Source organism: Biomphalaria glabrata, chromosome 11 (assembly GCF_947242115.1).
Source record: "Biomphalaria glabrata chromosome 11, xgBioGlab47.1, whole genome shotgun sequence".
NCBI classification, from domain to species: Eukaryota; Metazoa; Mollusca; class Gastropoda; family Planorbidae; genus Biomphalaria; species Biomphalaria glabrata.
Genome location: NC_074721.1, coordinates 7923232 through 7995320, shown reverse-complemented (window position 1 = coordinate 7995320; position 72089 = coordinate 7923232). Strand labels below are relative to the sequence as shown.

At 36.1% G+C, this 72089-nt stretch overlaps 4 protein-coding genes across 10 annotated transcripts in view; 1 reads left to right on the top strand and 3 right to left on the bottom strand.

The window, feature by feature from the left end:
- Positions 1-13708: 13708 nt before the first annotated feature.
- On the top strand, positions 13709-26433 carry LOC106062569 (uncharacterized). Of its 4 annotated transcripts, none has more exons than XM_013220862.2 (3): positions 13709-13833; positions 17912-18126; positions 23642-26433. In XM_013220862.2, exons 2-3 carry the CDS (start codon positions 17948-17950, stop codon positions 24111-24113), a joined length of 651 nt encoding a protein of 216 aa, XP_013076316.2. In that variant the 5' UTR covers positions 13709-13833; positions 17912-17947; the 3' UTR covers positions 24114-26433. The 4 variants fall into 4 exon arrangements, with proteins under 4 accessions (XP_013076316.2, XP_013076317.2, XP_013076315.2 ...); XM_013220863.2 differs by having other exon boundaries at positions 13716-13838; XM_013220861.2 differs by lacking the exon at positions 13709-13833 and adding an exon at positions 15661-15944.
- A 9819-nt stretch (positions 26434-36252) lies between these two features.
- Positions 36253-40799, bottom strand: LOC129921819 (uncharacterized). 2 transcript variants are annotated; one of them, XM_056004875.1, is made up of 4 exons: positions 40628-40799; positions 40412-40525; positions 37605-37778; positions 36253-37020 (listed from the first exon to the last, which is right to left on the bottom strand). In XM_056004875.1, exons 3-4 carry the CDS (start codon positions 37763-37765, stop codon positions 36537-36539), a joined length of 645 nt encoding a protein of 214 aa, XP_055860850.1. In that variant the 5' UTR covers positions 37766-37778; positions 40412-40525; positions 40628-40799; the 3' UTR covers positions 36253-36536. The 2 variants fall into 2 exon arrangements, with proteins under 2 accessions (XP_055860850.1, XP_055860849.1); XM_056004874.1 differs by having other exon boundaries at positions 40412-40503.
- Positions 40800-45014: 4215 nt separating this feature from the next.
- LOC106068180 (uncharacterized) lies at positions 45015-66536 on the bottom strand. 3 transcript variants are annotated; one of them, XM_056004761.1, is made up of 4 exons: positions 66280-66536; positions 56659-56696; positions 47672-47832; positions 45015-46665 (listed from the first exon to the last, which is right to left on the bottom strand). In XM_056004761.1, the coding sequence occupies exons 3-4, from the start codon at positions 47830-47832 to the stop codon at positions 46212-46214; spliced, it is 615 nt and encodes a 204-aa protein (XP_055860736.1). In that variant the 5' UTR covers positions 56659-56696; positions 66280-66536; the 3' UTR covers positions 45015-46211. The 3 variants fall into 3 exon arrangements, with proteins under 3 accessions (XP_055860736.1, XP_055860737.1, XP_055860738.1); XM_056004762.1 differs by lacking the exon at positions 56659-56696; XM_056004763.1 differs by lacking the exons at positions 56659-56696; positions 66280-66536 and adding an exon at positions 50272-50487.
- Positions 66537-71028: 4492 nt separating this feature from the next.
- The window catches only part of LOC129921761 (uncharacterized), a 13769-nt gene continuing 12708 nt past the window's right edge, over positions 71029-72089 (bottom strand). Inside the window, exon 3 of the mRNA XM_056004474.1 lies at positions 71029-71910. Coding sequence (XP_055860449.1) covers positions 71376-71910 — 535 coding nt within the window. The 3' untranslated portion in view covers positions 71029-71375. The remainder of the gene's footprint in view (positions 71911-72089) is intronic.

Below are 72089 nucleotides of genomic sequence, written 5' to 3'. Positions count from 1 at the left end.
TTCCCTAATTTGTACCTAGCCGTACGCTATAATAAAATCTAGAAAATTACTAAAGACACGGACTACACAACATTATATACCAAATTAAACAGCATTAAAAAGAGAACCTTAAAATTTAATTTTACAAAAATACAAAAAGGAAGATAAAAAGTTATTTCTATTCTAAACTCATATGGGGGCTCTATACCGTTTTCAGACCTGCACATAAACTGAAATTAAAAAATAACAACTAATCAAGCACTAATGTCAGAGACAAAAATAAGCAGAACTAACTAGGGACAAAAATAGGAAAGAACACCCACCACTAGACTAGTTAACTATTTTAAAAACTATTTTTCCTCTACGAGTAAAACACAAATAACAGAAAAGGACTAAAACTAGCAGAAGTTATAAATAGCGGAAACTACAAAATACTCAGCACTGAACTATGTAAACTAAAAAGACACTAAATTACAAAACATCATAGCCCTGGCCTATATAAATTACAAATTAAAATAGATAAAATTAGGTCGAAAATTAGATCTAGGAGCGTCAGCTCACACATGTAACACATTATTGCATTTGGTGCTTTTTTCTTGGCTGCACTAAACATGCCAATCACCTCTTCAGAATCCATTTTATGTAGCCTAGCAGATTCTGTGCTCATCAGCTCAGACACAATCATACAAAGATACCTTTTATACTGCCTATTGATAGTTTATGCAATAGAAGTCAGACTAGCTTTTATCATGTTTTCTACTTCCTTATCTTGAGGGCAAAGCAAAAGAACCTCCAGTATGGGATCTTAAGCATCAAGGATTTCACCAAAGAAGTCTAGGTTTCTTGTGAAAATACTGAAGGGATTATTAAGGCATTGATCTACTTGGGCTAGAACTTCTCTAATGACTGTGATAGCCCCAAGATGAGAAACAGCTTGCGCACCAGGCGCAATGTATAATTTTTTCATCCAAGGGCTTGTCAGCAGTTTCCCTACCATACCCATAACAAAAAATTGTTTCTTCCCAGTTTCATTATTATGGTAACTTGTCAGCGATCCAGAGGAAAGGGCAGGAGATTTCAAAAAATGAAGGACCAATATTCCACAAGTATGGAAAAATATGTGTAAACCATTTCCCCTATACCTTGGAATAGGGCCCTTGGGTAAATTTTCATTTCGCAGAAAAGAAATAAAATTTTTGGGGTCACCTTTCGATCTCGATATTGGAGTTTGTCTAATTGCAAGACAATGTTGCCTGCTATGTAGTCACTCCCATTAAGGCTGCTCCTTTCTGTCTGCAGGGACTTTAGTGCCAACCTGCAGCCTTTTGAAATACTATCAAGTGGGTGCAGGTGGCAATTAAGTTCATTTAAGGGCCGGATGTGGCCGTATTTTGGGCATCACTGGTCTAGATTAATTCAAATTATCTAGATCTAATAAAAATATAATCTAGATGTATCTATAGAATCATAGCATGTTTTGAAGTAAATAATATAAACTGATTTATTGATCTAAATAGATCTAGATTAATTTAATCTAATAAAATTTAGATCTAAAAAAATATAATAAAACATAAATAAATGTAATCTAGATTTAGTTGTGAAATAAACTTTACTTTAGAACTTGATTTAGTTAAATTTAGTCTAAGATTATCTAGAGCCTAGATCTAATGGTTAAGAATAAGATTTGAAATTTAATTAGATCTAGAATCTACTAATTTATATAATCTAATAAATTACTAATCTAATTTCCCTAAAATGTTGGTGTGTGGCATATTTACTAGAAATTTAAGAAGATATTTTGACCTTTGCAACTGGCTTATCTGTAATTAAATACAAGTTGTGTAAAAAATCTGCTAGATATAGATCTAATGTCTAGGTTTAAGCTCACTGTTCAATAAGAGATATATGTGATCTGCACAACATTCTCTTATAAAAAAGATGGTCTTCAATAATCATATTTTAGGCTGTTAAGTAAATGTAAGCTCCATTTCATTGTAATAATTTATTACCAACATAACAAAGTGGATTGTCAATATAATTTTGTTTCTATCATTATTTCTGCAAATTCACCAACAAGGTGTGTCACTACTAAGTTCTAGATTAACCAATTATTCATCATCATAAATAGTTACATTAGTTCATCATCAGAATTGTGTGGTGTGCTTTGCTTTATTATGTGCTTATATCTAGAAATATATTTTGTTAACATCTCTGCTGTTCATGAAAAATGGTCTTAATTTTTGCTCATGATTGAGAATTCTTTCCTTTAAATAAAAACAACAACAACAAAACTCAAGTGAACCAGTCAAACATGAAAGCTATGAGTTTTCTGTTTACAAGGTTGGTTCTTGTGTATCAGTTTTGGCATTGCAACAGCAGGCATCAGTTCAGTAGGAAGACTTCCAGGTATTGGGAATTTATTTTCTGTGCTGTGTCAAAAGTAAATTAAAATATTTTAATTTTTAAATATAACTAAATTAGTAAATTCTAAAAAAATGTTATCAAGGCTTTTTTTTATATGAGAAAAACATAGATCTAGAATAACCAAAGAAACATCGATCTAGAAATACCAAAGCTCAAGATTTATTTTTTTTTGTGTTCAAAAAAAATAAATTAAAATATAATTAAAGTTACCTGTTCTAATGCAACATTATTTTAAATGTATTAAGCAAATTCTAGCCCTGTTTGGAATAAATCCCTTGTTAGATTTATTTTAAAAAAATAACAACTGATTGCTCTATTTATCTCTTTTTTGTCCTTTGACATATTTGGGCAACTTACAAAATGACACTCCTTTGCAACGACTTCTAGTGGCAGAACAGCCTGCAATGGCCCAGTTCTCACCTCTCAAAACACCAGATTTGTTTAACCTTGTTTAACCTGCTAAATGAAATTGAAAAATTCATTTCAAATATTGTTTAATTATTAAACTTCTAGCATAAAGTATATATTCTTAAACGCAGCATTTAAATAAATAATGCCTTGATAGGCATTAACATCAAAAGATTGTTGACCTTGTTCCAGACCAAACTTTGATGGGCTTTACCTTTTACATATTGTTTTAGTTTGCTAAATTTTTCTTTAAAAGGTATCATCATTTCATCAAGACTGTTGCACTTCAAGGGAACACTTTTCAAACAATTGTTTCTAAATTCCTCGTACCACTGTGTTATTTTCCAAAGCTTATCCAGCTTATCGTCATTTTTACCCATGTTGTTGTCGACAAAGTGTAATGTATTCCTACTCATAATGTCTGTAAAAGGGGCATGGCCTGGCCCATTTAAAAAAATATTCCATTTAGCTGTTCTCATTCTTAGTTTGAGGTTTTAATTGATTTTACTAAACTATTTGGCTAATCTGTGATACATTTCGAACAATATTAATTGTCGCTGATGAAATCATGATAAACCCTATCTGGCACTAACTAGCTGTTATGCTGGAATAGGATAAAAATGTCTAGTTGCAGTAAATATCAGGCTGTGTTGATAGTTGGGACACAAGCTAGTTTGAAAACCTTTAGCCTTTTTAATATTATTAATAATATTATTCTTTTGCCGCTTGTCGAACTGTCATACCCTTCTCAACAGCAGTTAAAGCATCCCTCATAACTGACTCTGGCACTTTGCCTTTGTCAGTTTTCCTTTTTATAAACTCGAGGCATTATTACCTGGAAAAAGAAAACAAGTACTAATCTGTCATTAACTATGTTTTGACTTTAAAAAATCTAGATCTAAAATAGACCCAGTACAGACATGCCTACAGTCCCACATTATGCGGAACCGTCCCGCAAAAGCATCAAAAAAGCTCACATGTTCCGCCGTTCCGCATTCACGTTTTTTTTGTTCCGCCAAGTCTGATTTTTCATTATTTATTAATAGTGCGAAATGAAAATACTGAATGAAAATAAAATATATATAGGTCTGTGTCTATTGTTTACATTTCATCTTATCCCGGACCCGGTGTGTCCTAAATTTACGAAGATATGGTTGAGCTAGATCTTACTAATCTTAGATCTAGTACTCTAGGTCTAGATACTAGAGTCTAGATCTATTCTTAGAATCTAGTAAGTGCTAATAAGCCAAATGTTCTATTCAAATCCCTTTCTTTTCCCGACAATGGCTCTACTCTATTAGTCTAGACTCTAGAATCACTCTAGACGTCTTGTACTAGATCTACTAGTTACTAGTAGTACAACTGTCAATACAAAGTAGTTGAGAAGACGACTCTAGATCTAGATCTATTCTAACACTAGTAACTCACTGTCTACTCTAGTTAGTAACACTAACTCAACTGGTTTCTTAGGTTTCTAAGTAAAATGATTTTTTAAAAATACGTTATTAAAGATCTACACCTTAATGATAATAATGTAATTAACTTAGACACAGTAATGCTAAGGCCTAAATAAGGCTATACTGAGTATAATTATATCTACTTATTACTTACATTATATACAAAGTCTAAATTGGGATCTAGGGCTAGGCCTAGCACTAGATTAGATTACTAGATATTATAACTAGATGATACTAACTAAATCTACATCTATCTACAGAAATAGACTTAAAAGGTGATAGATCTCTAGATTTCTATGTCTATGTATTATTGTATCATGATTATGTAATAAATTTAGTTCTCAATAAGTCCATAGATCTAGACATAAATATTTTAGATCTATGATATAATTATTATAATATGTGTTCTTAGACTTAGAGGACTTATTATATGTAGGTCTATTCCTAGACTAGTAGACAGACTCTTAAATTATTTTAGATCTAGAACTAGAGACAACTTCTAGAGTGACTAGAGTAGAGCCCTAGAAAAGGATAGATAATCAAGTAGATCTAGAATAATCTAGATCTAGTCATTAGAAATTACAATAATTAGATTTAGATCTAGTAGGCCTACTAGTAGTAGTAACTAGGTCATTAGAATAGATTTTTTTTAGAATTCATCATATAGGAGTTAGAACTATTAATTTCAAACAAAGGATATAATTATGAATTAAAGGTTTTCTTACTTTTAATTATACTATTTACATTTAATTTATAAAAGCAAACTAGTATTGTTATTAAAGTAATGTAATTGAAGTTTTATTTATATTGTATACAGTAAGGCTGACAAACAAACGCGTTTATGTTCCACATTGGGGCCCAAAATTCCACATTTTCAACCTGAGTGTTCCACATTCTGGGTCTTGGGGGTAGGCATGTCTGCCAGTATGTAGCTGTTAAGACTTTTGTTTTTAGCGATGCCCATGGTGCGGGTGAATCTGTACAGATTTCAGTATTAAAAACAGATGAGATTTTGGATGGTTTCAATAGAATGGGGCATCTACATCCACACAGTTCTCAAGGTTAACATCCACAGGGTTGGATACAGGGTTGTACCCTTGGTCAGAACCAGTAACTGTCCTCAAACTTTCATGAAATGACACTTGACTTTCCGAGGCTACAGTCATTAAAATATCTTCAGTAGGGCGATTCTGGAGGCCCAACTGTTGACGCTGGAACTATGTATTTCCTGGCTTTAGCCCTGTCGCGATTTAACTCTACTTGGTGGTATTGGTGTTTGTGTATACAACTCACAAAACACTCTGAACACCAGAATAATAGTTAAAAACACGTTGCGTATAACTTTATTGATATAGAATATAGAATCATCCACAACGTTTTAAACATGCATCAATGAAACTAATAACAAAGATGTCCAAAATGACTGTACACTTTCGATTTAAATATAGTATTCTTAAAACAAAATTTTCCTCTAAGCATTGGCAGCTATTGTGATACCAAAGTTGGCAATTTTGGCATTGTATCCAAGTTTGCCCACTAGTATCATCATAGAAGTTTTCAAAGCAGCTACTACAAGGAGTAACAGCTGGGACTGTTTGCTTTCCTTTCCCTTTTTTGTTGTTTGGGAAGCAGCACCACCAACCTTATTTGAAACGGGTACAGATATCTTTTTTTCTTCCAGTCTCTTTTTGAAAGGCGAGGCAGTTAATAATGTCGCCTTTTCTGCAGCTCTTTTTCTGACCCTTGGCATAGCTGCCCGAACTGGTCCGATTATTTCATTTAAAATGGTTTTGGAACTAGACGCACTGGGACCTTCAGAGCATTTGTCTGAATAAGAAGATGTGAGTTGTGTAGGAGGATATGCACAGTTAGATGCTGCATCAGGCTAACAATTTTCATTACCTAAATTAAGTTGAGTTCACATGGTGGTTCATCAGGCTGGCAAATTTGATTACCTAAGTTGAGTTAACATAGTGGTTCATCAGGCTGGCTAATAATTTACGCTGAAATGGGCAGTGATTCATCTGTTAAAATAGATATGGCGAAATTTCGGTCTGTAAAAATGTCTGCATCTACTGGCCACAAACCTGTGCAAGAGAACCCCGACATGACCTTTTCTATTGTTGCTACCTTCTGTCAAGTTTTGTTGTCCATACGAGCCCCTTTGCGTTTTTCTCTGGTAATTTCTTAACATTTTCTGAAAAGAAAAAAAATTTTAATTGTGCACATTTTAAACTTTAAAAGCTTATGAATCTCAAAAGATAAATATATATAATTCCAAACATAGCAGCCAAATGTAGAATAAAGATCTAGAAAATATATATCTATAGTTAAACTTAATGATATTGGTATGATTTATAGACTAGATCTTCAGCCCTACTAGATCTTACTATTACTTTCTAATCTAAGTATCACAAATATGCATACTAATTGCTGTCTCATCTAGATGTGCCGATGTGCCTCAAATCAAAAAATCAATCAATCAAATCAATCTAGATTGACAAGTATACCCTAAATCACTATTGTAAACGGAATATAAATCTATTATTATAGATTTTTAAATTTTAAATTGAAATAACATTCTAGATCTAGGGAATATAGTGTATGGTACTAGTCTGTAGATCTAGATCTAAGTTTATTGGTATGTACATCTATAATTTACTATATATTCAAAGACATTTACATTGGATCTAGTTTAATTTACTTATAGCAGGACAAGAAATAAATTGTAAGAGTTAACAACTAAATGAATAGCCAAATAGGAAAAAAGATATCTGAGTAGAGAGTCACGATACTTAATAGACAAATCAAATTAACGCTAAATCTAGATTAAAAATAGCAGCCTGAAAATCACCAAGGTAACTATAGATTAATACTAGACTCCCACTAGCGAGGACAGTGTGGGGACACTAAGGTAACCACTGAATAAAAAAGTGCAAATTGTCAGCTTACCTTAAATCATGAATTCTAAGCAGCTGAAGATCCAGTCTCTTGTGTTGATCCGTCATCCAAATTTGCTTTGAAATTTGAATTAATCTGATTTTGTAACAAAAAATAATCAAATACAGTGGCATTAATTTATTTTTACAGTTAATGTCATCACCACTGTAAGTAAACTATGTCCATAAAGATTCTAAACACATCGGCAGCATTGTCTGGATTCGGCTAGTAAAATAAAGTCCTAGACCGTTAAGGATGTCTAGGGGGTTTTATAATTTGAGAACCCACACTTGCAAATATAATCTACAGGCACAGCATAATAATAATAATGCATGCAACAAATACTAAAATGTAAAATTATGTACAGTTTATTATACAAGAGAAATAATTAAAAGGTGAAAGGCTGGACAGTTGCTAGGATGGGATCTAGCGTATTTACATGTATAAGTCATCATTAGATTTGGGAACCAAGTGGTCTGAGTTTCATTACGCTGGTTGCTTAGCTTTTGGTCCGGTGCTGCACTGATGAGACGAGTTTGGCTGATGCTGTCTGCTGGTGGGCTGGCATGGTGGACCCAGGCTCCGGGTGCAGTCCAACGTTGTATGGCTGCAGAGCTCAGCTGCGGCTACCATTCAGTCAAGCCAGTGACGAGTCTGGCTAGCGTTGTTGCTTGGACACTTATGAAGATAAGTAAGACTGGTATCTGCAGATCTGGTGCCAACAAATCTGGGTATCAGCGTTAGGTTGATAAGACTTCCGGCGGATATTGCTTATAAATAAAAGCTGCAACGACATGATGTACAAATCGGTTTAGCCATAATGATACTAGTGGGACGTAGATGCCTTTCTGTAATGGACATCTTCAGAATGATGTAGAGAAACTATAAACTAGTTTCATAAATAGTAAAGGGGCTTACAAATAAATATTGTATTCCATCAAGGGAGATAATAATAGTGGGGAATCACATAAAGGGAAATAACAAACAGTAATATTGTAATATGAGAATGTACACCCGTCACGGTGAGATCATTACGTACATCGCTTAAATAAATGAGATGAAAGGGGAAGGGGACCTCAACGACTGATACTCGCCCATGCTTTCACATGAGTAAACATAGTATAAGTAAATAAACATGATTTTACCTAAGTAATATACCTTGGCCAACATGGCCGATGAATTAGCCTACATAAATGATGGAGGGATTCCTTACAAGGAATGAGAATAAATACATACGTGGTAATAAGACATGTCAGAGAAATATTATGATAATTCCCTGCCAAGGAGTTACAATGCAAAGGAAATATGGGAAAGACCGAAGTCTTTTACAAAATCATTTGGAGCTCATGTTTGTTTTTCCCTTGAAGAAAGGATACTCATTGTTCAGTCTAATTATTATATGCAGAAACACTTTTCAATTTTATAGGAGGCATTCTTATTTAAGTACATTATTGGCTATAGATTGTAAATTTGAATTAAACAAAATATACTATAGGTCATGAAATGAAGTGTAGCTAAAGCTGGTGGCTCAATTAATATGGACTGCATACATGTAGTGTGATGTATGTGTTGTTGTTTTATTATTATTAAAATTTATTTTTAATGAATTCAAAATGATGAGATCTAAAAACAAAACATAAATATGTCAATATATGTTTATATATTTGTTCAAACTGATCTACACATTTGAGTAAAGAATGTGATTAGGGATGCCATTTATTTTTCCAGTAAACCCTGAAAATCTAACTTCTGAATTTTTAATCATTTTAATAAACCCTGAAACTGAATTACACAAACTTCACAACCCTAAAATTAAGCATATGTCATCTAAAATTTTTTAATTCAAATTTTGGCAAGAATTCAGTAAACATGAAATGAGTTTAATTTGTATATTTAGATCTACAATCATTTTTGTTGTGCTATGCACACAATTTAAAAAATTTCCATACATTCAAAAAAAAAATTTTTTTAGACTGCCTATTTAAAATCCATACTATTTATTCCAAATAATAAGGGCATAGTCCAATGTCACTAGAACAAAATGAAACATGTCTATTCCTAAGCTATGCAGAAGGGGGTACCTACTATTTATCTGTCTCTTAAGCTATTTCCTAAGTTGTTGTTTTTTTTTAAATACCTTCATGTCATTAAAGGAAATCCCAGAATAGTCTCAACTGATTAGTCCCCGCTTCTATGGGTCAGACTATAATAGTCATTACAGCTGAGCAACAACTGTTAGAACTGGCTGGCTTGCAATGAGTATTTACTGCATAAACTCCAGTTCATTTTATTGACTCATCATCCTGTTAACAATGTGTAGAATACTAATTTTATTTTTGTTTGATGATTCAATTTTTGAGGAACTTTTTGAAAGTACATGTACATAGTGCAATACATTTGAGTTTGTATTTAAATTCTCAACTGTATTATTTCATTTTTAGATAAGAAATATAAATTGTATAGTTTTTTTTTTTGTTGCTTTTTTTTTTTAAAAAAAAACAAACAAACTATGTAGCTTTGTTTAGTATCGAAAATTAAGTAAAAGTTTATCATTTCTTTTTTTTTTTTTAAATTTGTATTTGTAGTGTTAAATTAATTTTACATAATACATGACACTTTAATGATTATTTTAATATGTTTGATAATATTGTATTATGTATTATTTCTGCACAATAAAAGTTGTACAAAAAACAGTGTTTTCCATTGAAATTGTGTCCTGTAATGTGCTTGATCTATTGATTTTTTTTTTTTATGCCATTTTCAGTTTAACCTAAAAATACCAATAATAGTAAAAAATGTAACACCTCAATTACTTTTAACATTAATTTTTTTTTTTTAAACCATAATTCATTGAAGTAAAATGGATCTATTGTGTGCCAAAGTATATGAGAAATTTGTCTGGATAATTCCAAAACATTACACTCTCAGCAGAGAATTAACTGTTTACTAAATTACCACCTCATCAACTTTAATAAAAGTTTATACAGTTACAGACCATCATATTCTAATTAAGCCAACAAGCAAAACAGTTGTACTCAGATTGCTAAACATTAACAAGCTACCAACTTGAGCATTGTAAGAATGTACATTAATTTATTTATAAACTTTTATCACTCATGGACTAAAAGAAATAATGCAGTGAAAACAGACACAAGCCAATGAAACAATAAGCCATTTAAGTAGATTGCACCAAACTGCATTTCACTTCCAGCTCTCAACTCTAGCAGGACAAAACTCAGCACTGGAAATTTGGATAGCAACTAAGTCATCTTGACACGAAATAATGCTGTTTGAATAGCCAAGGTCTGCAAGCAAGAAGAACACTTGAAAAGAAAACCTATTGCAGTAAGAATACATAAAAAGTATTCAAAAATTAAAAACTTGATACAATAAAAATGAGCAGACAGTACAGAGTTAATACGGCTATTAATAAAGATTCAAACCCAGGACCTCAGGTTCTTAAGATGAGTGCTTAACCACTCAGCACCACTACCCACAATAGACATAATAACGTAAAAAAAACTTTAGGAAATTTAGATGTGAAACAGCGTAACGGTTGGCAGGTCTGATAGGTTAATAAAGGTTTAGAGAATCACACAAAATAAGCAATGCACCTCCTTCACCAATCGTAAACAGACATTTAGCCACGTGGTGCTCTATCTCTTCTATATAATTTACGATCTCATGATTAATTCATGATGGTTGTCACGTGACAGTTTTTTTCGTTGTTTTATCAATAAGATCACGTGACTAAATGTTGTTTGTTTACGATTGGTGAATGATGTCCATTATCATACTACTATACTTCTGTAAAGGTTTTGACAAAATCCATTACTTGAAAAGGGAAAACACTGTCATTTTGGTTCATTACAACAATGAATCCTGTATTTCTCAAAGAGTTAGCTACAAATAACAGAACTCAAATGTCCTTTAAGGAACAGACATGGGACTTCTGTTTCTAAAGAGCTACCTAATTGCATTAGTCTAGGAACCAAATCTAAACTATTTTCAGAAGATTGAATTATATATAAAACAGTACAAACGACAAAATGTGCCGGTATTAATATGGCTTGGCACCTGAGCAATAAAGCTTTTGGCTTCCGAGAAGGAAGTTTCAAGTTCGAATCTCGGAATTTGGAACTTTGGGATTATTAGGACTTCCTTGAGTTAACCCAACTTTAGAAGAAGGAACTTGCACCTACCTCGATAAACTAAATTAAATGATAACTTTCTTTCTTGCTTTTTTTTTTCTACCGTTCAAGTCAGTACTTTTTGGAATCTGAAACCAAAAAGTTGGAAGCTTCATGAACGCTGATCTCAAAAACGGCTCTAATGATTTTCCTAAAAATTTAGAAGTTGATGTAAATCGCTAAGAAAAGAACTGCTACCTCGTTGGCCACATGGCGAAAAGTATATTTGGACCGTTATAATTTTTAAAAAGTAAACAAATAATTTAGTGTTAATAACTTAATTTGGCTTGAGTACTAGACTTAGGACCATAATCGGTTTTGAAAGGACTATTGCGTTCTTGAAAGGAGTATCGCGTTCGAGAATTTCTGAATGTGAGGCACTATTGATTCAATACTTAAATAAATTGATGTTAATTGTTCAGGGAAATCGTAGTTTTGTGTGGTCTCTCTGTCCGTATGTCCCGTTTAGATCTCGTAAACTAGAAAAGATTGAAAATCCAACATCATGATACCGATATTATAGACCAGTGATGCCCAAAGTACGGCCCGCGGGCCATAACAGGCTCGCGATGTGGTTCCATCCGGCCCGCCGAAACATCGGCACAAAAGTAGATAACCCTCCCCCTTTAAAATAGTTGTAGCCTAAATGTATTTTTACCTTCGTTAGGGCCCTCACTTTTTCTGTGATGGATTGATACATGACCTTTAACGAGTGGGCGATTATGAGTTTATGAAGGCCTTCTTGGTTTGAGCCGTGTCTAAAAGATTGGTTAAACTACGCCTAGAGATTGGAGGACTGATGAGAGTATTTACCGAAAAGAGACATGAAAATAAGTTGGTAATAAAGTTCGCTAAAATGTTGATCACATTTTAAGTAGAGAAATGAAACCATTTTAAGACGCGTAAAAAATGATAGACTTTAACTATCCCATTAATTAATGTAAGTACTAGATCCAATAGTTTCAAATAGTTTCAGGTGCATTTTGATTTCATTTTTCGTACCTTTTTTGTTGATGTGGCCCGCGACACGCGTTTCGAAAGTTAAAATGATCCGCAGGTCGAATTAGGTTGAGCATCACTGTTATAGACCATTAGACCATTCAAAGTTTTGATGCAACTGCTACTTTTTTTTCTGTCATGAAAGCGAAAAATTTAATTTTTAAAATCAACTATGCAAGCAGTTTTTTCATAAAAATACCCCATTTTTTAACAACTATTCACTATTAATAGTAACAGACACGGGAGGCTATTTAGTAAGGTGGATGACTATGTACCATATTTCTAACACATTTATGCAATCGGTTTTAGACTTTTGTCATTTTTTTTTACAGTTGTATTGCAAAGTCAAATAAGTTCTGCCATAGTAACTACTAATTTTACAAAAATAATGCTTACTTTTATTTTTAAGGAGAAAATATCTATTTAGTATGCATATTAGTGGAACATAATTTAAAACAACAATTAATAAGTTATTTTATATTATCGCGTGAAGTACACTGCATAAATGTCGCAATAATCGCACACTGTACTAAAGAAAGGGGAGAATTTTTATTTTTTAAATTTTTAAATTATTTTTTTTATACGAAATTTTTTTATTTTTTTTTATTTAGGCTTTGAATAAGAGATTGACCTTTTACACAACAATTAGATCAATTAGAAAATCATTATATGACATTAGCTAGGCCAGGTTCACATCGGACTTCTCCTTCACTTTCACCTATCCTTTGGTCTCCTTGACCGTTGGGCACCACACAAGATCTGTCAACCTTCTTTCTCCATTTTTCTCTGTCATTTCCCTTTGATAGAATTTCATTCTGATTTTTTTTTCTGAAAATATTAAAACCTGCCTGGGTGGACCACTTCGGGGGCCGATTTTGAGTTTGTTTTTCCACACAAACTGTCTTTGTAACCTTTTTTTTTTATATTTCTTTTTTATTTTAATTAATATTTTTCGAATAGTTTATTTTATTTTAGGTTTTACAGGGGAGGTATAGTCTTTTTTTTTAAATGTATTTTTAATGTTTTTTCTTGTTTATACTGTAGGCCTAAGTTGTAATTCTTCAAACTTTATCATGGCCAATTAGATGATAGGGGCCTACCGGTATTGTTCAAAACCGAATGAATTGAAACTCATATCGTTGTGTTCACAATTTTTTTCCTGGATCTAGCACTAAGAGATGAGCTGAAACACAGTTGTCGTCAAACTCAAATTGATTCCAGATGAGTCAGTCACACGTGACGTTTAATACAAACATTTGGAATTTTAATAGTCTAAAAATAGCTATTGCTCACCATTCAGTCTAACTGCCTCAGACATGTAACATGTAAGATCGATGCCAAATAAGTGCGTGTATGCTCGTGTATCGACACTGATTAGTTGTGTCAGTCTGAATGAGCTTTTCATGATGGAAGTTCAATAGCCACTTACAGTTACAGTACGGTATTTATATTTATACAATGTTACATAGCTTTTTTTACTATTCAATTTAGCTATTATATTTTTAAAAAGCTAGGTCCAATTTCCTCTTCTACCTTCTCATTATTATATTGAAGGGTTCAAATGACTAGTTCTATAATTGAGACAAACTGATCAGGCAACACTCTATACAGTTTTTCTTGTATAGGGGTAGTTTGGGGGCCACTATCTTGTTCGGTCCTTTCGATAAAGCCTGCAGCTTCTGACGACATGGTCGGCTTTCTAAAGCGATGTTGTGGACGGTCATTGATTTGTAGCACTAAACTAGTGGTTGACAACTAAACCGCTGTTGGCGTATTGTATCTTAACTTGTAGAAAGAACACATACAAACTTGTTATAAATAGAAGATAAGGCTTATACCGTTATTTAAAAGAAAAAATTGAAAAAAGACATTAGAAAAGAACATATGTCTACGATAAAAGGAAAATGTTTAAAGATTTAAAAAAAAAAACCCAGGTGGTACCCTGCATTTTCCCCTGCTTAAACAAAAGTAATCAGAGAATTTATATATTTTAAAAAAATCTATTTATACAAATGTGTTGCTAATGTTGTCAAGCAGGCCGAAGTTCAATTAGGCATATTCATTTTATTGTATATGGCTATGCTCTTAATAATAGGTAAAGCGCATTCAATTTTAATGCGGCGCTTATTAACACTATCTTCCTGGAATCAGTTCATAGGCTTTTCTTTTTTTTTTAAGTCGACCATTATAAAAGTTAAAAGAACTGCATTGTATTTACGGAGTTTATAATTGAATTTTGTTATTAGTACTGTTTGATGGCCTCTTTACCCAGCTTATATCAAATCACTCCGCCGTCTATCGGTCCGGTCAAAATGTTTGTACACGTTATTTCTCCTACTTCCCATTCTCGGATCTTTAAAAGTTGAAACTTTGCACAATTATTCATCGTCAATGACAATACACGAATCAATACAAAAATTAACCAGTTAGTTAATCAATTCGTCGTAATTAATTAATTGTGTTTTATATAAGCTAACGGAAGATAAGCATTTGCATAACCGTGCTCTCTTCCCAAAGCGCTAATTGGATTCTTGTCAACTAGCAAATTAGCATGCACGCAATACCAGTTGAGTAGGTTACGCAATTGTGTACAGTTAAAAGTAATGATTCATTCGAAATATTTGATGCAATTTTACCCAGTATATGCGAATGTTGTTTTTTAAAAGCATTTTTTAAATATAAATTCTTTACTGTACATGTTTTATCCAGTGTATTCCTTGAGATTCCTGGTGTATGCCTTACAGTCAGATAAAACCGGAGGTTCTCAAACTTTTTTTTACCCAGAGACCCCTTTACATTGTCTAAACTTGCCCACGGACCCTTAAATGAAAAGGCTACATAAATGCATAGTTGGTCAAAGAATAGTAGCCTACATAATTGACATATAAAACAGCAGTGAGTGGCGAGCTATTTAAATTATCCATTCGGATAAACTGGCGAAGAAGTTATTTTGATTGTTTACAATTTTCATATTTCTGCGGACCACTTCGAGTCCGCTGACCACAGTTTGAGAACCACTGGAGTAAAAAAAAAAAAAGATCGCTATGGAGTGTACAATGATAATTATTGTTTTTGTTTTAGGCTACAACTGTTTTGTTGTGTTTTTTTTTGGCGATTTTTTTTATCCCGCAACTCTCAATACCTATGTGTAACCTTTTAATTATAAGGAAGTAATTTATTTGATGAAACATTTTAATTATGTTGACATAGCGCCCGAAGCCTTGTATTTGCTCGGTTTATCTTTTGACAGTAGCCCCAACACACAGCACGTGTGTCACACACGATTGATAGCATTCAAAGGACTCGGTGTTAGGACAGGTAAAAACGACAGGACCCGTTCACTGTGATGTGTTCGTACCGTTCACTCTCCATTTCGTATGACCTCTTTCTCTGCAGCCGTGTAGAAATGTAAGGTACCTGGAAGCTACCCCCCCACCCCCCACCTTACCTCTCCAACGTGTCTTGTTTACCACACACCCACCTAGAACATCAACTCTCTCTGTGTCGTAGAGTGTCAGCTTCTGTCAAACGTAGACCTGAATAAAAGGTAGGTTCAATTAAATAGTTTCTACCCAGTGTATCGTATCATGAAATCGTTGAAAGTTGCTTCAAGTCATTGTGTACATATATGTTTTGTTTAACATTGTCTCAGGTGTATAGGCTAACAAAGTCAATTAGTAGAGCCTTGAGTATGCATATAGGCATTCGTATACCATTGTCCATTTACACTATTTACAGTTAATAAGTCTATACCTTCCACAACGTAAGTAGGCCTATAGCTTAGTTAGTCTATTCAATCATCCATTAGGTCAAAGTTTTCTGTAGCACTGCGCTATCTTCAAACCTATTATTAGGCAAATCTCATAAGGTCTTGGCCTATCAGTTACTATACACTCGGTGACATATTTAGACTTGACAAGGCCTTAAGCCATTCGAGACTGGGACCTTTGGGGTCATTCATAAGTGCAGATATTATATGTCAGTGTTAACTATTTCTTGGGGACTCTAAGCTATATTTTGTGTTGCTCTGGTAACACTCTGGTTACACTTGCTATAAGACTTTTGCAGTCGCATTAAATAATTAATCTGGTAAAATATAAAATAATCTGTCTTCATATATCGATACGTTGTCCCCCCCCCCTCCCTGTGCATACGTTCTTCTACCCCTCTATAAAAAAAAGGAGGGGGAGGGGAAAATCTAACTGCTTCAACTATCGAGGCGTCACTCTTCTGTCAGTATCAGGGAATTTCTTTTGGAAACGTTCGGTCCACGATTCGGATATATCACCTTTTTACCCCCTCCCCCTTTGTAACGAAGAGCAACAAAGTACCCCCCCCCTCCGAGTAGCATACAAGAAAATTCGAATTTTACAAAAGACTTATTTATTTAGTTATTTATTTTGTGTACTTTAGTCCTACTTGATTGAATCTACTTAGTGTGTTGTTTTTAAAATAAAATAATACAATCCAGTAGGCTACATTTAGTTTAACGACTTGTATAGAAAACAAAGTAAAGCCTCTGTTTATTGATTCGATTCTATTTGGTGTGGATTTCTTTTTTTAGGAAAAAAGGTGGGGGGGGGGGGGTGAAAAATTATTGTTGATTCGATTTAAAAATCTCTCTGTAATATACTACTAATAAATAAATAGACTTGTCTCCAAGTTCGAAGATTAAGGTGGAGTGCAGTAATTCACTTGGGCTACGCAGAACTAGCTGTGACCTACTTATTTTGCCAAATTTCAAAGTAAACAGAACCATAGTTTACTATTTAATCTTCTGTGTACCCGCGATTTCTCCAGCTGTTTCAGAAGCTGCAAGACATTTTCCCTAAATGAGGACAAATTCTGCGGGGCTTAGTTGGTCTTTAAAGCGCCTTGGGCCGCACGCTAATTATCATAAACATTAAAAAAAAAGAACACAGTTTATCAATACGTCCTTTACTTTGCACACCGGATGCACCAAAAATAAACAACAACAACCAAGTATCGACTAGAGTTGTTCCTCCATGTTTGAAAATCTCTAATACTGTTCAAACAACATTTAGGAGAATATAATACCCTCATAAATAGATGGTCTTTACATCTTCCCTGTAGATCGCAAGGTCTGAAAAGGTCTGAAAAGGTTTCTTTACTTTACATGAAAATAGAAATTTGTCCTCATATCCGTTCTTCTATTGATATGTAATCATAGACATAAATAAATATAGACTGGAAAAAGGAAGTAACTTTATGTAACTTGAAAACATGTACATCTATTGTATTCGGATTTCCGAAATATGAAAAGTTGCATGATCTTCATTCTTAGAGATTAAACAAAACTACACTGCCTCCTTATTTACAATATATATAGGTGTGTATAGATATGAATACTTACCTTTTATACTGCTCATAAATGCTGTATAATAAAGTACACAAAATTGCAATTCACAAATTTTCGTTTCATAAAACTCTTTAATTGGCCAGTCTATATTTATTTATGTCTATGTATGTAATCTTATGTGTCTTCTTTTGTAGGTTGATATTGAGCAACTGCTGCCAACGCAAGTCGAAATGAAGATGTCTTATAGCACCGTGGTCACACTTGGTCTCTTGTTATGTACCGGTACACTTCATTTCGATGTGGCAGTTGGCATCACAGTGAATAACTACGTTCTCAGTTTCACTACCACAAACAACGGCGTACAGACTTCAAGACAAATTAATTTTAACGAAAATGATTATATAGACTCGTAAGTACATCAATTATCTATAACCTCAAAAGTACATTGATTATATTGTGCTATAGTCGCGTTGATCTGCTTCAAGTTGTGTCTGTGATAACACTTGGTACAAATAGAGTGACTATGAAGTGCTTTTGATGATTGTAAACATTACATAACACAAGTCAATCTTTTGTTTCAATTCCTTATTAGGACTAATGGTGTTTGTACATTCAATAAGGCGAGCGTTTCAATTCCATATTTGGACTAATGGTGTTTGTACATTTAATTAGGCAAGCTTTCTTACGTTTTAATGAAGTAAGAAGTTGTAAAACAGTGTTTTTCAAACTGGTTCGTGTATCACGTTGGAGGCGCAGTGGCTAAGCGGTAAAACTCTTGGCTTACAAACTGGGAGTCCTAGGTTCGAATCCTGGGATTTTAACTTTCGGTATCTTGAAGGTGCTTCTGATTCCACTCACCTCTAACGGGTACCTGACAGTAGTTGGGGAAAGTAAAGGCTGTTGGTCGTTGTGCTGGCCACATGACACCCTCGTTAACCGTGGGTCATATAAACAGAGGAGCTTTACATCATCTGCCCCATAGATCACTAGGTCTCAAATGGGATCTTTCCTTTTTTTTAATGTACCGCTGGTGGTATTTTAAGTGGTACTAGTATGGTAACTTATTTTTATCACAAAACGATGTCTTTGTGTAAGAATTGAAAGTATAATGAATTCAAAAAAGCAATTATCGATCCCAGTTATGTGAAGAACAATGGAGAAATTATGACACCTGGCTTCCCAGTCATATTTATATATAGGCCTAATACCATAAACATTAAAACTACTAGAGAGGCCGCAATTAGAACTCAGAGGAGGAAGCTCGCCCCCAGAAAAATATAAATTGATCAGGTGCCACCATTATATTAAAAACCTTGCATACTAAGCTAGGGTACCGGTACCAAAACCATTAACAAACAAAATATAAAAATACTTTTTAAAAAAGTTTATATTTATTGAAGAGAGAACATCGTTCAAACACTGCCATATCTAATTTTGCAAGAATTATCAAGAACCCACCTAGACAGAGTAAGGATGAATCTTGGAGGGCATCTGAGCCGAGATAGAATCCTCCACAAGCCATCGCGACTCGCTGAGAATGGTGAGATTGATGAGTGCAGGGACCAGGTACAAGTCCAGGTTCTGCTCCCTGCATTTGACCCAAGAAAATCATTTGCCTCAACCAGCCCGATATCCACACTAATAGCTAATATAAGCTGTCGAGTTGCATGTGGATGCAACCGCTAACCGTCACCTCTGTAATTCCACCAGAGCATTTGGTCTGAACCGAGGAATATAAGTTTAAAGCCAGCATACAAATTGCATTCCTGTTAGTGTTAGGTGAAAATGACTTCCCACTTCACTCGCTCATTAAAAATATAACTGTTGACCTTTGCTTTTAAGTTATAAAAGCAAACACATTGTCAACAACTATATTCACGGATGTGACACAGTGTCTCAGTTAAGGGGAAGTTTATTTAATGCTTTTAAACTCAATAGCAGAAAATGAATGGGCATCAAATAATGACATAAATTACATGACATAATAAGTTTAGATCGTATAAATCACAAGACAATACTTTACTGACAATATGTCATGATTAATAATAATAATAATAATGTCATGATTAATAATAATAATGGCAATGTCTTCGATTCCGAAGATTAAAGAAAGGTGCGGTGTTTCACATGACTACTGCATGTTTTAAACCATTGTCCACCGGGAGTCAATTTTTTTTTTCAAAAGTTTTCCTTTTATTTTCTGAGCGTGTCCTCAGCAAGGGAATTTCTTTGTTCCTCAAATGTGTCAGACGGCCTTCGTGAAAGCTCTCTGTCAGCTTAGCTACTTTCTTCTGTGCCATTAAGGGCAAAATGGCGCATGAGTTGATATTACCGGGGGGGGGGGATGTCGCCGTCCTCCTACCAGCTCGCCAACTAAAAGAGATCGCCTTTGGCATGCGGTCGTCTCCCATGCGGGATAAGTGCCCCCACCCAGCACAGCTGTCCGAACGTTACGTGGTGCTTCTACACTGTCAGCAACTCCTCCAGCAGAACATGGTCATTTGTAATGTAGTCTTGCACTATACTGAGCAAAGTCACCTTAGGCTAGTTGGAAGCGTTCGAGGAGCCTTAGACGCCTTCTAATAGTAATTATTGTCAATTGTAACCCAAAATGACCATCTAATAAACTTACATAACACATCTGGACTTTCTTTTATATCTTCCCCATAAAAACCTCTTTAGATACTTCAATTTTTTTTACTTTTCATCGGTATATTCTTTGGAATGCTTTTTTTTCCCCCCTCTTTTTTTCTCCTGATGGCCAGCATATTTATTTACACAACAACTGGTCAAGGTCTTGACCCAAAGTTTCACTAGACGCCCAGAACGCAATGTTAAGGCCTTCTATTTTTTTCTGACCTACTTAAACAGTTCACTTTACAATGTGCAGTCAAGCGTGACTTACAAACAGACACAGATTTGTTATGCCGAACTAACAGGATAGTATTTATTAAACGAATCTAGACTTCCTCAATCATTAGGTTGTGTCATGAAACATAGTATTTAGGAGGCGCGATGGTCCCTGGTTCGAATATTGGTGAACCAATATGTTAGGCCCTACAACTGGTATTTTTATTTTCGGGATCTTTAGTCCAGCCAGCTCTAATGGGTAATTGACATTAGTTAGGGAAAAGTAAAGGCGGTTGGTCGTTGTGCTGGCTAAATGACAGCCCGTTAACCGGGGGCCACAGAAACAGAAAACATTTACATCATCTGCAATGAAAGGGGAACTTTATATATTACTAGTCGACCGGCGGCGTAGCATGCGCCGCTTTTTTGCAGGGCCGGCCATAGGCCACAGCAACCTATCCGACCGCAGTGGGCCCCACACTTTCATAGGATCCGCATTAATTCTATGTGTAAATTATTAAATTAAACCATTTTATAACTTAGAACAGATTTCTCGCGGCCGCCTGATTTACCAGGAGCTCCTGGAAATCTCCTGAAATTGCAAAATATTTGAAAAAGTCATGGAAATCTCCAAAAATTATTAAAAATCTTTTGAAAACTCATACAAATCTCATGAAAAATATAGACAAAAATTGTCATTTTGGTGTCATTCAATATGGAAAACGCCAATCTTACTCGCGATAAATAAAAATGGCATTATGCACTTGCCGTAATTGTGTAATCTGGTGAAAGAAGCTTCTCGCTCTTCAATCTAATGAAGAATTACTTTAGTTCAACAATTCTCGTAGATAGATTGAAATATTCATTAATCGTTGCTATTGAGCGTTATCAATGTAGGAAATAAAATTTGCATGATACACTGCAAGACTTCGCTACACGCAAGGCTCGTAAAGTTCGTGGGATAACTCTATCCGCAGAAATAAAATAGAGATCTTTCCTTTACTTCTTCTTCTCGTCCAAACTCTTGGGCGAAGAAGAGAATTATATATATTGATAGATTCATAGGACCCTCACTTTCATAGGACCCTCACTTTCATAGGACCCGCACTTTCATAGGACCCGCGCTAATTCAAGGTGTATAAATTATTAAAATAAACCATTGTATAACTTAAAACATTTCCCGCGCCCTCCTGTCGATTTACCAGGAGCTCCTGGAAATCTCCCAAAATCACAAAATATACGAAAAAGTCCTTAAAATATACGGAAATATATACACAAAAATTGTCATTTTGGGGTGTCATTCAATATGGAAAACGCCAATCTTACGCGCGGCATTATGCATCAGCCGTAATTGTGTTACCTGGTGAAAGAAGCTTCTCGCGCCTCAAACTAATGAAGAATTACTTAACGTCAACAATTCTCAAAGATAGATTGAAACATTCGGTAATTCTTGCTATTAAGCGTGATCTACGTAGGAAACTGAATTATTATGATATACGCTATGACTTTGCTACACGCAAGGTTCGTAAAGTAATTCTGTACGTTGTTAAGAATGGATAAAATGCATAGACGAATTTACTTTGTAATACAAGCTCTCAAATTTCTTTTCGCATAAGGCCCCACAATGGTGAAGTACGGCCCTGCTATTTACATATATATAGGCCTACATAGTAGATTACTTAATATCTTTCCATGACTTCTAAGTCGCAATGATAAAGTCCGGCGCTGCTGTTTTGTGTTTGTAAAATGTTTTACAATATTTCGAATGTTCCGTTAGAGTTAAAGATACTTTACTTCCTAGTCCAAACCTTCCGCAGGACAAAGGGGGATGGGAGCGGGCAGGGTGTGATAAATTTTTAAACGACAGTCTAGCGCGCAGGCAGCCATCCGTAGTATGAACACTACTCTTGTGTTTTCTCGTGGACTATCCGCAGAAATAAGAGAGTGATCTTTATTTCTTGTTGTTATTTACTTCTTGTTTAAACTCCTGAGGGAAGAAGAGAACTAGTTAGATTAACAAACTGCAGTACCACAGAGATAGATCTAGAATACACATTTCCGGTATAGTTTAATACTTCTTAATTTCTCGGCCCCGTTACGTCGCAATAGCCTTTTCCCCTTTGCTAGTACGATTCGTGAATGGCGTCAAAAATTCAATAGTAATTAATTCTTCTGGCTCTACCAGTGATCTGCGATGGTGATTATAACCAACCGTCTGACCAAGAAGTACTATTTCAGACCAAACGATCTATTGAGCAGATGATGTAAAGTTCATCTCTATCTAAGCCGTCGGTTTAACGAGGGTGTTAAGTGGCCAGCACAATGACCAACTGCTTTTACTTTCCACTACTGAGGTTAACTACCCACTGCTATGCCGCGATTAGGAATTAGTTTTTTTTTTTTCGTAACTATGGGAAGGTTTTACTTAGAGACAATGAAGCTACTAGTAAAAACTAGAAAGACCCTTTTGTGATTTCGTCATCGTCACAACATAGCCTCAAACCATTCGCTTGACCTCTCTTCACCATCACCTAGGAAACACACAGGAGGCGCGGTGGCTGAGCGGTAAAGCGCTAGACTTCTAAACCGAGGTCGGGAGTAAGAATCCTGGTGACGACTGGGATTTTTAATTTCGGGATCTTCGGGTTCCTCTGAGTCCACCCAGCTCTAATGAGAACCTGACATTAGTTGGGGAAAAGTAAAGGCGGTTGGTCGTTGTGCTGGCCACATGACACCCTCGTTTACCGTAGGCCACAAAAAACAGATGACCTTTACATCATCTGCCCTATAGACCACAAGGTCTGAAAGGGAAACTTACTTACTTACTTAGGAAACACACATACACTCCATAACAATCGGTTTGGAGCTATAAACCAAAGACCAACCAACAGCAAACCCTAAGTTCGGAAGCCTAGCGTTTTACCACTCAGCAACAGCGAAACTGCCCCCCCCCCCACACACACAAACTAACAGTAAACACAGACGTTGAATTGCTTTACTCGTGTTTGAGTTCCGTCCCTTTGAACTGAAAACTTTGAAGGCATTAATTAATGAAGGCATTACTCTTTCAACAGATTTTATTTGAAGTTATGTGACAACAGCACCTACTACTACGAGATGGAGATCGCAGACTCAGCAACTTACTACGCCTTGAAGACAATCTCCTTCTCCAGAGAAAAGCTGGACCAATCTCTCTTCACAGACTCTTACAACTGCTTCGGCTACTACTCAAGGTTTAACTGCACCAGGGCACCCAAGCCAGCAGGGTGTGGTAGTGGGAAAACTTTAATCCAGGCTACTTACAGTAATTCAAGCTTGTGTGGCAGAAGTTCCATTGGGCTCTGCGCCTCACTGAATCAAAACCTGACTGTGGCCATCTTTGCAGAGGAAGTGACAACATCCACGGTCACCTTGACCTCCACAAAGCATGTGACGACCCGTCGAATGGGCAACAAATCTACGAGCACATTCCGAGGCGTCTCTGCTTTCTCGCTAGTAATGATGTTATGTTTGCCTTCAGTTTTGTTTCTCTTGTGCTTCACATAGCAAGGGAACAAACATACTTCATCAAATAGACTTACCTCTATGACAGACATTACTTACCGATCTCCCATGTTCGGGAAAACTTATCATTTCCATGATTTTACTGGAGCTGGTGCTTTTAAAATATTTCATCGACAAAAACTTTATATTCAATGAAAACTTTTAAATCTGGAAAATATTTCTTTGTTCTTATGTTTTAGTCGTTAAAAAAGGATAACTTGTTTACTTTTAAAACATTTCTCATACTCTAGTCCCAGTCCAGTATTATAACGGCAGTTTCACTGAAAATGATCAGGATATATTTTTTAAAACTAAATGTATACAAGTTCTTATCATTCCTCGCCTACATTTCATTTTTTGTAACATTTTGTTTGTGAATTGTATCAGTGTACATAGAGCTACAATATATTAGGAAACATGACATTTTGCTTATTCATGAAAAGTTGAGTTCAGTCCCTTTGTCTGTTGAACTGTTGGGGCAGCACACAAGTTTAGGCAACTGTCTCCATTCCTCTCACCTGGGTCAAGCGTCTATGTCATTGACTCGGTGCCTTGGGCGGCAAGCTCTGTCTCAAAAAAAACAATATCACTGGCAATGCATGAAGCCTCTTCCTACCTGCTCTAAGGTCTTCCATTAAAATGTGGCGCCAAATCATACGAGGACGTCCATGTTTGCGCTGTCCTTGTACGGACCTCCATGTCAGTAGGTCATCACTGGTAGCTGTCCTTGTATTGACCTCCATGTCTGAAGGTCATCACTGGGCGCTGTCCTCGTATTGACCTCCATTGACCTCCATGTCTGAAGGTCATCACTGGGACTAATCTCCATAGTGATGCTGATCTGTTGGGGATTTCGTCTTTTGGGTGCAATTTTAATGATCCCTACAATCCTTCTATAAAACCTTAGTTCCATAGCTAGGATCTTTTTCTCTTTTTTTTATTAATTTATTAATGAAAAATGCATATCTAGAATCTCCAGCGTAAAATGGCTAGATCAGTTTGTAATCTGAAAAATATAGCCATGAGTCAATTTGAATTTGTTAATTTATTGAGCTAACCAAAGAGATTCATATAACAGTGTTTATCATTCTTTGACAAAACCTGTGTCGTGTATCAATGTCTTATACGTTTGATATTTATTGCTGAAATCAAAACTGTAGAAAAAATAATCTGTTGTCCCAGCTCGTACTGAGGCCTAAATACTCTTGTATATTTAATCTCATCAATGTAGATTTAATACTGTGCTTAGACAGATAACGTGGAGGCTTTTTGAAAGAGCATGTCATAATTTTTTAAAGCTTTTATTTTAATTCCTACTTTATGTGTTCCCTAATTTTTCGTCAATGTAAAAATCACTTGTAACAGAAAATTGAATCATTATATTGAGTTGAAATTGTGCACATAGCATTGTGGCTGATTAGCTAAGTTGTTAGTGTCGTGTAATAATTGTCTTGGGTTCTGGCCAAATTTCTTTTCCACTTTCTTTTTCTATAACAAATAAAATATAAAATTTTAAATTTACCGGTGCTATAAAATTTGAACATAAAGTGGGAATAGATTTTTTATTAAGTGTATAGTACTTGTTTTAACCATTTTTTTTTTTAAATTATACATATTTTTAGTGAAACAATTGTTTTATGTCATTTTTAAAGTGTTTCATTTTCACCTTTTAATTCCTGTTGATTTTGGTCGAGACCAATCGTCGTAGAAGGCCTGAACACTGGCCTGCAACATTGCAACTTGTGGGCAATTTAGACCAATAGCACGTTGCGACATCACAAGTACGTACAACATGGCAACGAGCTATTGGTTTCCACTGCCCACATATTGTGACGTTGCAGGTCAGTGTTGAGACTTTCGTTTACGAATGGTGATTGGGTCGAGTATAATGTTTACACACGTGATCTGCGGAAAACGAAGTTCAAATCACATTTGAACTTGACCTTTCTAAGGGAGGCTATTTTAAAGAGGCACCCATGGAGATAAAATATGGAGTCAATATTAACCAGCCCGATCATCAGCTGATCTTTTACTTCTAAATCTGGTCAAATTTTAATGACGTCCTGTGACCATGGCTGATAAACCCAGATTTTGAAACCAGGATTTTATTTTGCAGCCTTATCACTTTAATGAGAAGTCATAGATTTTTTGTAAAATGGAGAATGTAAAAGTGTTCATTGTATGTTGTTTTTATTTAGATTTATAATGAAACTAAAATAGTATAGTTACATTTTTTAAATTATAAAATAACTGTAACATTTATAATATGTAGGCCTATACTTGATTGATCTATATGTTTTAAAAAATAAATAAAATATTATAATTTGGGTTCATCTTTAATTCTTTCAATTCCCTTTTGGTCAGTCTACATACTGGACACTGGAGAGTTTCACGATCAACTGAGCACTGTCAAGGACTCTAAATTGAACTTCAATATTGACATTTGAATAAAAGCTAGAACATTTGATTCCCGTGTTAGAACATTTGATTCCCGTGTTAGAACATTAGATTCCCGTGTTAGAACATTTGATTCCCGTGTTAGAACATTTGATTCCCGTGTCAGGACATTTGATTCCCGGGTTAGGACATTTGATTCCCGTGTTAGGACATTTGATTCCCGTGTTAGAACATTTGATTCCCGTGTTAGAACATTTGATTCCCGTGTTAGAAAATTTGATTCCCGTGTTAGAACATTTGATTCCCGTGTTAGAACATTTGATTCCCGTGTTAGAACATTTGATTCCCGTGTTAGAAAATTTGATTCCCGTGTTAGAAGATTTGATTCCCGGGTTAGAACATTTGATTCCCGTGTTAGAACATTTGATTCCGTGTTAGAACATTAGATTCCCGTGTTAGAACATTTGATTCCCGGGTTAGAACATTAGATTCCCGTGTTAGAACATTAGATTCCCGTGTTAGAACATTAGATTCCCGTGTTAGAACATTAGATTCCCGTGTTAGAACATTTGATTCCCGGGTTAGAACATTTGATTCCCGTGTTAGAACATTTGATTCCCGTGTTAGAACATTTGATTCCCGGGTTAGAACATTTGATTCCCGTGTTAGAACATTTGATTCCCGTGTTAGAACATTTGATTCCCGTGTTAGAACATTTGATTCCCGTGTTAGAACATTTGATTCCCGTGTTAGAGATTTGATTCCCGTGTTAGAACATTTGATTCCCGTGTTAGAACATTAGATTCCCGTGTTAGAACATTTGATTCCCGTGTTAGAACATTAGATTCCCGTGTTAGAACATTTGATTCCCGTGTTAGAACATTTGATTCCCGTGTTAGAACATTTGATTCCCGTGTTAGAACATTAGATTCCCGGGTTAGAACATTTGATTCCCGTGTTAGAACATTAGATTCCCGTGTTAGAACATTTGATTCCCGGGTTAGAACATTTGATTCCCGGGTTAGGACATTTGATTCCCGGGTTAGGAAATGCTCAAAAATAAATCACAGAACTAAATAAAAAAAAACCTAGCTTAATCTACCCTTGCTTTATTTTGTACATTGGATACACCAAGAAGCTTGCTAGTTCTAGATCTGCCGCCATGTATAGAGTTGCCGCCATGTATTGAGTTGCCGCCATGTATTGAGTTGCCGCCATGTATAGAGATCTCCAATATGAATGCTTTACGTTGCAGTACATATATGTTTATATTCTCGAAAGTCTTTAGGTAAGGTTCTCTTGGCATTACACCAGTTAACTACACACACACACACACATCCTAAATATTTTAATTTTTTTTTACAAAGCATACATATATTATTATTAACTCACTCTTTCTGTCTGTCTGGTAAAAAAGTTTGTACACGTTATTTCTCCTAAACCCATTCTCGGATCAGGTTTAAACTTTTTACAAATAATGATTGGCATAGGCAAGACATGAATTTAAAAAAAATATTAACCTATTAGTCAATTAACTAGTGGTATTTAATTGCTTTTTTTTTTTTTTTTTTTTTGACACCGACAAGTGAAATTAATCCTTCACCGATATGGCTAAATGTGAATAGTTTGGTGCTCTTCTATAATTGTTCATATTGTTTCTCCTTTATCCTTGGTTAGGCCAATAATAGAATATGCATCCTCTGTTTGGGACCCCTCAACTCAAGAAAACATTAAGAAACTAGAACAGACACAAAATAGAGCAGTGCGATTCATAACAAACGAATATTCACATTTGACTAGAGTAACAGCTTTAGTAAAATCACAAAATTTAGAAAGCCTTCAGGAGAGAAGACTCAATAGTAAAGTAGCAATGATACATAAAACACTGAACCTTAATCTTGAAATACAAAAACAAAATCTAATAAAATACTCTGAAAGACACAAAGATAAAGGCACATTCCTCATCCCATATGCTAGGACAAATTTGTACAAATACTACATCTTCCCTAGTGCTATTAGAGCATGGAATGGGTTACCTGAGCTAGCCAGGAAAACCAGTGACTTGGCAGAATTTAAGTCATTGGTTAATATGCATGACTAATTGCATGACGCGTAGGACGTAATCATCTTTTTTTTTTGAAGTAACGTCTGTATTATATAAGATAAGATAAGATCCATTATTAGATAAAGTTGAAATTTTATTCAATTATTTATTGTATCTAACAAAACATCAATCAATATTAAAATTAAACTAGTCAATTAATTATTGGTAATTTTGTTTGATATCGAATAAGGGAAATAACATCTACATTATTGAGAGATATAGTTTAAGTCCGGAATTCTTCCCTTTAGATATGCTTTTTTTTTTTTTAAAGATATTTTTATATTTTGCTTCTTCTAGTTCAGATCTGTAGCGATATATAATTCTAAACTTATAAATTACAGACGTTCTTTCAAAACAAAATAATAATTACGTCCTACGCCATCCATGAGTTCATCTATTCATGCATGTTAATTACAGACTTCATGAGAAGACAACATCAAAGAATGGGCCATTGAAAGAGGTTCTAACCAAGACAGAACACGGAGAGGAATGGAGAAAGACCGTTGACAGATCTTGTGTGGTGCGTGCTATTATTTTATAGGAATATCACATTCTGTTAGCAATTATATGATCCGTATTCAATGCAGATTTGTGTAAACTTTCCAGTTATGAGTTTTTGGTTGGGATATTGCTCTTTATTTATTACAAAGCCAGTCTTATCTCAGTCGAAGCACGGTCTCCATCAGTTGTTACCCTTGCCATTTTGTACAAGCCAACCCAACACTTTCAACACAGTTCTTCATAGCATTGAATTAATACTGTCCTGGGCTTGTGTCTTTGACTGAATTTTTCGAAATATTGCCATTTTAAATAATCTTCATTTACTTTGCACTTTTTAGAATGACGTTTAGAGAAAATGTTTCTTTAGCCTCTCCATTTTAAGTGATAAGAATCATAAGTTTCAACAATTTCTATAGATATTTACAATTATTTATTTTTAATATATTTGCATTTTTATGTGTAATGTGTGGGCACACCTGATTTCTTTGGGTGTCCACGGGCCGCATAAAACACTTCGGCGGGCCTCATGTGGCCCGCAGGCCGTAATTCGCCCACCTCTGGTGTAATGGCATGCTTCAGCTTTCTCAATACGCTATGATCTTGTCTGGACCAGTTGCAAAGGGGTAGGGGAGAGAAAGAAGGGGGTATCTGGGTCATCGTAAAATGTATTTATTAAAAAAAAAAGTGAGCGGCCTAAATTCAAACTCGAGCCCTATGACCTTCTCAAGCCAATACTGTGACCACAGACAGGGTTTATAGTTTTTTTTATAGTTATTTTTTTAAACCTACAATAAAGGGGACCAATTCAACTTATACCACTTTATCAGTCAGGGAAAATTTCTTTCCCTTGTTCGAGATACAAAACCAAATAATTATTGTTGGTCCAAGTCTTATTCTACACTCTATCGTGTTCTTCAGTCCTTCTGGCTAGAGAGGAATTTTCATTTGTTTTGTTTGTTCTTCCATCTTTGGTCAGTATGTCTGCTTTTCTCGATTTTATTTTCTACCAAGGTCCCCTATGGGGCAGAGAGGCCATGGGCGAGGGCGCAAGGAATCCCTTGGCACCCTAGTTTCTACCAAGGTCCCTTATGGGGCAGAGATACACGTTTTGATACATTTGTTTGTAAAATGTTTTACATGTTCCGGATGTTCATTCAGAGCTGAAGATAATCTACTTCCTAGTCCAAACCTCCCGCAGGACGACGGGAGGATGGCAGCGGGCAGGATATAAACCTGGGAACGTAGACAATTATAATACAAGTGGTTTGAGTACTGGGATAAATCCCAAAAAGCCCGTGGAGCCTGGGAGCGCATGAGGTGCCCTGACCGCACTTCCCCGTGGTGGAGGCTGTCCGGGCCTGAGCAAGCTATTATAGCACAGTAGATGACATGCCATTGTCCTGTTGGCTCATATTTCTCACGGCTATGGCCAAATGTCGATTCACGGTGCCCCCGCTGCGGGGAGAAAGAGGAAACTGTGCCTCATATTCTGTTTGACTGACCCATACTTGCTGATCTCCGTCTCGACAGGTCTGGGAAACCAAAAATTCTCGACCTGTATGGCGACATGTATGCACTACGCAAGACAGCAGGGTTTCTGTCCAGGGCTTTTGCAAGAGAGGATTTAAGCCTCTCAAGCCCTCACTCTAATGGAGTTTGATGATGATGATAATACAACGCAAAGGGTGCGCAAAGGTGAAGGCCAAGTCTCTGGTACTCCTTATAAATAGACATTATGCCTTTGTCTGGGACTTTAAAGTTTGAAAAAAGTAAGACATTCTAGTAGGTTGGGAAATGCTCTAGCGACGTCAAAATTTTAAAGTCACATTCTCCGATATCTGGATACTTTAAAAAGAGTAGTCAACCGTGTCAAATGTAAACTTCTACTTGAGGAGTATAAATAGTTAGGTAGGCTTGTTAGTGTCATTTCACATTTCATGCCAGACGGTTATCAACTTCCCTTGAAAGTGAGGCGTCATTTAATACCATACTACCTAGATATGTGAAGTGGTCTACCACGTTAAGGGTCTGTCCTTTTACAGTGATCTTTGGGGCTGAGTAGGTTGTATTGGGTGACTTCTGCATTTGCGTAATAACAATGCACAAAGCGTGGGTGTAATAGTAAGGGGGGGAGATGTATAACAACTCTCGGTTACAAACCACACGAACTAACGTTTTGTTCATTGATAATTTTACGGTGCTTAAAAAACAGTAAAAGTAAATATTATGACAGTGTCACAAGGAATTTCTTTAAAGTAATACTTGAGCAATGAATTTGTGTTGCTAAATGATAAACAAATTATTCCAGTTAAGATAGACGGTAAAAAAATAAATAATTAAAGTACGTAGTTAATTTTGTGTTTTTCTTTTAGGAGAGCTGTTTGAGAGTTGTTCACTTCTCACTTTCCATACCACAGTGTAATGTCAACAAACTGCGCGGCCTGCGCCTGCGTGGAACGGTTACCTTTGGGGCAGGGAAGCGTCAGTGCGACTACGCATTCGTTCTGTGTCTGGCAGTAGGTGGCGCTGGAGCAAACGGCGTGCGTGGGTGACCCGGATGGAAGACAAGACCTGGCGCAGCGTGTGGCTCGCGATGCCCAAGTGGCGACGTCATTCGGAATGACCCTGATGGTGACGTTATTTCCAGGTGATCTACATGTCATTGTGTAAAAATTTTAATAAAAAATACATACATGACAATACATGTAAAAATAGATTTAAATTTATTTTTTTTTAAATACATCGTTTAAATGAAACTTAACTGTGTGGACCACTGAATGGCTGTTCCAAAAGATCAATTCCGAACTCAATAGATTTATTCAGATGTAAGATTGTTCAGTACTACGTTTGACAATCATCATCAAACTCCATTTAGGTGAGGTCTTGAGAGGCTCAAATCATCACTTGCAAAAGCCCTGGACAGAAACTCTGCTGTTTTGCTTAGTGCTTACATGTCACCATACAGGTCGAGAATTTTTGACAATAAAGCAACGTTATTAGCGCTTCGAGTTTAAGGGTAACAATTTTCTACACTAAGAACCAACTTAGCCAATAGGCGTTTCAAGAGAAAGTTGGCTAGTTCACGGCGTAAGGATACAAAGAAACCCAATGGCTGATTGAAAAAAAAAGGAAACAGAAATGTTCCAGCTAATCAGTTACCCTCCCAACACCCCCAACACACACTCACCTACAGGAAACTATATACATACTAGCTAGCACCAGTGTTCAAAATACTTTTTCAGGCATCTCTAAACCAGAGCAGAGTACCAAGGGACTGGAAAGAAGCTATTGTCACCCCTTTATTTAAAAAAGGAGAAAAATCTGACCCAGGAAACTACAGACCAGTATCACTAACCAGCATCACATGTAAAATCCTAGAACACATAATATGTAGTAACATCATAAACCACTTAGACAAACATAATGTCCTTACTCCATGCCAACATGGCTTTAGGAAATATAGATCATGTGAAACACAACTAATAGGACTAATTGATGATTTTTCAAAAGGTTTAGATAATAGTGAACAAATAGATGCTATCTTACTAGATTTTTCCAAAGATTTTGACAAAGTTCACCACCATAGTTTGCTTAAAAAATTAAAATATTTTGGCATTGATGGTCTATTGCATCATTGGTTTAAGATTTTCTGATAGGGAGAGAACAAACTGTAATATTAAATGGCTCTAAATCAACACCAATAACAGTAAACTCAGGCGTACCTCAAGGAACAGTCTTAGGTCCACTACTATTTTTAATTTACATAAACGATTTACCAAACTGCATATAATACAGACGTTACTTCAAAAAAGAAGATGATTACGTCCTACACGTCATGCATTCAGTCATGCATATTAACCAATGACTTAAATTCTGCCAAGTCACTGATTTTCCTGGCTAGCTCAGGCAATCCATTCCATGCTCCAATAGCACTAAGGAAGAAGGAGTATTTATACTAATTTGTCCTAGCATATGGTATGAGGAATGTGCCTTTATTTTTGTGTCTTTTGTTAGATCTATCGATTTATCCAATCAAAACTTTGTATATTATACTGGCTATAAAAAATCTGTATATTTTAATACCTCAAAACCTTTAGTCTATTAAGTTTTGGCTTTATATGACTCTATAATTCATTTTCTAGCTTGATCTGAATGAATGGTCTAAAAATCATCCATCTAGCTCTATAAATAACCTTTCAACAGAGTTATGTTAGTCTAGCAATGAGGGTATAGATCTGTGTAACACTTGGATATAAAGGTCAAGGTCTGAAAGTACGTCATCATAAGTGGCGACAAAGTAGGTAATTTAAAAAAAAAAAATTATAGCTTGCTTTCTGATTCATTCATGCAGGGATCTACTGAGTAGGACTAGATAGAGGATGCAGTATAGAAATAGTTCTTTAGATTTTCAGCTATTTAAAGTAGAAAAAAAAAGTAATGTATGTATCCAGGGTTGGGTTTACGTCGATGCAAGACGCTTGCTTCACTGTTAGTGGGGCCTCCACATTAACAAAGAAAAGAAAATTTTAATCAAAATGTGCATATTTAATAAAAGACAATAATTGGAAAAGAGAGTACAAGTGTTCATTTTCTTTCTACAGTGATATCACCAAAAGCAGAATTCTTCATAAAGCAATTATTTATTAAAGCTTGAATAGTGTAGAGGCCTTCACAAGAATCCTGCTCTGGGCCTCAACATACTAGAATCCTAGCTGTTGTGTACTTACAACAAGCAGAAAAATTATCCAAACTCTTTATTTAAAAACAAACAGAGCTCTGCACTTTCAACTATATCTCTCGATAATGTAGAAGTTATTTCACTTATTCGATATTAAACATAATAATTAATTGACTAATTGGTTACTTTATTTAAATTGAGTCATGTTTCGTTAGGTATAATTAATATATTTTTTAATTTCAACTTGATCCGAAAATGGGTGTGGGGAAAAAATGTGAACAATTATGTAAGGAGACCAAACTCTACATATTTAGCCATACCTGTGATTACTGAAGGGTTAATTTCCCTTGTCGGTAGCTAACAAAATAATTAATTACCATTTAATTGACTAATTGTTTATTTTTTCTTATATTGATTAATGTCTTGTTTATGCCAATGAATATTTGTGCAAAGTTTTTTTTTTTAATTTTTAATAGTAGTACTAACTGATTATCAAATTGGTTAATTTTACAGTTGATTCGTGTATTGTCATCGACTATGATTAATTTTGTAAAATTTCAACTTGATCCGAGAATGGGAAGTGGGAGAACAAAATCGTCTCAAAACGTACTAAGGGGATTAGATTCATATATATACATAAATATCTCTAATTAAGTAGCAGTTGTTCCCCTTACTTCGATATCAAACAAAATAATTAATTAATAATAATTAATTAACTAATAGGTTATTTTTTTGTTTATTGATTCATGTCTTGTCAGGTACCATGAATAATTATGCAAAGTTTTAACTTGATCCAAGAATGGGAAATGGGAGAAAAAAATATGTTCAAACTTTTTACCAGACAGACAGAGTGAGTTGATATAAGCTTTGTAAAAATATTGTTTTATTTTTTGTGTTCTTGTAGGAAAAAGCTTTACATAATGACCTCGAGATTATTGGCTTGTTTCACAACTTTGAAACTTTCGTTTTTATAGGAAGATTATAACCCAAACCCTAACGCCCTAACCCAAACCCTGTTGAACGACTGCTAAGGAAGACTGGAGGGTTCAAACTCTGGACCATTGGGCATCACTTCGAAGTGAATACTACACGACGAGGCAGCCGTCAGTCACCAATATAACTCTTTTCCAAATGTGAACCTCTCTTTCACCTTTGCTTCATCGCAACACACACACACGCACCCACACACGAGATAAAATGATAAGTTCCCAGTTTCAAAATTAGGTAGCCTGTCTCTTGCCATTGTGACCCTGACACGTGATTGAATGTCCAATGACGCACTTGTGATGACGTCAATGGATATAAAAACAATACACTTAGGTAAGAAACCATTTCTACACTACCCTTCCACCGAGGTTCATACTTTTAGAAGTTCAAGCGTCCGTCGTGGTGTCATTGTCAATGTATTCAAATTTCGCTCCCAAATTTATTGTGGTTTCTCTCGTACATTTAAAAGGGGGACGCCATCGTGGCCATTTCTCATATAGTGAAGTTTTATTTTTAAGTAAGAACATACAATAACAATACTAAACAACAAGCTCCACAAGAAGCTGGTACTAACAAAAAAAAATCCATATTTCGACGTTACGGTAGTTTTACGTTGTTTTTTTTTTATTTTGTAACTTATTTCTTCGCATTTATAACGACACTACTTTCAAACTTACAGTTGGCAACACTGTTACGGTTAAAAATGTCTGCTTATACTACTTATAGTGCACTTCTTTTCTAGTTATATACTTGTGATTTACTACACTGCGTCATCGTAAACCCAACTACTTTCCAATTTTGGTTCATCAAATATGCATATTAAATAGTTTTATTTGTTTAAATGAATGAGAATTCAATCTAATTTACAAGTACTCTCTTTCTTGTATAATATGGCATGTTTTTAGATATTAATATTTTAGGTAGATTTCTATTAAAGCTTTCGAAAAAAGCGTAGAGGCCTTGACATTCTTGAATCCGGCCCTGATTGTACAAGAGTTACTAGTAAGCCTTCTGACTGCTTAGATTCTCATTGTACTAGTTCTAAATTTATTGACTGCCTAGGTTCTCATTGTAGGCCTATTAGTTCTAAATTTACTGACTGCTTAGATTCTCATTGTACTAGTTCTACTGACTGCCTACTTTTTCATTGTACTAATTTTGGTATACTATTTTTTGCTTTGCCTACAAATATTGTCTCCATACAAAACACGAGACTAACCATAAATACTTAATGGTCTAGATTAGTCAAAAATGTCCTTATTAACTCTTTACTTGAACTGATTATTATCAACTTCCCTTGGAAAGTCTTGAATTTGTATTTTGGACCAGAACAATGCAGATAGATTAAAAAAATACAAATTCACTTTTCTTTTCAAATTTGGTCTAGGCAGGTCATTCATTATTCATATGTATCTAATTTAATTTCTAATTAATTTGCATAACAAAATTGAACAAGAATTTAAGAGTACCTTTAATTTATATACAAATTAATAACCCTCTGACGGCTTCTGGGCACCGTTTCCGTGGCAACCAAATACCAATTTTTTTTAGCCGTAAGGCCTACATATCTGATGTTATGTTATGTTTACATTTTCTTGTTTATATCTTATCTGAAAACTAAAACATACGAATTTTGTAATGGTTCTTGTATGTAGAATTTGAAAACCCATAACTTCAAAGTGTCTTTTTTTTTTATCCACTTGTCGCCAATTCAGTTAATCTTGATACCGGTATTGTTATATCTATGGCTTTGTTAGGACTAGTTCTGTGGTACATTTCTATGTTTCTTGAAGCTCCAAACTATGAAAGAAAGCACCAGAAGCGAGGCAGCGACAATGCTACCACCAACCACAAGGCCGACTACAGTGGCGGAGATACGTTGGCTTTCATCCTCATCCATCTCGGCGTGAGTCTCGCAGAACGCAAAGCAGCGTGACACCACGAGATCTCCGCCGGACTGGCTGACCGTCACGTCCACATACTGCATCGACTTCCAGGGCGCCGAGATACTTTGCCTCGGGCACGGCGCCAGGAGAGAAGCCACGCAGTTGCTGTGCAGGGTGCAGAAGTTGGTTTCCGTGCAGGTTACCGGGTTGTCCAGGAGAGGATTCAAACACGACACTGCGCCAGCGCTGTCGTTGTGGAGACTCATCTTGTCGTCAATCAGGTCTGTTGTTCCATCTTTAGGACCTATTCGTATAGTTAGCTTGTTGCCAGGGGATCGACAAATAACTCTTGCAAAACTGAAAATAAAAAATTTGGTAATGAAACTTGAGTATAGGAGATCTTTCCTTATGGCTGATAGCTGTAAATAACACGCCGTTTGGTGGATCCGGTGTGCATAACATGGTAAAATAAAATACTCCTTTCAGACCTTATATATGACATGGAGGCCAGTGCTTGGCAAAACAGGGACGTCGTCGTATAATTTGGCGCCATACAATGATGGAGGGCTTCAGGCATTGCCAGTGACAGATATTTATGGAGAGAGCTTTCCTCCCACGGAGCCGAACGGCGCGGGAGGATCTAAGTAAGTCTTTTCAGACCGTATGATCTATAGGGAAGATGATGTAAAGGTATCTATTTCAATAACTCACTGTTCATGAAGGTGTCACGTGACCAGCGCAACGACCAACCTCCTTTACTTTTCCCTCCAAGGTACCGTAAAAATCCCCCCCCCCCCCAAAAAAAAAAAAAAAAACCCTGTCTTCACCGGGATTACTGATCTGAACTCTCCGACATATATAATGAGAACGAAGAAGAAGACAAGCGTATGTATTGTATGCTACTTCACATGTTAAAATTATAACTACAGATAGTGACCTACAGGTGGTCAATCTTCGCCTCCATGGCTATGTCCAGTATCTGAAGACGTTCGTCTACACCGGGTGTGATGAAATGAAAGATCAACTCCGGTCTAAAGCTGGCGGTGACATGCCTGTAAGTCGCTGTGAAAATGGTCAAAAGCACTGATAGTCCTAGCTTCATTGTCTGCCGAGATCTAACAAAGAAAAACACAAACTTTCATTACTCTTACATGACAAGTAATTTAATCACATTGAATGTCATAGTGACTTACTTGACAACAGAAGAGAAGGATAACCACAGCTAGTAAATTGTGAAACAGAAGAGAAGGATAACCACAGCTAGTAAATTGTGAAACAGAAGAGAAGGATAACCACAGCTTGTACATTGTGAAACAGAAGAGAAGGATAACCACAGCTAGTAAATTGTGAAACAGAAGAGAAGGATAACCACAGCTAGTAAATTGTGAAACAGAAGAGAAGGATAACTACAGCTAGTAAATTGTGAAACAGAAGAGAAGGATAACTACAGCTAGTAAATTGTGAAACAGAAGAGAAGGATAACCACAGCTAGTAAATTGTGAAACAGAAGAGAAGGATAACCACAGCTTGTAAATTGTGAAACAGAAGAGAAGGATAACTACAGCTTGTAAATTGTGGAACAGAAGAGAAGGATAACCACAGCTAGTAAGTAACAGGAGAGAAGGATAACCACAGCTAGTAAATTGTGAAACAGAAGAGAAGGATAACCACAGCTAGTAAATTGTGGAACAGAAGAGAAGGATAACCACAGCTAGTAAATTGTGAAACAGAAGAGAAGGATAACCACAGCTAGTAAATTGTGAAACAGAAGAGAAGGATAACTACAGCTTGTAAATTGTGAAACAGAAGAGAAGGATAACTACAGCTTGTAAAGTGTGAAACAGAAGAGAAGGATAACTACAGCTAGTAAATTGTGAAACAGAAGAGAAGGATAACTACAGCTAGTAAATTATGAAACAGAAGAGAAGGATAACTACAGCTAGTAAGTTGTGAAACAGAAGAGAAGGATAACCACAGCTAGTAAGTAACAGGAGAGAAGGATAACTACAGCTTGTAAATTGTGAAACAGAAGAGAAGGATAACTACAGCTTGTAAATTGTAAAACAGAAGAGAAGGATAACTACAGCTAGTAAATTGTGGAACAGAAGAGAAGGATAACTACAGCTTGTAAATTGTGAAACAGAAGAGAAGGATAACTACAGCTAGTAAATTATGAAACAGAAGAGAAGGATAACTACAGCTTGTAAATTGTGAAACAGAAGAGAAGGATAACTACAGCTTGTAAATTGTGAAACAGAAGAGAAGGATAACTACAGCTAGTAAATTGTGAAACAGAAGAGAAGGATTACCACAGCTAGTAAATTGTGAACAGATTTTCAGAGGCAAACAAAAACATCTTGGGCTTTTCAGGGCTCGCAAAGACCTTCCTTCAAAGAACAGTACCAGGAAAAAAAAGAAGAGGTAGACAGAGAATGCGACAGGAAGACAACATTAAAGATTGAACGGGGCTGTCATTGAAAGATAGTTAAGACAGAGAGGAATGGAGAAAGTCGATAGTTCATGTGTGATGCCCTAGCGGTTCTACAGACTAAGGGAAAGGTGAAGGTGAATGTCAAAATTCAATATTTAGCACACAGCAAATAATATGAGTGTAAGGAATAGTTTCTGTTTTGTTTTTAACGTTGCTACCAAAACAACAAAATTTTTGTTGTCATTGTCTCACTTGGAACAAAATTTACTAGTTTGGCTTTCCTTATGTTAATCGAATCGTGTTACCATTCTGGGAACTGATATATTTCCTTTGATTTGATACAATTTGACTCGTTTATTTTTTGTTTTTGTTTGCAGATCACATAATGGCAGCACACTGTGTAAGTACTTTTGAAACTTTTTAGAAAAAGTACCACATGGTGTGGACAAGTCAACTGAAGTACCACTCTCAATAATTCTTAATTTCCACAGGCAATCTTTTACAAAAAAAAAAAAAATTCAAAAATAACCACAGAAAAACGCTAAAGAGATATTTTGCTAACTAAAATTTAGTCATTAAGGAATCGTTTAAAAAATACAACAACAGGAATTGTAAACAAAATGTCAAACAATTATTTCATGTCAGAGTCTCAATGACGAGAAGATATTAAATATGTCAACTTTCTTCATATATTGAATGCATTATCACTTGTATACGTTTTTCCCTTCTTACTGCTCGAATTAGTGCTTTTGCTTCTTTGCCACTAGGTACTGGATACGAGGAAATGGATACGACGTACTGGATACGAGGTACTGGATACTAGGTACTGGATACGAGGTACTGGATACTAGGTACTGGATACGAGGAAATGGATACGACGTACTGGATACGAGGTACTGGATACTAGGTACTGGATACGAGGAAATGGATACGACGTACTGGATACGAGGTACTGGATACTAGGTACTGGATACGAGGAAATGGATACGACGTACTGGATACGAGGTACTGGATACTAGGTACTGGATACGAGGAAATGGATACGACGTACTGGATACGAGGTACTGGATACTAGGTACTGGATACGAGGAAATGGATACGACGTACTGGATACGAGGTACTGTATACTAGGTACCGGATACGAAGTACTGGATACTAGGTACTGGATACGAGATTCTGGATACGAGGACTGGATACGAGAAAAAAAAAGTGTGCTAACAGAGATTAAAAGATCGTGTTCCAAATGCTAACCATTGTTATCATCACGATGTCTATTATTTAAAGTTTTGATTACGAGAGGAAAAATGAGAGACTTACTGTCTAAATGGCTGCGTGGTCGTGTAGTTTGCGCTCTGGACTGTTTCGATGATCCTAGGTTCGAACCCTGCCCGCTGCCTTCTTCTGCCGCCCTTGGAGATTAGGGCAAAGGGTCTAATCATTTTCATTTTTGAAGGAACATACGAATAATGTAAAACATATCATAAAAAAACACATTAGATGCAGACATAGATATACATGAGTTCTATAAAATACCTTATTTGGAAGCTTTGAAAATCTGATTTCACTGGCTACACACGGTTCCTAACAAAAGACATGGTGTTAAATCCTACAAACACACAATCGCTTGACAGTGGTCAAGCTGTAGACACGGTTGAAGGCTCAGCATAAATTGTGTGTGACTTCACCTCTGCTTTCTAGTGACCATATCACCACGGCGGGCCTATAATAGACTGGTCATTTCTTAACAAAGGTGTAACAAAGGTGAATGTTGAATTTTAGAACTGGGAAGGTGAAAACTAGGGAAGAGGGTGATTTCTAGTTGTGAAAAAAAACAAAACAACATAAATATAAGAGAATGCTTTTTTTAAAAAAAAAAAACTTATATAAGGAGAAGAACTCCCCACTTACAACTATGTATCTCTATAATGTAGAATTTATTTCCATTATTCCATATCAAATAAAATAATTAATTACCATTAGGTATAAAACCAATTCACACAAAAACCTGCAAAAGGAAATTTATACACCCAAAAAAATCTTATGCTAATTAAAATACATTTCTAATCATAGAAAGCAAATAGTATCAAATCAAAGTCTAGTAATCAATCGAGAGCGTCGATGACGTCTTGTTTATAGCAAAATAAGATAATGATTTGTTTGTTTTCCCCCCCATGGTGGAGGCTACCCAGTTCTGAGCAAGCTATTAAAGAGCTGTCAGTGGCGTAGCTAGAAATTTGCCATCAATTGGGGACCCTGGGAAGGGCTTGACCTCTTTGGGGGATCCTGCATTTTGCGTGATATTTAATATTTTAATGTAAAAACAAAAATTCGAGCACTCCTTTGGGTGCCTCCCTCAAGTGTGGACCCCGGGGGGATTTTCAAATTCTCTCCCCCCACCCTAGCTACGTTATGTGCAGTTCTTCCCCTTTAAGCATTGTTTTTTAAATATTTTTACAAAGCTATGTCTACTACTAATTTTGAACATGTTATTTCTCCCACACCCATTCTCGAATCAAGTTAAAACTTACTACAATTATTTATTGTACCTAACAAAATATGAATCAATAAAAAATAACCAACTAGTCTGTTATATACATGTACTGATAATTTTTTTTTATTTGATACCAAAAAGGGAAATTAATCCTTCAATATTAATTGATATGGCTAAGTATGTGTGGGTTTTGTCCCCTTAAATAATTGTACACGTAATTTCTCCCACACCTTTTCTCGGATCAAGTTAAGACCTATTACTTATAGCACCTAACTAAACATAAATCGATTAAAGAATCAACCACATTAGTCAATTGGTAAATAATTACTTTGTTTGATATTGAAAAAGGGAAATAAATTCTACATTATTACGATATATGGTGGTTAACATGGGGTTCTTCCACCTAGATACGCTTCTTTTTTTTAAAGTATTTTTTTTTATTTTGCTTGTTTTATATTTTGCTTGTTCTATTACTTTGTATCCATTCCTAGACACTGGTTTCAACCAGTTGGGGGCGGTTACGGTTCTAGGGGCAAGAAATGATATCACGTGGCCAGTGACGCACTCGAGCTCGAGAAGTTGGCACTAATGGCAAGTTTTGTGGAAAGGGGGGGGGGAGAGAAAAAATGTGGTGTCGGGAGGGCGTCTAACAAAGAATGGTGCGTGTCACACGTGAGTGGAGCTGATAATGCCAGCTTAGCGTGACCAACAGGAAGATCAGTAACAAACAAACCTTGACCTCAATATTTGTAACACGATGGAAATGTTACACCTTGTTGTTGCAAGTAATTTCTTCAATAAAAGTGTTGTCATTCTGGCCGATTTGATTACCAACCCCTCTCCCAAATGTTGGCTGCCAGGTCGTGAGGTATGTGCTCTGGACTGTCGTTCGGTCGTCTGGATGGCCTCGAGTTCATACCCTGCCCACTGCCATCCCCCGTCGTCCTGCGGGAGGTTTGGACTAGGAAGTAGATTATCTTCAACTCTGAAGGGACATCCGAAAACTTGTAACACATTTGACTAACAAATAAACATCTAATATATAAAGTAGAAAGTAAGGCGTAAGTATGTATGTATAATGTATGTATGTATGTATGTATGTATGTATGTGTGTATGTGTGCATATGTGTGTGTATGTACGTATGTATGTTCATATACGACTAGTTTTATAATAAAATACACTGTACTCTTATTTAGAGGCTCTATGGAAATACTTGTTCATGAGAAAGACAATAATATATATATATATCGTTTCATAAGAATTAGGTTCAACAACATAAATATAACTCTATGTAAGAAAGAAAACACACAAAAAAAAAATAATAAAAAAAAAACTCGACCTATAGCTGCCATTCATACCGATGGCCATTGTACTATTCACTTCCTGTAGACGTTGCAATGTGTTCGGGGCTCGCAATGACCTTCCTTCAGGGAACAGTACCAGGAAAAAAAAAGAAGAGGCAGACATAGAAAAGCGATGAGAAGACAACAGAAAAGAATGGACGGGCCTGCCATCGAAAGAAGCTCCATCCAAGGCAAAAGACAGAGAGGGATGGAGAAAGACGGTCGACTAATCTTGCGTGGTGCTCCAACGGTCCAACAGACTAAGAGATAAGCGAAGGTGAAGATGTTACAAATAGCATTCAATGAACGAATACAAATTGTCTTATTGGCCAGTACATGTCAATGTCAATGGCGCTCCTATGGTGTCGCGGAACTGCGCAGGAACGCCAGTATCTACGTACTTACGTCTCCCTTCATTGACATGACGCCATCACTGTCATGTCACTGTGACATCAGCAGGTCAAGGTCTTGTTCCGGTGCACGGTGACACGATATTATCAAAAGCAAAATAAAACGCATGAAAAGACAAAACAGTTGTCGATTGTATCTCGTGACGGACTTACTGTGATGTTGACTTTACATTATATTTTACTATTATGTTTCAATCTCTGACTATTTGTTAGTTCCTTTACTTTCTCTGTTTGAACTTTATGCAAATAAATTACGCTGTTCGTCTATTAAGAGGCCCTATTGAAATACTTATCATTGAGATATCTTTTAGAAAAAAAATTTTTTTGTTAAAGAGAACTGCCTGATTTGGAAACCGCTGCGTTGTTCACCTTAAATATGGTGCATATTAGAACTAATTAAACCTCAGACATAATGATAATGGGCATGATGTGGACATAGAGTCTTAATAAATTGGTAATTAATTTTGTTAGACTGTTAATCTGTTAAGTGCATTGAGTACTGAACTCATTTACTCAACAATTCTTCGCGGACTTCTACGGAAAAAAAAATGTAACAGCAAGAAAAAAAAAATATTGAAATGAGTGGCCTCTATGGAGTGGAGCGGCCTCTGAGAAGAGGCCTCTATGGAATGGCCTCTGTGGAGTAGAGGCCTCTGTGGAGTGGCCTCTGCGGAGTGGTCTCTGTGGAGTGGCCTCTGTGGAGTGGCCTCTGCGGAGTGGCCTCTGTGGAGTGGCCTCTGTGGAGATGTCTCTATGGAGTGGCCTCTGCGGAGTTGTCTCTATGGAGTGGCCTCTGCGGAGTTGTCTCTATAGAGTGGCCTCTTTGTGTAGACTAATCAATTAGTTTGAATATCACGTATTTAAATGTGTAATAGATCTAGACTAACTATAATAAATCTGTGCAATTAGAAATATTTTTTTTTTACAAACTGTTTGTTTAGAGCTATTTCACGCTTTTAGCGTTCTCAATACGCTTTCTTATCTTATCTAATCTTATCACATTTCTCGTTCCATATGCTAGGACAAATTTGTACAAATGCTCCTTCTTCCCTAGTGCTATAAGAGCATGGAATGGGTTGCTGAGCCAGCCAGGAAAACCAGTGACTTAGCAGAATTTAGGTCATTAATTAATATGCATGACTAAATGCATGACATATAGGACGTAATCATCTTCTTTTTTGAAGTAACGTCTGGATTCTATAAGATAAGAAAGGATAACTAAATGTGTAATAGATCTAGACTAACAATAATAAATCTGTGCGATTACACATATATTTGCCAATTGTTTTTGTTTAGCGAAATTTCCAGCTTTTAGTTTTCTCAATACGCTATGATCTTACCATTTGTCTGGACCAGTCACTAAGCGAAGAGAAGGGCCGTGGCTGAGTGGTTAAGCATTAAGGGAGTGTCGTAGTCCTGGATTGCAAATGGTGTACACACCAGAAGTAGATAGAAGGTTGAAAGTGCTGCAGTATGTGGTGATTATAAAAGCCTTAATCTCTTGCAGTAGATCTATCTAGGTTTGGTCCTTTAATCACAAGAGACATTGCAAAAAAAAAGAAAAAATCTTCTCTAGAAAAGTAATTCGCCACCGATATAGTGGATCTGCATTTAGCCTTGTTGTTGATCGGTCGTTGACTTTTGGTATTGTACTACTAGAACAACTAAAGCGATGTGAGCGTATTATAGTTTTAATTGTACAACTTGACATAACTTAAACAAACATCTTTAAAAAAAACAACTAAATATAACTTTTATTACAATATAGACAAATTCAACTTGAGATGAAATGATATAAATAATGTAGTAATAATATAAAATGGTATTTTAACAAAATTCAACTCACTACAAAAAAAAAAAAAAAAACTTCTTTGCTGTTTCATATCTTGGGGTCGACTGCCGTTTCACAATTGCAATACGCCAGGGCCTATTATAATTTCATCATCCTCACTGCATAGACAACAACCAATAGCTAACTTCTCACTGTCACCTTGGAAACACACACACACACGCACACACTCCATCACAATGCTTATATTCATGAGAAGTATTTGGTCAACAAGCAAAAAGCTAGACACACATAGTTTGTAACTGATCTACAGACACTACTTGTAAGTAAGTAAAGTTTCCCTTTCAGGCCTTGCAATCTATAGGGCAGAAAATGTGAAGGTCATCTGTTTCTGTGGCAGACGGTTAGAGAGGGTGTCATGTGGACAGCACAACGACCAACCGCCTTTACTTTTCCCCAACTAATGTAGAGTTGGGTCGATTCAGAGGCGCCCTAAAGATCCTGAAATTTAAAATCTTAGTCTACATCAGGATTTGAATCCTGGACCTCCGGTTCGAAAGCCAAGCGCTTAACCACTCAACAACTCGTACGTAAATAATAAAATAACTTTTAAGATTTATGAACAAAAAGAACTTATTAAGACCAACAGACACATCAATGACATGCAATGCTTAATAATAACATACAAAACGATAATTTAAGCATAGACAAGCGATGAGGACACCAACCCAGGCAGTGATCTTATAGGGCTAGTAAAAAATAAAAAAATGTGACAATGATGCACAATTCATAAACAAAATAAAAACTGGTTTGGAGAAGATGAGGTAGTAGGCTGTATCTGCAGGTTTGTTAGGCAACCTAAATAACATTACCACAAGTTGCGGCGTAGGAATTTGTGGGCCCGGGGGGCTTGACCTCCTTAGGAGCCCTTGCATTTTTACATTCGACATTAGCTTCGCCAATGATCGTAAGCATGTATATAAAACCGTTGTAATAAGTATTTTGATCATTGTTACTAATTAACAAATATACACTACATGATTGCTACTTCATACAAAATGTCTTTCAAACGTTTCTACCAGATCACCACTCCAAATGTCTTTGAACAACTCCAATGCCAAAAGTTTTAAATGTGAAGGCAACCGCAAATGTTATTAATACAAAGTCATCAAGGCGCCTTAAAGATGCGCCAGAAGGAAGTCTATCCCCACACAGCGCTAAACACCTTAAAACGTAAAGCTGCTTCTGGCGGAGGGTCAAGGCCAGGTCAATGTACTGCGTCCTATCCCAGCTAGAAGCGCCATCTGCTGGTAGGCAGGCAGAGAGTAGAGAGATGTCGCACACATTGGAGGTTTCACAGTATTCAAACTTGCTACAGTTCACACTAGGAGCTTGACCATGAAGGAAGCAGCTTTGGACATCAGGCATTGTACTTCCGAGCTGCACATCCTTGTCAACAAATTCTGTGGTTTGGGCGCTGGGAGTTACTCGGACGATGACTTCATTGTCAGAAGCTTTGCAAGTGAGTGTGTAGAATCTTGAAAAGAAAACAGACACAATATAAGTAAAAGAAACTGATCTACATTTATCAATATCTATATTTCTCTACAATGAGATACCGGAATTGCTAAATTAAATAGACATGTACTATTTGTTGATACTAAAATTAAAATGGCAGAAATTTAACAAGTAACATAAACAAAAAAAAAACAACATTTATACAAATTACTCCATTATTAAACTTGAAAAATAATTTAAAAAATCAAAGAAAAAAAAAATTAACACTTTTTCGGGTTCAATTCGGGTATCGAACCGAGACCTATCGTCATAGAAGGCATGAAAACTGACCAGCAACGTCGCAATCTATGGGCAGTTTAGACCAATAGATCGATGCCACGTCTCTACGACGTGACAAAGAGCTATTGGTTTCCACTCCCCACAGGTTGTTACGTTGCAAATCAGTTTTGAGGCCTACAATGACGATTGGTCTCGATGTAATCTATATTAGATTTACGTAAAATATAAGCAACGCTTATAAACTTCAATAAAATTGAAGCAACTTTACTTTTACTCAGATATGGCATAATGAAGCTAAATCGGCTGATTACGCCATGTTGGATCCAGACCTAGATATAGTCTCCAGCCAAATTTACATTAATTTTTTTTTACTTCGAAAAAATAAAACGGTCAAATTAGAGTTTTCCCATGTTCCCAACGAGCTAGTAATTCTTTTCTCAGCGATATACATCAACTGTTAAATTAGGTACCCATTAGATCTAGGTGGACTGAGAGACGCCCAAACGACTCTGCAATTGAAAATACCAGTCTTCACAAAGATTCGAACTCGGGATCTTCGGTTTGGAAGCCAATCGCATTACACTCACGCCTCCTCTAATAGCGATAGTAATTTTAATTTCGATAATAGCAATGCAGATTGCCAGATTTCTTAAAAAAAAAGACGCCCATGATGAATTTTATTTAGAATCTGCATTAATCGAAAACTGAATAGCTGAAACTTTGCGGCACATTACATCCATACTTACAAGTAGTTTAACTGTGTCTCAATGTCGACGTCATATGACTCTGGGTCAGCGTTTGGGTTTGGGTCAAGAAAATGTAAATTTAGTTGTGGCCTTAACTCTGGTCCTTGCTCCAAACTCAAGGGTAATAACACCACGAGTGAAATGGCAAGGGACACAATCATCTAAAGAGGAGATAAATAGAAATGCTTTAGCATAACAGACACATAATAGAACACATATTTTACATAATACAAAGAATAATTATCCTAATAACAGATGGATTACTTAGAACATTTGAATAAATAGCATGATATGACAATAATACAAATATTTTAAAACTTATTTGTATTATCGCAAAATTAATATTAAGCATTAAGTACAAATGTTGATCTTAACAAAGTGAATATAGTGTAATATTACATAAGTTAAAGTATATATAGAAAATATTATTAGATTGTAAGAACTATTTTGAATAAAAGTGCATATATTCGGAATGATAGAACAAATATTTTAACAAAAACCTTTTAGATAATAAGGTTACAAAGACAGTTTGTGTGGAAACACTAACTCAAAATCGGCCCCCGAAGTGGTCCACCCAGGCATGTAAAAATGAAGGTTTCAATATTTTCAGAAAGAATATCGGATCAATCAAAGGCAAATGACAGAGAAGAATGGAGAAAGAAGGTTGACAGATCTTGTGTGGTGTCCCAACGGTCCAGCAGACCAAAGGATAGGTGAAAGGGAAGGTGAAGTTAGATGTGAACCTGGCCTAACTGATGTCTTATAATGAGTGTCTAAATGATCTAATTATTTAACTTAGCAATACAATTGTAAAAAAAACAAACAAACAAAAAACACACAAATTGACAAGAATCTTAAACCGTTTGCATAAATGTGTTAAAAATATGATAAATGGTCATCTCCCTTACTAAATAACCTCCCGTGTTTGTTACTATTAATAGTGAGTAGTTGTAAAAATGGTGTATTTTTATGAAAAAAATACTTGCTTAGTTGTTTTTTGAAATTAAATTTTTCGCTTTCAGAAAAGAAAAAAGTAGCCGTTGCATCAGAACATTGAAAGGTCTAAAATATCATGATGTCGCATTTTCAATATCTTTTCTAGTTTACGAGATCTAAACAAGACGGACGGACGGACAGACCACACAAAACTAATAGCGTCTATTCCCCTTATGGGGGACGCTAAAAATTATTTTCAAAATTATGTAATTGATATAGATCAGTGCTATAATGTTAGTCGTGCTGTTATGGAAGAATGATTTTTTTTTTTAATCTTACAATATTTTGATGACATCAAAGACAAACGAAAAGCACAGTACCAAATGACGCATCTTTTTAAAAGGAATTCGAAAACTGTCTGTCCAGGGTCAGTAGTGTTTTGGACGCCTTCATGTGAGAATGGGGCGGAATAAATAGCTCAGCCTGCCTACAAAATTCGAGTTTAAGTCGTTAGTTTTCCTGGCTGATTAAGGCAACTCATTCTGTACTCTAATGGCACTATGAATGAAGGAGCACTTGTACGAATTTGTTCTAGTGTATGGAGTAGGAAATGTACCTCTATCTTTATGTCTTTCTGAGTATTTCATTAGGTTTTGTTTTTTATATTTGTAAGTTATTGTTTAGTATTTTATGTATTATAGTTACTTTACTTTTTATTCATATGTCCTGAAGTGTTTCTAAGTTTAATGATATTACTAACGGTGTTTCTCTAATCAAATTGGAATATTCATCCACACCGCATATCACTGCTCTGTTTTGTATTTGTTCTAGTTTCTTTATGTTTTCTTGAGTTGAGGGTTCTCAAGCAGAGGATGCATATTCTAAAATTGGCCTAACTAAAGTTAAATAGCATGGGTACTATACAGAAAGCAACTAAGACTTATTGACCTGTCCATCGCAACTGGGACTCCATGAGAAATGTGTGTATGTTTTTCAGGCCAGCGTTTTGGAGTACTATTTGAGTAATGAGCTGATTAAAAAGCTATACATTTTGTGAACATCTTTATCATAGTTTAGTTTTTTCATATAATTATAAACACACCACATCAATGTGTGTTTATGTCTGTGTTTAAGCACACTCTTATGTTCTTCTAGCTGTTAAGTTACTTCATTCTTTGTTAGATTAAAACTAAACTTTCCTACTTGCAAAACAGAATAGAAAATAGTTCACCTTTCAGACCTTGCGATCTGTAGGTCAGATGATAAAAAGGTCATCTTTTTCTGTGGCCCACGGTTAACGAGGGTGTCATCTGGCCAGCTCAACGATTAATCACCTTTACTTTTCCCAAACTAGTGTCAGTTACCCATTAGACTTGAAAGGACTTGAGTCGCCCTAAAGATTCCGAAATTAAAAAATCCCAGTCTTCACCAGGATTCCAACCCGGGACCCACAGCTCGGAAGCTAAGCGCTTTATCACTCAGCCACTGCACAAAACAGCATAGAGCAAGAGTAACGTTATATCACTGCTCTATATAGATTACATTTAAAAAATCAAGTTTAATATATACTATTGTATCGTACATCAAAGACCATTGACAGTTTCAGAGAAATCTTCGCGCGATATAATAAATTTTAATGAGCTTATAATTAACGTACTATTTACCTTTAACAATTACACTGAATACGTTTAGAAGCTTTACTGTAGCTGGGTCCTTGTAAATGTCTCACTAACAGGTCGCTCGCTGACAAAGAAATAACACTATTCCAACCAACTTTCAGGAGATAATTTTATCCCAATTCGTAGATAGATAAAACAAATTCATGCTAAAAGCTGCAGTTCTTCTAAAATGTACAACTACAACATAAGCTGTTCTAGTTCTAAACTCACTATCTAGCACAATACAGACAATAGACAGACATTTTATCAATGATTTTGTAAGTGTGCATTGAAGTGTGAACACTATACCTCCCCCCCCCACACCCACACATACAGTAATGTGCAGACGCTTTGAACACAGAATTCTGAATAATTTTTTAACAAGAGTGCAACACCAAACTAAGGTCGTTAACCCGCCGTTTGTTGTTGTTGTTTTTTTTGTTTGTCATAGGAAATCAAAGGGGTTTTCCCGATTTTGTACTGTGGGTGGAATATGATAGAACTTGCATTCACGACATTCTCTAACTCAGTGGTTCTCAACCTTTTAAGCTCGGCGACCCCTTTTTACTATCCCCTACTCTGCTGCGACCCCCCCCCCCACCATAACATACACAGCAGTAGAAGAATACACGAAATACAATCCATATTTTCGATGGTCTTAGGCGACCCCTGACAAATTGTCAATCGACCCCTCAAGGGGTCGATACCCACAGGTTGAGAACCCCTGCTCTAACTGGTACCAGGTACAGAGGAATACTTGATAACATAAAGGACGAGATATAGAACATGATAAAATATAAAAATTACTTTAAAAAAAACACACACACACAACGCTTACATAAGGGAAAGAAATGCACATTTAGAACCGTATATAGACTTCACAATATTTGCGATTTTTTTCCCTTTTACCATATCAAACAATATATGAATTACCAATAATTATTAGATTGGTCGAGTTTTTAAATATGATATATGTTTTGTTAGGGACAATGAATAATTTGGCAAAAGTTTCAGCTTGATTCGAGAATGGGAAGTGGGAGAAATAACGCGTACAAAAATGCAAAAATGGGTACCAGACAGACAGACGGATTGAGTTGATAGAAGCTTTGTAAGAGAGAGAGAGAGAGAGGTAGGGGAGAGAGAGAGAGGAGAGAGAGAAAGGATATGGATGCAAAAATTAACGAAAATGTCTAACAGCTAGAACAAAGAGAAGTGTGCATTTGAATTGTACAAAAGATAGGGCGTATTGTAGGGCGTATTTCCTCCCCCGCAAAGAACAATCTACAATCTTCCAACTAAGAACAGGACACACACCACTATTAAATTACCACCTGAACAAAATAAACTCCACACAACTACCCCTTTGCAGACACTGCGCCCACCCCTTTGAAACCGTAAACCATATCCTCTTTGAATGCCCCTCCCTAATCTACCTTAGGCAGACCCTACTTCCAACACAGCCCAACATAACCAACACCCTGTACGGCAGTGCTGAACAACTGAAGAAAACAGCACACTTTTTTTTCCTTGGCACAGTCTGCAAAAGAGCTCACAGCTCAGCAGCAATAAAGCTGGCTAGAAGAAGAAGAAGAAGTCTGAGTGGTAAATGGGACCCAGCGTTGAGTTTGGATCGTAGTCACTAGTAGGCTTTAGAATTAGAAGACTTTTTCATTAATATGAACATTACAAACTATTTTTACAAACTACGGCGAATAACACAAGAATTGAAGAATCTATAAAAGATCGAATGTTTTTGAAAATCTCTTAAATGTTTCGACCAGTCTTTAAGTTCTGAAGATTTTTGGGTCCTACCCCCAAACGCTTGACGGCGGGGAAAGGGATGGTGGTGGTGGTGGTGGTGGCTGAGATTCGAACACGGAACAATCGAGACCAGAGCGCATACCACATGACCAGGAAGCTGAAACCATCCTTAATTAAAAGAAGTGTGATTGTTAGCCACTATTAGCCAAGTTGAAACTGTGTACAGATATTCATTAGCCACTATTCTACTTTTTTAACCTATGATAGAATGGCTACCGATTCTACTATTTTAACCTATGATAGAATGGCTACCGATTCTACTATTTTAACCTATGATAGATGGCTACCGATTCTACTATTTTAACCTATGATAGAATGGCTACCGATTCAAGAATGAGAATCTTATCAACATATTTTGGTGAGTCTTGAATAGCAGATGGATAACATGCTGCCTTCTGTTAAGTCTGGATGTCTCAATGTCTGTTTTGTCAATTATTTTCTCTCATGCCGCTCTATCTCAGGTCTATGTTTCAATACAAGAATCCTAAGCCCACACTAAAGAGAACAGATCCACATTCACAGCCATTACTAACAATACTGTAATATTTATTTCATTTTCTGTTCAATAAAAAGCAAAATTAATTTATTACCACTATTTAATTAATTAATTGGTATTTAATTTGGATTGATTCGTTTTATGTTACGAGCAATGAATATCTGTACACAGTTAGGGTTAGGAAAAAAAGTGGGGGGGGGGCATGTGTCCTTTCTGCCTCGAGAAACCAGCAGAAGACAGCTCAGCTCGAGTTGGGATTGGAACCCGATCTCTTTCTATAGGTAGTCAAGCGCTTGATGCCAATCATACACACATCCCATATGTTGTAAATATATAAATTAATGAACTACATGGTAGCCGAATACAAAAAGCGCTTAACGTCAGAACTAAGGGGTAACGTGAAAACATAGATTTCGAAATTCCAATTTAATTTACTCACTTAATGTCCTTGAAAAAATCCGTCAGTCGAAAGTACGATTTCGATCCGTCAAATTTGTAGAATCAGACATTATCTTCTTTTTGATATAACGTATATAAAATATAAGGTAAGATAGGGTAAGAAGACATTAATAGGTTCATAGTGCGCAAATTTGATTTCCAGATGACGTCTTTAAACTAGTTTAGGAAACAGTTGAAAAGCTAAGTTTGAATTTGTTTTGATTGGTGAATATTCCTCATAAAGATTGTTCCCCTTTGCTAGCGGCTTCATCATTAAATTGAAACAGTATCCTATTCGTCAATGTGTATTCCTATGCTGTCTAACATATCATGAAATGTTTATAACATTGAAAATACTATATGGAATTATTTTTTTTCGAACTTTCTGTTATAGATAATAATTCACATAAGACATAAGATATATTTCTATTCTCTTTTAAGTCTTGTGATATAACCATCTAGTTTTATTAGCCATAGCACACGTAGCTTTGAACCAAAAGGTCCTTACCGACAGTCAATATAAACCATATAGACGTTCATATTATCTGCAGGTAAAAACAAATTAGGTTCTTTCAATGGAGTACCCTGCAATATATGTATGTATGTATGTATGTATGCATGTATGTGTGTATGTATGTATGTATGTATGTATGTATGTATGTATGTATGTATGTATGCATACGCGACATGAAGCTCTTCAAAATCGACACTAGCAGCTGGGAAAAAGTGGCACTGGATAGATCCACATGGAGAGAGAGCATAAAGGAAGGATCTCGGATAGCAGATGCCATACACAACAGAAGCAGAAAGAAGGGTGAAAATGCAACGGCGCCTGTTGATTACATATGTCCAATCTGTGATCGCAACTGTGTATCAAGGATCGGCCTATTTAGTCACACAAAAAGTTGCAAATGTAAAAGACTATCCATCTAGACGCAAAATGCCACATGTATGTATGTATGTATGTATGTATGTATGTATGTATGTATGTATGTATGTATGTATGTATGTATGTATGTGTATGTATGTATGTATGTATGTATGTATGTATGTATGTATGTATGTATGTATGTATGTATGTATGTATGTATGTATGTATATGTATGTATGTATGTATGTATGTATGTATGCTGTATGTATGTATGTATGTATGTATGTATGTATGTATGTATGTATGTATGTATGTATGTATGTATGTATGTATGTACTTATGTATGTGTGTGAGTGTGCGTGCGTGTGTGTGTGTGAGGAGTCTAGTGATTGGTTGTGAATGATGCGAGATACTCGGCATTGTCGTCAGAGGTCTCAGAGAGGACAGACGAGTCCAGTTGTTTTAAGTTTTATAAGTTAAGATATATAACGCCTACATCGGTTTAGTTGACGACCAGTAGTTTGGTGCTATAAATCAACGACCATTAACTACATGTATCCCATTCTATGCAGTGAAGCAGCATGTATTTCCACAAAATTTGTTCCAAGACTGCAACTCATGCAATCGACGATCGAGGCTCCACACAAATTTTTACTACAGACACTATATACTTGTTTTTTTTACATATATAGCGACTATAGCAAAACTGTGGAGAGTCCTAACAACATGTACTCATGATCACAAGAGTTAAATATAAATAAATACAAATTTGATCTTAAAAACTTTATTTTAGCTCCAGCATTATATTGTAGACACGCCTAGACGTATTTCTAACGGAGGATTAAGAAATCATTTTGGAAAGGTAAGGATGCGTGGCGGCTGAGTAGTAAAGCGCTTGGCTTTTGAACTGGAAGATCCCGGGTTCGAATCCTGGTTAAGACTGGGATTTTTAATTTTGGGATCTTTGGGCGCCTCTGAGTCCACCCAGCTCTAACGGGTACCTGGCATTAGTTGGGGAAAAGTTAAGGCGGTTGGTCATTGTGCTGGCCACATGGCACATTCTTTAACCGTTAACAGATGGCCTTTACATCATCTGTCCTAAAGATCATATGGTCTGAAATGGGTAATTTACTTTTCTAAGAAAAGGCTACACTCAAATGCAAATCATATAAAGTACTTTAATGAAAACTTGAATGGAATGGGATGGATATTGAAGAAAAACGAAAACTAGGTTCTAAGAGGCTGACACTTTCCCAAACACTTTCTTCTATATTTTAAACTATAGACTAAGACTAAGACTAAGACTAAGACTGCTTTATTGATCCTTACGGAAATTTGTTGTGATTACAAGGACTCTTTTTTCATATAAAGACAACACAACAGAAAAATACACATAAATATAACAGACAACATAAAGAGTTCATTCAGCGACTACACACAGGTATCTTGGTGCATTTCATGTTCCCTGATCAATGAGTGACGGTGATAGAGTCTGACCGAGTGAGGTACGAACGAGTTTTTGTACCGCTCCGTTCTTGTTTTGATTGACAGCAGTCGCTCACTTCCTGACGACCTGACGTAGTTCTGATGGAGCAGGTGGCCGTTGTCTTCCAAGATTTTTTGGATTTTTCTTAGGCACTTTTGTTTAAAAAGTTCCTTTAAATGTGGTAATGTTGTGAGTGTAATTTTTGATGCTTTTTTAATGATGTTTTCTAGACGTCGCAACAGTTTAGATGAGGCGTTGCCTTGCCAACAAGTTATTCCCTATGTTGGCAGATTTTGTACAGTCGCGCCGTAAAAAGTCTCAAGGATCTTCTTGTTTAGTTACACATACACATTTTAACAGTTACATTAAATGATTTAAATCTTGGACGAAAAGAATATCAAATAATTTTGTAAGAATCCCAAAGGTAGAAAAACTTACACGAAAGTTATGAATTAAACACCGTTAAAATACAAAAAAACAAACCAAATAAAAACAAAACAATTCCACTATTTGATAACCATCGTCTCATTGGTTGTCTTACCACTTTCAGAATTTCGATAGATTCAAATGTGTACCATAAGATCCTATTATCAGAAATAACTGAAAAGGATATTTGATGCATGTTACCAGATAGACTTGATACTTCATCATCCAAGGTGGTACTTGGTACTTATGATGACGTGAAGTACCGAGAAGTGTTTTGCACCTGACACTATACAGCACTGCTGAATGTAATAATGTCTGATGCAAAACATATCTCAGCACCTTGTTGTTCCATTTGTCCACTAAGTCCAGTGCAGTGTCCACAGAAAGCTATAGACATGGACCTACATCTCGAAATATAGGTGTTGTATATTTTCACTCGTAATTATTCTCCGTGATCCTACGGAACTATTAATTTTGTTCATGTGCAGTTCAATTTCCCTGTTATGATTAAACTTTTATAACTTTGTTTTAAGAAAATATTTTATTTGGTATAGAATTGATGGCGAATGCATATTCTTTATATCTGACACAAATTAATGTTATTAAATTAAAAAAAAAATAATTTAATGGGGCCAAATCAACGATTGTATCGTTTCATAGGAGAGAAAGAGTTAAGGTGTTTGCACATCTTATCTAGAGAACCTATAAGCAACGTAATTAATCTCCAGTGTTATTTATGAATAATCGCTTTTAGTAATACAGGACATAGTGAAAGTGAGAAGCGCTGTATTATAGAGGACTGAACTCATACTTATTACCTTAATATAAACAAAATAAAGAAGAACAATTACTTACCGAAATAAGACTAATGAGCCTCGACAGTAATGTGTCGACTTTAAGAAAGGTTCAGTATAATGAAACAAAAGAAAGAAAAAAAATCAGAAATAAACTAAACTGTATACTTTAGATAATAATTAAAAATAGTGTAAAGGTTATAGTGGAACCCGCGTAACTGCACAGCTGTCGCGAGGGCTCTGGGGGTAATAACTAATTATTCCGTAAAGAGAAATGCCTCGTTTAAAAGATAAGATAAGGCACTGTCCTCGAGTCTAAAAAGAAAATATGCATTGGGGCTCGTGTTCCAATTTATATGCTGCATATCAAATAATGTAAATGTAAACATGTGCTTCTAGTTGCCATGTACTCATGGTTTTAATGATAAGGAGGTTGTTGTTGTTAGATTATATTGTAACTTTGGACTTACCTGTGACTTGCATACTTTAGATTCACCATATTTCTTTATTACAATTGATTAAGTTAATAATATGAAGACATAGAAAAACAAATACGCTACCTTATGAGTATGTAGACCTTTGACACTCTGGTATCGTGTAGATTTTAATAGTATTTCCACTTTTTAAAATGGAACTATAAACTCTACTCCACACTAGTTTCAAACCCAAGTACCTCAGGTGAAGATGCAGGCGCTTTGCCCTCTTGCCTCCAGTCAATAGTAGTGAGCTTCTTACACTCGTATTAACTGTAGGTAAAAGGTTAAGGCCTTAGGTATATCCTCAATGGATCATGTCTTCTTTCGACCATGTACTCATCGGATCATATGATATCTTCATTGGATCATTTCCTCACTGGATCATATCCTCATTGGATGATGTATATCCTAATTGGATAATGATGTATATCCTCATTAGATGATGTTGTTTATCCCTATTGTATATCCTTATTGAATCATATCATCATTGGATCATGTATATTCTCACTGGATTGTGTTGTATATTTCGTGGGGGTCATGTTGTATAATTGAATTTATATCAGAGATGAAATACACAAGTTTAAAAGAAAGTTATATATCACTATAAATGTTACCTTTATGAAGAACACTCTGACGGACGATGCTATAGTGCGAAATAATGTTCTACCAGTGACACTATATACGTGGTTCACTATGTAGTTTCATTAGCAAAACATCTTCCACACTATAAGAATTCTATATCTGGATTAATGTACTAGGTTCAATGCAATCTGAAAACCTTCATCTAGGGAGTAGAAATTATAGCTCACCTGTTGATGTTCCCCAGTAATTGTTTTGCTTCTATATTTATGTTCATAATGATAAAAAGAAACAAAATTGTATCTAAATAAAATAAGAATAAAAACTTTTAGATTATTTCATTGTCACGTAAGACGTTATAACTAATAATTGAGGTCCTGGAGTAGAGAATACTCTACTTAGAATGAGAATTTCAATAATGATATATGCAGGTTGGTCCAAAAGAAGGTGAACAAAGTAATGTAGCAAAGTACCCATGTATCCGGATTCAAGAATGACCCCCCCCCCCCCAAACTCCTGAAGTTTGAGTGTCATAAAAACCAAATGGAGACATGCTCTATTAGTACATTTACTAAAAGGCATTCCAATGCAGGTAATACCTTTTACAAATCATTATGTAATACTCAATTCATTAACGGCTTTTAAAGTTAATACATGATATAAAAATTGAGACATTTAAATTTGTACAGTTATTTTTTTTTCATTCAAAGGCCCCTATGGGCGACTAATGTTCATAGACCCTGGCATACGAATCTCTTCGCGAGTGGTTGCTATGCTTCTGGGTGAACAGTATGTAAATTAGATTAATGTATCGATTAAAATATCACAATTATGTTCATTTCAGTTCTTGTGTGTGTGTGTGTGTGTGTTTGTGTGTGTGTGCAAAGACAGAGAGGAATGGAGAAAGACAGTCAACAGATCATGTGTGGAGCCCCAAAGGTTCAACAGACTACGCGACAAACAATAAACAAACTATAAACAAGTTTTAAGCTACACAATTTCGGATGTTTTCTTTTCTAATCATTCCGATTTGCGGACACCAGGTGGGAAGATGCTTCAGACATTGTCAGTGACAGATCTTTTATGGAACCAGCTTGCCGCCCAATGCGCCGAACGGCGCTGGAGGATCTAAGTTAGTAAGAAGATAATCATTCAGATAAACCATCATGGCAAATATTAAAATAATCTCAATAACGATGAACGAAAATAAATTGATTTTAAAAGAATATTGGAAATCTTAAAAAGATTTAATTGTTATTTTAGCACATGCATGGACGAAATTAAAAGGTTATTGTATTATCGTTGAATGCGTGGTCGAGAGGCTAAGTACGCTTGGCTTAGCTTGGCTACCTATGAAGGGAGCTCTAGTTCGACCCCCTACTCAAGCAGAGTTATTTTTTACTAAAGGCAGCACGGAAAAACCTTCTCCCAGATACCCCCTCCCCCACTCGTCCACAAATGAGATTGGACCATAGCGCTCTGACATTTTTTTTTATAGAGCTGAGTATCACACAATGCCAACTATTGTTTACATGGATGTTATTGCATTCATTTACTCTGATCTTGTAATCAAGAAAACACAAAGTGTGGCGTCTAGACCAAATAACATTTTGCTGAAAACACTATAATGTGTCTGTCCCATTTATAGTTATCTTCAGCAAAAATGTATTTAGTACAAGTCCTAGCATCTTATTATATGTCCTCCAGGACAATTTTTTTTCTTTTGAAGAAATCGAGGTGTTTTAACTCATTTTAATGTGTTCTCTGTTTGGATCTAAAGAATGCTACTAAATGTGCTGCCCCTTTTGTTAATCGACACCAATTTTCAAACAAGGTCTGAACATTGACCTGCAAGGTCGAAACTTGTGGGCAGTGAATACTATTAGCAACAGGTCTGTACGACGTGGCATAATGGTTTCCACTGCCCACAGGTAGCAACGTTGCAGGTCAGCGGTGTGGTCTTCGATAACGACTGGTCACGGTTAAATTAAAAAGTGAGCTCAATTCCCAAACAAAAATAATGAACCTTTACATCTGCAGGTATTTCACATGGCCGGCTAATCACGTGTAACCTTTTTTTAATTATGACTAATTGCAAAGAATCTACACCCCTCTGTTGGCACCTCGATCAATTCACAAAAGACCGATACTAAAATATTTTTTAAAGTCCAACACAGTTTTATAGCGCAAATATCTTGACAAAGTCAATAGATTAATCTTTAAAAAAAAATTATCAAAAAATATATAGTTTTAAGGTTTTAAACGGTATGTTCATTAAATACTCTAAAAAAGTTGAAATAAGCTAATAGAAGATTGATACATGAAATGGTCACCACAATCTGATTTATAATACAGTTCGTGGTAAGTTTCATAAAAGTATAATGATGCTAAGTGCTTACGTTTTATTATGATACTAATGTAAGATTTCATTGTAATAAATAATAAAAGCCATTATTAAAGCCAATGCAGTCCAAGATATCCCCAAACTATACTTATTGAAGATATTCGTAGATATTTAAATCCTATGTAGCATGATCTTACACATAACTGAATATACTTACGTCAGTGGATATACTGTAGCAGATTTCAATCCACACCAACTTTCCATATGGATAACATAAAGGATTATCTACTTTTATGTTTTCCTTAAGGAAACTTAGTCATGGATTTGTCCGTGTTCCATCTTGTTCTAGCATTGGATAGAGCAAAGTAGACAAAAAAAGTTTCCTTTTCAGACCTTGTGATCTATGGGGCAGAGGATGTTAAGCTCATCTGTTTCTTTGGCCCACGGTGAACGAGCAGGGTGTCACGTGGCCAGCACAACGAACAACAGCCTTTACTTTCCCCAGCTAAAGTCACGTACCCATTAGAGTTAGTGGACTCAAGGGTGCCATGAAAATCCCGAAATTCAAAATCCCAGTCTTCACCGAGATTCACGCCCTGAACCCCAGGTTCGGAAGCCAAGCGCTTAACCACTAGTATATATGATATAGTAGTGTCAAGATATCTTTATTATTATAGTGAATGCGTTATGTATGTTTGTATTTAGTTATTGGTAATTCGATTACTAATCTGTTGAATGTTATCTAGTTGTGAACTAATGCTACATTTCTAGTTAGTGTTTCATAATGCAGTGAGATACAAACTAAGACACAGCAGTTGAACGAGCAATCAATGGTTTAAAAGAGGTCATGACCTCACGTCCAAGTTCATCATTAGATCATGAAATCAGTCGCTCATATTAAAAAAAAAAAAAAACAACAACCTCAGTTACCACTTTCTATTTTGTATAGCTCTTTATTTGCAAGACGTCAACAGTCTTTACATTACTCTAAGACAGCGGTTCTCAACCTTTTACGCTCGGCGACCCCTTTTTACAACCCCCCACTCTGCCGCGACCCCCCCCCCTTCCGCATACACACTCAGCAATAGAAAAATGGTCAAAAACAATTCATTTTTTCGATGGTCTTAGGCGACCCCTGGCAAATGGTCAATCGACCCCCAAAGGGGTCACGACCCACAGGTTGAGAACCCTTGCTTTAAGACTTCACGAGTGGTTCCCACATTTTTGACATATGTGTACTATTATGGCACAATTAAGAATTAGGTAATTATCCCATGGAAAGTGAAAGAATTGACTTAGAGACAATGACGCGACTAGTAAAAACAAGAATAGGATTTTAGGAAGAAAAGCGAAATTTAAACAGACTACTTCTGAAGGCTTTAGAGAGAGACAGGTTTTATGATCTTAGAGATTTAGCTTTGATGGTGCCCTTCGTTAGTATTAAACTTCCTGTTCGACATTCACTATCAGTGTCGACTAACTTCTAGTGTTGGCATTTCATCTGTGTTGATTTCGTTATTTGAGAGTTACCTCCGTTTGACTTCTTCGGATGCAGTACAGCGCGGAAGCGCCTAACAGGGCCCTAACAGTACCCATTTTCTAGAAATTTTAAAACGCTGAGCACCCCTCTAATAAAAAGAAAATGGATTGATTGTAATAACAATCAAAGTAACAAGAAGACAGATATAAGTGTTCATAATAAAATAAAATAAAAATTATATTACTAAATTTTTGTTCTTGTTATTGCAACATAAGGATTATAGCTCTCCAACAATTAAGTAAAGCAATTTGTTAATTTTGTATTTCGGTGATCTCTCCTTTTCCAAAAAAAAATTAAAATATCTTTTGATGAAAAAGTGCATGTCGGTGGAAATTGTCACACTCCTATCTATTTCCTGATATTTATAGAAATTATTCTTTGAATGTAATAAAAAACCGCTTCTGAGTTTGTTTCATAAAAAAAATGGCGTTTAAAACCCATCGTTTCTTATAGTAATTTATGAACTGCAAATAAGAAGTAAGTATTTTTGAACATCATCATTGATAATGAGGTGAAACGCGTAGCCCCTTCAAACTCTTTCCGTACCCCTCTAAGTACGTGTAAAACACTTTGAGAAACACTGACTGTAGTGTAACCTGTATACTAAGGCTAGGGGCCTTTGGCAGCTATCCCTACTGACCACACTTTGAGAAACACTGACTGTAGTGTAAACTTTATACTAAAACTAGGGGCCTTTGGCAGCCATCCCTACTGACCACTAAGTAAGGTCTGCTGTAGTAAACATTATACGCGAGAAATAAACATAAGGTCTGAGTGTCTACATTGTTTGATTCGTTGCTTTAGGAAAAAGTTAGATCAAAGGTTAGAGGTTAAATCCCACGTACGCCTCACTTGGTACTTTCTCTATATCTGGACCAACCCTTGAATTGTCTTTAGATCAGAATGTTTCGTTTTGGAAGGGAGATAACAAAGAAATTAATTAATTAATGCAGATATAATACTCTGTAATAGAGAAGGTATTTTGCAGGTTGATAGATGTGTGAGACACAAATATGAGAAAGTAATAAAATTTGAGAGAGAGAGAGAAAGAGAGAGGGAGGAGGTAGGGGGAGAGAGAGAGGATGAGTGAAGAGAAATGGAAAGCGAATGAAAACAAATAAAGGTGAACAGATGATTGAATTGAGGACAGAAGAGAGAGAGGAGTCAGTCAGTGGATAGTAGGAGAGAAAGTCAGGTGAAAAAATAGAAGCGAGAGGTAGGAGAGATCGAGGAGAATAGAGAGAAAAATGAAAGAGACACAGAATGATAAAGTGAGAATATGTTTAGGTTAACATGAAAGAAAGAAAGAAAGAAAGAAAGAGAGAAAAAAGAGAATGAAAAGAAGTGCAGGGAGAAAGAGGGAGAGTGATAGAGAAGAAGTCTATAAAAATAGTTGATGTGAAGACCCGTCTCACTTTAGTGCCACATTTTATTTGAGGTTAATCTAACAAGGATTATCATTAATCACCCAGACTGGGTTAAAAACCCATGTAATTTTAATAAAACGTGGTCCTCTAGTTTTGCACGTGACAGTAAGATACTGTTTGCGAAAATAAGATCTTGTTCATAAATGTAAGCTTTCTTTTTTATAAAAGTAATTTTTGTTCAAAAAAGTAAGTTCTTCTTCATAAAAGTAATATCTTGTTCATTAAAGTAACAGTACATTAATGCTCTTTAAAGTAAGTTCTTGTTCATTATACTAAGGTCCAATACACAAGTTGTACTTCTCAAAGATCCTTATCAGCTAATCAGTAGTTTAGAAGTTTATTGTAGACGTAATCAGCCAATCCTTGCAGCGCCTCATCTGTCTCACTACACCGGCTACTCATATGTTCAAGAACGATAATCACTGTCATGTTTCATGGAGTTATTTGAATGTGTTTTTTTTTTTTTCAATATAGTCTCAAAGTAATTAGGCCTCTCTCAAAAAATTGAGTTCTGTTGATTGTAATTGTGCTGATTGTAATCTGCTGATTGTGGTAATGCTGATTGGAGGTCTGCTATTTGTAGTTCTGCTGATTGTGGTACTGCTGATTGTGGTTCTGCTGATGGGAGGTCTGCTGATTGTAGTTCTGCTAATTGTAGATCTACTAATTGCAGTTTTGATGATTGTAGATCTGCTGCTTGTAGTTCTGCTGATTGTAGATCTACTAGATGTAGTTCTGATGATTGTAGATCTGCTAATTGTAGTTGTGTTGATTGTAGATCTGCTAATTGTAGTTGTGCTGATTGTAGTTTTGCTGATTGTGGTATTACTGATTGTGGTTCTGCTGATGGGAGGTCTTCTAATTGTAGTTCTGCTGATTGTAAACGTGCTGATTGTAGTTCTGCTGATTTTGGTATTGCTGATTGTGGTACTGCTGATGGGGGGTCTGCTGATTGTAGATCTGCTAATTGTAGTTGTGCTGATTGTAGTTCTGCTGATTGTAGATTTGCTAATTGTAGTTCTGCTAATTGTAGTTCTGCTGATTGTGGTACTGCAGATGGGAGGTCTGTTAATTGTAATTCTGCTGATTGTGGTACTGCTGATGGGAGGTCTGCTAATTGTAGTTGTGCTGATTGTAGTTCTGCTGATTGTGGTTGTGCTGATTGTGTGGTACTGCTGATTGTAGATCGGCTGGTTGTAAATGTGCTGTGTGAAGGTCTGCTAATTGCAGTTCTACTGATTGTAGTTCTACTGATTGTAGTTCTACTGATTGTAGTTCTACTGATTGTAGTTCTACTGATTGTAGTTCTGCTGACTGTAGTTCTACTGGTTGTATTTATGCTGGTTTTAGTTATGCGTATAGTAGTTCTGTCGATTGTATTTCTGTATTTCTGTATCTCTTTTCTTTAAATTTGACCTAAGCGTTAAACTCTTTTTCTCCTAATCGACTTTTAAAAAAATATCATTCTCTTTTGTTTTGCATTATGTCCAAGTATTTTAACCTTTACCTAGCACAATAATACTTTAAGCATTGTGATAGCATCTTCAGAACATAGTAATAAAAAAATGTTTGAATTTGGACTAAATGACCTTCTTCTTGTGAGGATGATTCTACCCGGCTGTACTTACTTTAAAAATAATCATAATAATTTAATTTATAGAGCGCAGTTAACAAACAAAAATATAGGCTCAAAGGCACTGTGATAAAATTAGAATTATAACCATGAGAGGTAAAATAAAAAAACTAATGTAAAAAAAAACTTTTAAACCGACAGGTCTGAATGTTCCTCATGAATGTAGTGTATTCACTTTATGGGCAACTACTACATAAACTGTGTTGTTGTTGTTGTTGTTTTAAAGTAAGAAATACTTGGTTTGAGTCGTAGTGATAACTGGTAGATCGATAGATGGGGCGAAGGGGTGGCGTAGTCTCTTTTTCTTCACAGGTCACGAATTAAAGGTTGAGAAACACTGGGTTTAAAACCGATATTAGCAGGTCAAGAATGTGTGTATAATCAATATAGGCTAAACATAAAACTACGTATGAAGCAATTGTACCAATGTGATTGATCTCGTATACACAAGTATGAAATAACATTTTGTTATAGAGCCATATCTTTTACTTCCAAAGTTAAGAAAACAAAATCTAAGTATTGGGTAGTAGAGAGAAATTGATTACATGTACCACTTTATATATATAAACATGCGGCAACCCATTCCAATTTTTTTTTATGTGGCCCTTGATAGAAAAAAAAATTACACGCCCATGGTTTAAACTAATCTCATTTGTTCAACTCCTATTTTTCAATGAAAAAAAAACGATATAAAAAAAAAGGGGAGAATTTTCCTAAATTACAGGAGATGTAATCTCTACAATATATACTTTTACCGCCTTAAACTTCAAAGGTATTTCATAGTTAAAGAAAAGTAAAATTACAAAGAGAGTAGACATGGAAGGAGAGATTGAAAAAAGTGAGGAGTAGAGAGCTAGAGAGAGAGAGAGCTAGAGAGAGAGAGAGCGAGAGCTAGAGAGAGAGAGAGAGAGAAAGCTAGAGAGAGAGAGAGAGAGAGAGAGCTAGAGAGAGAGAGCTAGAGAGAGAGAGAGAGAAAGCTAGAGAGAGAGAGAGAGAGCTAGAGAGAGAGAGAGAGAACTAGAGAGAGAGAGAGCTAGAGAGAGAGAGAGCTAGAGAGAGAGAGGGCTAGAGGGAGAGAGAGAGAGAGAGCTAGAGAGAGAGAGAGAGAGCTAGAGAAAGAGAGAGCTAGAGAGAGAGAGAGCTAGAGAGAGAGAGAGCTAGAGAGAGAGAGAGCTAGAGAGATAGAGAGCTAGATAGAGAGAGAGAGAGCTAGATATATATATATATAGAGAGAGAGAAACAAATAGAAGAGATAAAGAAAGTGAAAAATAGAGAAAAAAAGAAAAAAACAAAATTAAAAAAATATTTAAAAAAAAAAAGAAAAAAAATGCTATAGCACCCCATTACAAAAAAAAAAGATATTTATTAGATAAGGTGAAATCTAAACAAAAAACACTTTAAAAATGAAAGAAAAGCAATAATAACATTTGTAGATATTGTCTAACATCCAGATAGGAAGGCTTCTCTTTTTGTCAAAGTACATTTATACGTTTACTGTAGCCAAAGTGGGCAAGTCTGAAAGCCTTGCTCATTGCGGGAACACGCGCCTTTTTTTGTTTTCACATCGTATCAAATCAATTGAAATAATCATAGACTAATTCTACTAAATATTATCATAGTATTAATATTATATTTAGAAAAAAAAATAACATAGCTAAATAAAATCAGAATAAAGTTACTCACATATAGCTCTGATAATTCATTGACGTAGTCTTCTGGTCACCGATGATTTCTATGCTGTTTTATCCTATAGCGTAGGTCTTTGGTTCACCAACGAACAATTCGAAAGCCAACATTGAATCTTTCCTGCAGCTAAGTCCCTTGCATTGGTTCATCAGTATACATAGTCCACGGCGAAGTCTTGAAGAAGAAAAAAAATAGATCCCACTGACATCAGAGATGAATCTGTTCTCTCGCTCCCAAGTAAGTGTGCCCCCAGAGGCGGACTAGGGCTCCTTATATACATTTCCTAGACAATGGGAGTCATCTCACCTGTTTCCATAGCGTTTGATGGACACACCGAACACCGCTTAGAATCTTTCACATCTACAATGACATTAAAAGAAACAGATGTCGGCGTCTGACGATGGTCCGAACGTTGAATTTCCCCCCCACGTTTTAGATCGATCGATATCTTTTTTGTTGTGGGCTCCTCTTTTTGTTGGAGACGCCTTTTGTTTTCACGAGCGACAAGTGGCTAAGTCTTGATCATAAATTAGCTGTTTCTTTTGTTTCGAATGTGGCAGATAAAAAGTCAAATAAAGATATTTGGTGTCAGAAGCTATTGAAGTGAGGATGATATACTCTCGCCACAGCTTTCATTGGGCTGAATGGTAAACAAAGAATTAAAGATTAAAGTCGATAGTCGAGTGGAGAATTGATTCGCGCTGTTAATTTTTATTTTTGAAGTCTATTTCTGAAATTGTCTTTTTGTTCATCAATACCTTTCAAAGGACAAAATTTGATTGCTTTGTTTCAGTGAGGTATTCGGCGACACCAAAAGGCGATATCTGTTGGTTTCTTTTCTTCTGTTTTTGATATCTGCGCGCTCTCTAGCGCTCTCTATCTATCTACTTACTTACTTACCTATCTGCCTGCCTGCCTACCTACCTGTTTGGCTCCATTTTTTTCAAATAGGTCTAATTATTATCAATTTTTTTCTTAAGTTATTAAAATAAAAATGTAATCTATCTATCTATCTATCTATCTATCTATCTATCTATCTATCTATCTATCTATCTATCTATCTATCTATCTATCTATCTATCTATCTGTCGTCTGTCTGTCTTTTTTCTTTCTATCTTTTTCTTTAAAAAAAATACTGACCGGGAAAAAAAATTACATTTGTAGAAATTCAAGTTATTGAAAAGTGTGTGCTAATGTGTTTGTGTGTGAATGATACAATTACCGAAAATGTTTTTTTTTTAATATATTTTTAAATGACATCGTGACCTCGCGTAGTCGCAAATCATACATTAAAGTTAAAAAGAGGCCCAAACCGAATTCTGGTCCCGAACAGGTCTATAGAAACATAATCTTGAAATATAAAAAAAAAAAATTAATAAATACTCAGAAAGACACAAAGATAAAAGCACATTCCTCGTTCCATATGCTAGGACAAATTTGTACAAATGCTCCTGCTTCCTTAGCGCTATTTGAGCATGGAATGGGTTGCCTGAGCCAGCCAGGAAAACCATAATATTGGCAGAATTTAAGTCATAGGTTAATGTGCATGACTAAATGCATGACGCGTAGGACGTAATCGTATTCTTTTTTGAAGTAACGTCTGTATTATATAAGATAAGATAAAGACATTATTCCGACATTCTTAAGAAGATTTTGGCTAAGTGTACCGCGGTACCGCGTCATCAGAGGGCTTCTCAATAGGCACTGTCAAGGAAACGAGCATAAATGTATTCTCTCCCCCCGAAGAAATCCTAATCATGGCATAGAACATCAATTATCCGGGATTCCATTTTTTTTCTTTATTTGGTATCTTTGCTATCGTCATGATATACGAAACTCCGTTTATTGCGTTGCTTCCTTGTTGATGTCTAAGAGCTGAGCCGAAGGCTCTTCGAGCTCTAAGTTTGAAAAAAAAACCTGTTTGGACGTCCAGCCGAACAGTAAAAAAAAACAAACCTGTGGGAACACAGTTCTGTTTGAGAGGGACCCGAGTCAATGCCTATGTAAAACATTGCTGTTTCCAATGCCTTTGGCCCCGACGCATGCTTGGCTGCACATGGCCGAAGGTCGAGGGCACCGGGAGCCACCGTCATTTTCCTTCCTTGTACCAAGCTAGCTGTGTGGGAACCGCCATTGATGTAACGGTCCCTTTGAGGAACAGCGCATGGATGTGGGACGTGTTCGTGGGGACTTTTTTACAACCCCGCCCGTGCAAGAGGTTGACTCTCGTCTACCCGTGGGCATCCCCACGGGAGTTATGTTTCGCCATTCATTTAGCCTAGCTACCCCCTCAAGTAGCCGTTTCCACCCAGGTGCCACGATGAGGCAGAACAGCGTACCCGGGTGCGTTGCTTCCTGATCTTGGTCTAGTCCGGCTGTCTCGCAGCACGTGTTTTTGAGACACTTGTGAAGCAGTTGACAGATTTAAAGCTTGCAAGGCAGTGAGGTGAAGAAGTTTTGTGTGACTGTACAGAGCAGGGGTTCTCAACCTGTTGGTCGCGATCCATTTTGGGGGTCGAATGACGATTTTCCAGGGGTTACCTACGACCCATAGGAAAAAAAAAACAACTTTTTTTTGTTTAAAAAGAAACTTGAGAGTGTCAAAAAAAATTGGATTGGTATTTACTATTTTGTTTATGATCATTAGCATTCGACGATAAATAATACAAAAAAAACTGAATCAGAATCATTTCAGACATTTTAATCGTCACCCCAGTTTCATTGTCCACCAAACGGCTAAAGACTCAGAATGTGCGAAGTGTTCCGTTTAGGAAAAAGTTTGGGAAACACTGTTCTATATTAATGGTTAAAATATTCCGCATCCGGAAAGACCGGTTTCAAGATCATTTGGGAGGCAACAGTGAACTGCGTTAGTAATGTTAAAATTTATTTATGAAGCGCTCTTTACAAACCTAACAGTGGTTTACAGCGCTATGAATTTTAACGGGAAAAAAAAAAGAAAAAATAAGGTTTGCACAGGTGGGTCTTGATTTCTTCTCGAATATATTGAAGCATAAAATTTGTCTGTGTAGATGACTCAAAACTAAAAAAAAATTAAAAAATCAATCAGACGCTTACGTTCGCCGGGTAGAAGGCACGAGATGGTCGTGGTAACATGTTTTGAATTGAATAGAAACAAAGATGCCATGAAGATAACACACAAATATAACGGAATAATTAGTAAATCGGGATCATAGCAACCTGCGTAGTGGGTAGATAAAATCATGTACCTTTAAAAAAGAAATAGGGAGAGGGGGAATTGGTGGGTGTGTCTTGCCCAAGGTCACGCCCAACTGGCTGCAGGGTAAGGATTCTCGCTACAGTAACTAAGAAATTATATGGGTTTGGCCTTTTTTTTTTTGGGTATGGCAAAGTATGTAGGTCACAGCAAGGACTGCGTATCCACCTGAAATACTGTAATTCTCCTTTATCTTCGGACTCGAGAAAATAAGCTTTATTTTTACAAAGCTAATATCAACTCACTCTGTCTGTCTGTCTATCTGTCTGCCTGTGTGGTGCAAATTTTAAAGAAGTTATTTCTCCCACTTTCCTAGTGCCATTTGAGAATGGAATGGGTTGCCTGAATCAGCCAGGAAAACCAACGAATTTGCAGAGTTTAAAGTCATTGATTAACATGCATGACTAGATTGACACATGAAAATTCTCAGCTTAAGTTGAAACTTTACACACTTCCTTATTGTTCCTAATAAAACATGAATCAATTTTAAAAATGAACTAATTTGTTAAAAAAAAATAGTGGTTTTTAAATATGTGTTTATTTAAAATGAGAAATAAATCTTACAGTATCTAGATGTGTGCTGTAAATTTGAAGTTCTTCCCAATAGATAAGCTTTGTTTTTGTTTTTCAAAGTATTTTTAAATTTATTTTACTTGTTATTATTATTATTATGTTAGATCCGAACGAGTATTCATTCTCTGGCGCTGCCAGGGTCGAGTTTCGCTACAGAGAAACAAGGTTCACTGTAGTCCCTCTATCAGTGTCCATCAGTGTCTACCGAGGAATTTTTTGGTGATGTGGCAGGTCTGTAGTAGTACCGTCCTCTGACAGGCAACGAGAATGTTCCTAGGAATGTTACGGGCCTTGAAGGTATCTGTGAGGTCAGTTGTTATTATCCCCTCGGTTGATATAACAATGGCGTATATTGTTGCTTTAGATAACTTCCATAAACGCTTAATCTCCAAGCCTAGGTTCCCATATTTGCGTTTTTTTTTCTTATATTAAGAGACAGTGGTACGGCGATGCCAATAACAGTAGCGTTTTTTTTTCTTATCAACAAACAGGTGATTAAAGATGACAATTTTATCTATTTTTCATGGAGATTTTTATGATTTTCAGTAGATTTTTATAATTCCAGGAAATTTCTAGGTGCTCCTAGAAAATTGGGAGGCTCAGGAACCCTGTTATAAGTTATAATGGTTTCACTTGATAATTTACACACAGAATTAGCGCAGGGCCTATGAAAATGCGGGACCCACTGCAGCCGCATAGGTTGAAGTGGCCTAAGGCCGGCCCTGCATATTTGTCATATTTGCCAAACGAACGAATTCCTTGAAATAGGGAATCTTTCAAAAGAAACTGTCTTTTTTTAAAAATTCAGTATAAGATTACATTGCACTTCAGTGTGTATATGTATTAACTTTTTTTTAAATAGTTTTTTTTTTTAATTGAAAGTGATACTTATAGAAAACAATGAGAAATAAAGACTACGACATCATTATTCCAAGTATATTATAATTGGTTTTTAAAAGTACATTTTGATTCAACAAGAAGTACCAGTTTCAGGTCATACCAATTCGATATATAATGTACAGTCTATACTAGAACGTATATAAGATTATTTTTATTTATTATTTTAAAGATAGAGTTGTAATTCTTGAATGATAAAAACAGTCCAATATTTCCGTGGTCTCGTAAGATAATATACTACACTCGTGTTTCAATTAACGGACCCGAAAACATTGGTCATATAATTTTTTTTTCACATTATTACATCAAGAGCTTATAAAGAAAGCTTCAAACCGAGGCAATTCAAGTAATGACGTTATTATTGTCCAGGTCAAAGTTCAGATGTCTACTTTGCATATTCAATGTGATGATTCTTCTGGTGACCTTCACTCTCGGCCTGAAGATGGTGCGTGCTCCTAATTTTCCAAGCAACGACAGAGATGATGAGAAGGGCAGCGAAGAGGATGACTCCAGCGACGATAAAGCCAACCGCAAGGTCAGAGATCGCCTGATCGTCTCCGGACCCCGCAGTCACCGCAACGTAGCTGTGGCAGAACGCGTAGCACCTCAGCACCGCCAAGCTTCCGTCATACGCCTGCGTCACGGTGACGTCGAAGTACTGCGTCATCTGCCAGGTGGAGGCCGCGCCCAGGGAGGGGCAGGCGGAGGACAGGGTGGCCACGCAGTCGTTGTCGTTGCTGCAGAAGCTTGAATCCCGGCATTTCACGGGCGATTTGACGTTAGCGGAGAGGCAGGACTTGGCGCCAGCGCTGGAATTGCTGAGTCCGCGGTTTTCGTCTATCAGGTCAATGGAACCGCTTTGAGGATTAATCCGGACAGTGACCTCGTTGTCTGGAGATTTGCAGATCATGGTGAAAAACCTGAAATGGCAAGAAGATTGTATGTAATATAATACAAGTACAATATAATACAAGAACAATATATACAAGAACAGTATAATGCAAAATATATATATAAAAAAGTTCCCTTTTCAGACCTTGTAGTCTATAGGGCAGATGATGTAAAGGTCATCTGTTTCTGTGGCCTACTGTTAACAAGG

Coding starts and splice junctions, on each gene's coding strand:
- LOC106062569 (XM_013220862.2), top strand. CDS start 17,948: ATGAAGATGTCTTATAGCACCGTGGTCACACTTGGTCTCTTGTTATGT. Junction 18,127..23,641: donor GAAAATGATTATATAGACTC/GTAAGTACATCA, acceptor CTCTTTCAACAG/ATTTTATTTGAAGTTATGTG.
- LOC129921819 (XM_056004875.1), bottom strand. CDS start 37,765: ATGAAGCTAGGACTATCAGTGCTTTTGACCATTTTCACAGCGACTTAC. Junction 37,021..37,604: donor GAGGCGAAGATTGACCACCT/GTAGGTCACTAT, acceptor TTTTATTTTCAG/TTTTGCAAGAGTTATTTGTC.
- LOC106068180 (XM_056004761.1), bottom strand. CDS start 47,832: ATGATTGTGTCCCTTGCCATTTCACTCGTGGTGTTATTACCCTTGAGT. Junction 46,666..47,671: donor GAGACACAGTTAAACTACTT/GTAAGTATGGAT, acceptor TTTCTTTTCAAG/ATTCTACACACTCACTTGCA.